Here is a 72,089-nt window from a genome sequence, read left to right as displayed (position 1 = left end):
GGTACGTGTGAAATGAGCGGCCAGAATTGCACTGTCAAGGCTGCTCGGACGTAGCATCAATAGTTATTCTATCAATTTTGCTTCAGATGGCCAAATCTTGTAATCTATCATCCTTTGGCGAATCCCTTACCAGCTGATGTTCAATCTTGAATTCGGAAAAATGTTATGTTATGTTATTTAACATTAACTCCCTGTCGGTAGCAACCTTCTCTGCAGCAACTGTTGCCGATTGGGAAACTGGCTATGTACCGTCAGAGAGCGTACGCAACTATACGCTGCGCGCACACACACATGGAGGTGGCGTGATGTAGATTGTGTTATAACTAAATGAGAGAGTCGTAATGAATATTAAATTCAATTTAAATATTGTGTTAAATTCAAGAAACTAATAAAAGAAATGAAATAAAAAATAAAATTTTCTAAATACGTAAAAAGGAAAGAATTTTAGCGCAAAAGATACGAAAAAGAGAAAAATTGAACTAATAAATATCGATAAATATTTCATATGAACTTAAAAACTATTTAATTGAATGCAACAAAACAAATATTGATGGATGCTGCTCAATTTCTAATTTCCTACCTTTAATTAAATTTAATGGAAATGTAAACACGACAAATAAAGAAACACCAAAATAATAAAAGAAATTTGCAGAGAATTAGATAAACGAAAAGCGAGTGAATGAAGAAATAATGCCAAAGTAATTAAAAATTAAATTGCGCACAAGAAACATTTTTATGGTAAATCGGAAGTTAACAAGCCCTATATACACTAGTGTGCGCAATAATGGCACCGATACATGTGGTAAAGTTTTGATTACAGTGAAATTTTCTTTGGGTGGACTTTCACCGACAACCAACTTTTGTCCGCCCGCGCGAAGTGTCCGCTCAAGTGGAAGGTAGCTTATTTTGGAACTTTTTAATTTTTCAATTAATCGGATAGTATTTGCTATTTGAATAAAAAGTTTTGATGTTATATCCATAAAAAAAAAAATGTGATAACGGAAATAAAAATAAGTATTACATTTCATCCAAGAAACTACATAAAACGTGATATATTAGAACGTCTCTGGCTTTCCATCTTTTTTAACAAATCGAAAGCAGTAAGAAGTTATCACGGTAAAATCGCTCGCTCCGCAAAATCAACCGCTGCGATAAGCTGTATTAATACATTTGCCGTCGAATTGAATAAGGATGAACAAGAGGATGAACAGTGCAAATAGAGGATGTCTAGTTTGGGAAAACCGCGCTGTAATCTCGTCTACTCTTCTAGAGTCTATTTTGGAAGCTCTTCACGCGCCACATCCTGGCATCGTCAAAATGAAGGTCGTTGCTCGAAGCTATGTTTGGTGGCCGAACATCGATGCGAAAATCGAACTTGTTGTGAAGAAATGCAGTTCATGTCAGCAAAATCGCAACGAGCAACCCCAAACAACAACGCACCACTGGAAATCTGCAAAACGTCCATGGCCTCGCCTGCACGGGGATTTCGCAAGTCCTTTTTGAGGCAAATTATTATTCATACTCGTCGACTCCTACGCCACGTGGATTGAAGTGGCCGACGTTAATTCAATTTCTTCAGCGGCCGCTATTAAAGTGTTATGCCAAATATTCGCCATGCATGGACTATCTAATGAGGTCGTGTCGGATCTAGGAACAGCTTTCACGTCTGAGGAGTTCAAGAACTTGATACAAAACAATTTAATCCGACATATCCGTTTGGCGCCGTTCCATTCTTCTACAAACCGGCAAGCGGAGCGAATGGTTCAATGTACCAAAAATTATTTGAAGAAAGCAGAATCTTACACATATAACGATCTCAGCCTCGCTAGATATTTGTTCAACCAACACACCAACTGCACTCAACAACGAACCGCTCGCCTAAAACTAATTTCGACAAAATTCAAACTCACGAAATAGTGTACGGTAAAGTCACCGACCCTGCCTTTCATTTCAGTCAGTCCAGTATGGGTTCGTAATCATTCGACTGGGCCGAGATGGATCGAGATCAGACTGGGCCTATATCTTATGAGGTTCGGTTGAACGACTCTAGGGTCATCAAACGACATCAGGACCAGCTACGTAGTCGTGCGGCATCAGAAGATTCCGACTGCGAAATACTGTCAACCGAAGACGTCGAAGCCAGCACATTCCAATCATCTGATGAAGTTGATTTAAGTACTTCTGGAATCTACAGCCTGTCGCCTCATCATCTCCAACATCGGAAATACCGCGCAGATCGAATCGCGACCGACAGTGCCCGCGGATTCCGATCAACATAGTAAATCACACATTACATATATATGATTATAATATAGTTTTACTTCAATAAAGTTCATCAGTTCGCATGCGCAATAGTTGGAAACTGCATTCAAAGCTGTTTCGTTTGAGAAAATTTCGTTAGATGCTTCGGTGTTACTCTCAGTTTCTGTACTATTATCGTCAATAGTTTCCATGTTTTCATCAGTAACAAAGTCCAACCCGAAATTTAGGTTTTCGATCCATATATTACTGTCTATTGTTATAAATTCATCAGAACTTAAACTAGATTCCCCAAGGGCTTTTGATAATTCAAATAAAATTCATGACTCTGGCAAACCATCTTTGGACTCGAATTCAGTTGACGCATTTCTATTTTGTCATACCCTGCTTTTTGGAAACAATTTTCTATGGTTTCCGTTTGAACCTTTGCCCAGGCTTCTTCTGCGAATGTATTAGGAAAATCGAGGCTCTGTGAAAAGTGTTCATCGCGCGCTTAGGCCAACTTATGGTGTTCACCGAAGTGGCATATTTTCGGCTTAAGGCTATGTCAATAAGCAAAACTGTAGTATTTGGACTGAAGAGCCATTCAAGAACAGTCATTACATCCATTGAAAACACTATCGTGCTATGATAAATGACTTTTTGATGCCGGAAATTGAAGCCCGTGATCTCCACAACATTTGGCGCCAACTACGGATTTACTGTGTCATCGTTTCGGTAAGCAATTCATCTCTCGTTTCGGACCAGTGGATAGGCCATGAAGATTATTTGTGGAGGTATGTAAAGTTTAACTGCTTTGTGGATAATCAGCTTCGATTGAGACATTGGAAACCAAAATTACTAAAGTTATTCATGAAATACCTACCGAAGTTCTCCAGCGAATCATCCAAAATTGGTGTTTACGCATAGCCAAATTACGGTGTAGTTGCGGTCAACATTTGAAAGGGATTATCTTTAAAAAATAAATGTCATGAATGGTTCTACACAAAAATAAAAGAGATTGGCCAAACAATTTCAATAATATTTTGAATAATATTTTGAGCGTCTTAAGGATTTCACGTCCGCTCAACAGAGGTTCTTGTTTAATTTACTATTGGGAGGTTAAATTAGTTTTAAAGGTGACACACAGATGGCGCTATTTATCACTTTATCGTGTTGGCAATTCTGAATATATATTCATGACAAAGCCTCATCCCTAGGCTTTGTTTATCAGTATCTGTCATTTCGCTGAAGTATAAACAACGCAGTGTTTTCGTGCTCCGAGTATGTCAACTTTCGTGCCGTCGAAACGCAATTTGCGGGAAGCTTTGCTTTTCTGATTCAATTTGAAAAAAAATACAGCCCAAGCCCGTGAATTGCTGCAGGAGGCCTACCCAGACCATACTCCGTCGATTTCAACATGTGAGTACTGGTTTCGACGATTCAAAAGTGGTGATTTTCACACCGAAGACAAGGAGCGTCTTGGCCAGCCCAAAAAGTTCGAGGACGCGGAATTGGGGGAATTGGTAAACGAGGACTCGTGCCAAACCCAAGAAGAGCTTGCTGAATCATTGGGCGTTGATAAATCAACCGTTTGCAAGCGTCTAAAAGCGATGGGAATGATCCAAAAGCAAGGACATTGGGTCCCGTACGAGTTGAAGCTGCGCGACGTCGAATGGCGATTTTTTACGTGCGAATTGCTGATCGAGCGACAAAATCGGAAGGGGTTTTTGCATCGGGTGGTGACTGGCGACGAAAAATGGATCCACTACGATAACCCAAAACGCAAAAAATCATGGGGTTTGCCCGGCCACGCATCAACGTCGACGGCCAAGCAGAATATTCACGGCAAGAAAATCATGCTCTGCATTTGGTGGGATCAGGTCGGCGTCGTATATTTTGAGCTGCTCCAACCGGGCGAAACAATCACGGGGGATCGTTACCGACTGCAATTGATGCGTTTAAGCCGGGCATTGAAAGAAAAACGGCCGGAAACGGTAAAAAGGCACGACAAGGTTATTTTGCAACATGACAACGCTCGGCCGCATGTTGCTCAACCTGTCAAAAAATACCTTGGAACGCTTGGCTGGGAAGTGTTACCCCACCCGCCGTATAGTCCAGACATATGAGTCTCGATTTGGCGGACCAGCGGTTCTCCTCGTACGAGGCTACCAAAATATGGGTTGAGTCATGGATAGCCAAGCAGCGGCCAGAATTTTGGAGAAACGGCATCCGGAAATTGCCCGAAAGATGGGCGAAAGTTGTAGCTAGCGATGGCCAATACTTCAAATAAAATATTTTGTACCATTTTTTCACAATAAAGCCCCAAATCTTCGAAAAAAACCTTTAAAACTAATTCAACCTCCCAATACAAAAAGAAATCTCAAAGTTTTTTAATAAGAGGTTTTTATATACATTTTATCAAAAATAATTGTCTGCGTCCCGTCAAGAGAGGGTTCGCTTAAGAGAGAGAGAGAGAGAGAGAGTAATTTGGTCCGAAATGTATACTTAAAACTTAGTATAGGAAAAAATGTCCAAACAAAGGTCGCCTAATAAAGATATCCATACAAAATTTAAATAAGTTCGACAAATTTTCATCAAAACTTTAAACTTTTTAGTAAGAATTTTTAATCTTGTGCATTTTCTACACATACAAATATTGTCTGTTTATAATTTTTTTTTTATATGGAAAAAAATTTCTAACCCCGTCAACAAAAAAACAAAAATCTCAAAAATCAACGCGAATTTCAAGCCACTTTAAACTGACACTTCATTATACCAAAATCCAATGGGTACAAAACTGCATACCCAAAATTCTGACTAACAAGTTTGTAAGTTCTACTCGTATGCAAATTCGTTAAATTTCATACAAAGTTTGAAACTTTGAGTGATATGATTTTTCTTGTAGAATAAACTATATTTTAATAAAAAAAAAAAAAAAAAATGTCTAAACTTTGCACTATGTCGTCCTGCTATTATTGTGAACACAAGTGTACATGTGTAGCAGCAAAAGAAAACAGAAAACAGAGAACTCTTTGAAGGAAACACATGAAATTCCTTTGAACTTGCAACGAGCCACCGCGCCATCGCTGAATGGTCAGCGCTGGATAAGAAAATGGTCAAATGGCTAAAGGATTTGTAGACGTTTGCGAAGGAGTGCATTATTTTATTGACTGCATTTATATTCCATGTATGCACTCGTATGTGTGCTTCCTCAAATATGTATGACTATGTGACTACCCATGTACATTTGTGGCTACCTCGTAGGAAAAGTGCGCAGTTACCAACTAGAAGGATGGATTTGTGTAGATCAGATGAATGAGGTGGTTTTTCTAAGCACTTTGGACTAGCTTATGGAAAACGGGCAACTATTTTATAAGTCTGAGAAATTTGGCGAAAGGGATAGAATGTAAATTAACCCTTTGCAGCGCATTAAAAATGCCTAAAATTTGCATACCAAACGGGACAAAAACAGAGAAAAGACCTCCGGAGCATTAAGCGAATATTAGCTGGCCAACATATAATGCAGACCTGTTTTTATCCGGAATACCAAGTAACATGGAACGCATAAAAGGTCAAACTCATTACGTTTGATGAAGGAAAAATTAACTTCAATTCCCGTTCTTGGACAATTTTCTATGTGGTCCGAGTACTTTCTAGACCCTTAAAAACCGTCTCTGGATACAGATTTCATCCTGTATCAAAATCAAAACCTATGGAATCACTTTGAAATTATAATAACAGAAAAATACTCTCCTAATATCTATGTCTCCTGACAGGCTACCCCTAAGTGTACTTTTTCCTTGGAAATGCATCTAATCAACATCTTGTTCACATTTGTCGTTCAGAGTCAGCATAAAACTTCTGCCTTTCGCAAGATTTTAGAGGAAGCATAGTTAAAGTGTTAACGGGTCAATAATAATTTTATATAATATGAAATGGGCCCATTGTGTGCAATCAACCTATATCAGGTATTGATCCAATCGGCCTAAAACCGACCATTTAAAATATTTCATCTGGTCTTATTCGCCGATTAGAGAGAATATTTGGAAGATTGAGCTGGAGAGAAAAGTCTCTGATTCGATGGAAAAACGTATAATAGATCGGCGGATAACCTTTGTTGCTAATTGTTCTCATAATTATGTAATGTAATTACTTATAATTATATTTCAAGTGAAAAAAAAAAAAAATATACAGACCGGCTTAGTGATAATCGTCGGCTGTCCGAGATATGGTCATCAACTATTTCCGAAAATTTTCTAATCTATTTCCAGTCGATTCAAAATTCTTTAATTAAAGTAATATTTTTAGCTCTAGTCAGTGGAAATAAAAAAGCTTTCTCTGGGAGCAATTCAGAGTAAATAAACTTTTTGTTTATGGCACCATCTCTCGTTACAACGATCCTGGTAGCATCGCGGAACGTCGTGGAGGTGGTCATCAAAGGAGTGCAACGGCACGTGAAATGGTTCAAAAGTGAAGAAGCGACTTGAGCGAAATCCCCGACGAAGTCCCAATCAAAAGGCGAAAGAACTGAGAATATATGATCATAGCATCCACCGCATACTGAAAAATGATCTCAAAGTCAATCCTTACAAGATACAAAAGGTGCATGATTTCCCACCAAAGCAGTAAGAAGTAGATACCTATGAAATGAGAGTTTTTTTTTTCAATTTCAAACGTTTATTAACAAAAAAATGTTTACAAATTTTATCTTCAAAATAATAGCCATCGCTAGCGACATATTTTTCCCATCTCTAAGGCAATTTGTGCCGCGCCAAAAAATTGGCCGTCTTTGGCCGTAAACCAATCATCGAGCCATTTTTTGGCTTCTTCGTGAGAATTGAAGCGCTTTCCGAGCCTAATAGCTGAAAGTCTCATTTCATAGGTATCTACCTGGTAGACTAGAGCGAAGGAGTTGCTTCGCTTGGCCGAAAGCGGTCAATTTCCGAACATTGTGTTTCCCGACGAGAACATTTTTCAAATTGAGCAATTCGTATACTCCCAAAACGGTAAGGTTTATTTGACCGACCGTTCATACGAGAAATTGAGTCATCGATGGGCCACCAGTAGGCAGCACCCGCCACAGGTAATGGTTTGGGCCGCTGTAACTGCAGATGGGCGCTCTTCAATCGTTTTCATCGAGACTGGCGTCAAGATAAATGGGAAATATTATCGGAAAAGTATTCTGGAGGTTACTTTGAAGTCGTGGGCAGACAAACATTTCGCTAAAAAACAACGTTCCAAACTTCATGACGTCCACGCAATGGCTATCAAATTCACGAGACGCGAATCCGGATTATTCTCTTTGGGCCATTTTGGAGAGCAAGGTCTGAACTAAAAGGTTCACCAGTGTCTAGACACTGAAAAAAGCCATTGTCCGCAAGTGGGCCAAAATACCTGCATGTCAAATTCGGGCAGCTTGCGATTCGCTCCTGGGCCGTCTTAAGGTCATAGTCAAAGAAAAGGTGGTCATATCGAGCAAAAGTAAATGGATTCTTAATTTTGTATTATTCTCACACATTTTTTACTTTGAATAGAGTAAAAGTAATTTTCCAAACTAAATTTATGGCCTTTTTAATTCTGGTGCTTACGGTACTGTATTTGATCGAGCGTTGAATGATGTTTTCTGAACCCAAATTGATGAATGATAATTAGTGGTTTATTTTCAATGAGTGACTGGAGTCAGACACTTTAAGAGTATTTTTTTAAAAAGCTCCCACTTTACTCTTAACACAGATATTGGCCCGAAAGAGGACACTTTGTTGGGCAATTTACCAGGCTTAGGTATCGTGGTCTTGAAGGACTTGGCTTCACTTGATGTGCCCACCTGGCGCCGGTTAGTACGAAAAAGAAACGACTGGCGCGCTTTGTTAAACACGGCCAAAATATCGTAAGCGGTTGTCGCGCTAATCAAGGAAAAGAAGAAGAAAGTACCGTGGTAACTTCGGCGAATTTCCAATATATAGGTATGCACCTCAAGCTGGGGCACTTGTTAAATAAACTGGTCAAATAAACAATGCAACTTTTTGGCAGAAACAATGCAACTTTGGCAGAAGGACTTCAGCTGTGATTAAATCAAACTCAGCAGAATTTTTAAGCTTAATTTTGTTTATTTCTTTGCCAACTTTTTTGGTGTAACTGGAACAATATATCCATCGTACTGAGTCCAATAGGTTATACTTCATCAGTGCTTTAATTAGAGTGAAATGCTTTTCCAAATGTTCAGCAAATAGATTTGCTTTTTCCCCGCTTGTCTTAGCTCAATTTCTTACGTCAATTTTAAGGTTTTAAAGTGATTACGAAATACCGTTGATTTTTGAAGTTCTTTTCGCGGTGTCACACCTTTTCTTTCTTCCAAAGAAGGTACATAATCGAATTTTTTGAAAAACTAATGTAAAAGACAAATTCATATTAGCGGCTTGAATGCATTTCGAGGTCACTAATGCAGAACCAATTGATTTTCCTACAGGTTATGCGCTTGCTTCAATCTGTATGCATATGCATGTATGTATGTGTGAATAACACTGGAAATGGAGTACCGAAATGCAATTGCAGTGCTTTTACAACATTACTTTTACCAGCTTTCTCCATTTATCTTTCCTTTCTACTCTTTAGGCGAATGGATGACTTGCTGGTATATGGCGAGATATGTGTGTGTATATGCTTAGGTACTCATCCGTATGCTAGTAATTGGAAAATTTACTGTAATGCAGTTGAAAGTTTTAAATTCCTTTATTTGCTTGGAATGCGCAGGAAAAATCCACTCACAGATATATAAAATAGTCTTCTGTCATATACATACAAACATATGCATTAAGAATTAGTAATAATGGGAGTACAACTTCTTTTAAGAGAACGAAAATTACCTCTACTATTCAAACAAAAGGTTAGACGGAAAGACTTTACAGATATCTGCGTGTATCCATACATATTCATCTTAACAGTAAGAATGTAAGGAGTGCTAAAGACTTAGTGCCGATGGAAGCCTTCTCTGATGGCACCAACGGCCGCGTGTTAGTAGCATAATTCTAAGCAGGATCGACCAACTTCACGCACCTTTGCAAAAGTAACTCATAAAACGGTCGATATAATAATTGGTAAGCAGAACGGACTGTCGTTTAAAAGACAAGAGATTGTTTCATTCAACTATTGGGGAACTTTCGCATATGAAAACTGCAAAGACCGAGGCAATAGCGGGCCGATGAAAGCTGGTCTAAGGTGCAGATATTATGGAGCGTTCCCTCCGGTTCCAATAAGGAAAGGAAATTTTAGCGCCTTCAGTAACTTAATCTATACGACGATCTGAAATTCGAAGATTTTTGCAGTACTCAAAGCATAGGAATAAAAATTGGAACAATATGACGCAGATACCAGTTTAGAATCTACACTGGAAACAACTAATTATTACTCTCATTCCTTCAAAAGTACTTTCTGAACATACGAATAGAACATAGAAATTTGATAAAATATAGTGCGGGCAGCGCTACCTAAGCCTAGCGCTTAGCATGCGTGTGCATCACGAGATGATGCCTCATATAGTGATTCAGCGTTGAGCCAAGCGTACCATGTCGAATATTACCAGGGAAGGCTTCAGGAGACGAAAAGTGATGTCATCTAAAAACATGGAAGTGCCGAGGCTGCAGCTCCCGCTTACCCAGCTACCTAGAGATGATATCACTAAAGTCATGAAATACGAACAGAAGTTCAGAATTAAACTGGACGGCAAGGTAAACTGGAGTACACCAGCATTTGAAAGGTAACTCCAGGAGTGTACCTACACTGGTACACAGAAGGCACCAGCAGGCATAGGCACTGGGATATATGGCCCCAGAACCAAGCGTTCTGTTCCGATGGGCAGTTTTCCAAGCATCTTCCAGGCGCATGTGTATGCCATCTGTCTATGCTCAGACAGGAACTGCCAGTCAGGAAACACTCAAGGCTTCGTCATCCTGTGAGATTAAGACCTCACTTGTACTTGAGTGTGTTGAGAAACTAAATCTGTTAGGAACGCACTATCACATCCGTCTAATTGGGGTCCCTGGAAACAGGCCTATAACTTGGAATGAAATAGTGGACGTATTGGCAAGAGGGGCTGCGGCCTCGTCATTAATAGAACCCGAACCCTTCCTTGCTATGGAACAGCATACCATCAAGGAGAAGTTTAGAAGTGAAGAGCTAAGGCTAAGGGAGGCTAGCTGGCACAAAACTATGGGACTATGCCAGCGTACATACATCCGTATTGGGAGGCTATAATCAAATGAGGTTTAAAAATCTTATAACTCTCCCCAAGAATAAACTGAGCATGCTCACAAGCAACTTCACAGGCCATTGCAGACTATGTAGCCATCTGCACATGATCGGGATATGGTCCATTAATTTCTTCCGTTCCCTGCAACCAATCACAGGAGCTTCCAATGCACCTTGTCCTTGAATACAGCGTAATAGCGCGAAGAATTTTGAGACAACTCGGCCAATTGCAGCCAAAAGAAAGGCGCGTACGCTCAATACAACTTAGCTCTATCTTAAGTTCAACAAGGGAACTCCGACTGGATAATGTTCTATGAGTAGAGGGCACAAAAGGCCATGAAATCGAAATACAAACCTCAAATACATCTAAAACTATTATGCGCCAAGACCACCCATAATGAGCAATGGATCGTTGAATCGGATCAACGTAAATTAGAACATCTGCAAAATTACTAACCGTAATATTAAAAATTCGAATATCAAAGTAGCGACATGGTTCTCATGATGGGAACTTGTGTCACAATACTTCATAAATAAAAAAAACTATTAGCCAACATAACCTAAAAATTTTCGGATTATTACCATAGAAATGATAACTTCCTGGAAGTCTCTTCTTGACCCTTTAAAAAATATAGAAATTTATATTAAAATAATATATTTTAATTTCTTTTCATTTATTTTCAATTGCATTTTGCTCTTTCACCTGCTCTTTCGAGGTATGGGATCAAAAAAAGCGACCTTGTACAAATTTAGCAGACAACTCACAATTTAAAAAAGCACGTTAAGTAAGTAAGTACAATAGTTTATAACGTAGTTTTCTTTGCATAATACATAATTATTATTATGTTAATATATCTTTAATAAGTTTATTTATTAAAAATAGTCCCCTCTGGCTTCGATACACTGTTTTGTGCGATATAAAGGTTTTCGAAACAGTGTTTCAGGTCATTAACCGGAATCGGGTACGTCCTTCAGTTCGGTACAAGCCTTTAGAATGGCTTCTACGGACGCAAACCGTCTTCCTTTCATGGCTAAATGAAATTTTTTTAGTAGGTAGAAGTCACAGAGAATCATATCAGGCGAATACGGTGAGTGATTGGTGGTTAAAATGCGATTTATAGTCAAAAACTCAGTCACAAGAGTGGATCGATAAGATGGTGCATTATCTTGCAATAAGCGCCAGCTTCCTTCTTTACGGCATTCAGGGCGAATTCCACGAAAGCGATGCACAGACGCTTCAAAATGCCAAGATAGAAAACTGCATTGATGGTTTGGTCCGAACTTCTTGTGGACAGTTCGCTTGGACTCGTAAAAACAAATGAGCATCGACCTTAGTTTTGATTTCTCCAAACGCGAGTTTTTGGGTGGTGGCTCGTTTGGGGTCTTCCATTCGGCATTTTGACGCTTAGTTTCAGGTTCATGTTGGAAATAGCACGTTTGATCACCAGTTACAATTTTGTAAAGGAAGTTATCGTCTTTTCTCGTCTCTTTAATGAGGTCTTTCGAATGTTGAATTCTGAGCAATTTTTGGTCCTCAGTTAACTTGTGCGGAATGAAACATGTACAGGCTTTTCGTTAGCCCAAATGATCAGTTAAAATGCTATAAATAGATGCTTTGGAGTTATTCAACTCCGATTGCATGAACTTCACCGATGATTTCGTTCCATTTTTGATAAATTTACCAACAATTTCGATGGAGTTTTCGGGGGTTACTGGGTTTGGGTGGCCCGTATGTGCATTGTTATTTATGTCCTCACAGCCATATCTGAAACGTGTAAACCACTGATGAACTCTGGCACGAGACAGACAATCATCGCCATAAACTTGTTTCATCAGTTCAAATATTTTGGTAAACGTTTTACCAATTTTAAAACAAAATTTGATATTAGCTCTTTGTTCGAAGCTTATTTTTGTACCGATGACACAAACATACTGACACTTTAGACGCAATAACTTCGCTTCCACTGAACCGAATGTCACCAAGCTTTCAATGGAAGTCAGCTAGGGATGTAACTTCCCACACACTAACTCAAAAATATTTTTATGGCGCCAGTCTTGTTTATTTTGGACTTCACCTTGTAAATATGTTTAGGTTTGCATATAATTTTTACAGTTTTAGGTTCGAATAATATGGTCTTGTAACTGTTTGTGCTTTGAAACAGTGGTAAATTGTGCCACTGTGCAGGGGTATATTCGTAGAAATACGTACACTTACACACATCCATTTTCATTCACCACGAATATTGTCGCATCTAAGGAATTCTTTACTGCTTCATTTGGTAAATCCCGATTTTTCGGGCTTTTAAAAATGCAGTAATGGGATCCCCAATATTTTCGGGATTCTTTCGGAAAAAATAGAAGTCGTTCGTTGTTGATGCTTTAGTATTTAATGCGTATAACTGTTAAAATGTGATATTCGTAATACTTATTCAGATCACTTCGAATATCATAATTCATTTAAACAAGTAAAAAAGTGCCAAATACTGGCAAGAGACTGCGCACATTTGGAATAAAACAAACTCATTGGAATGAGAGATACAGCTTGTAATATCAGAGGGATGGACGTGAATTTAGTTTTAACATATAAAAAAAGTGCGTGTAGCGTAGTACACATAACTGAAGGGAAACTTTCAAGGCAGACACAAACCGTGGCAGCAACGTGCACTACTCCGAGCGTTTATCACCCACACAAAAGCAGCGACGGCACAAATTACCGCAAGACAATACCAATAAATCCGACGCCGGAATGGATAGCACTTTATAGTACGCACAAGCACTAGCCAGGAAACGGAAAGTAGGCACCAAAAAAAACGCCAAAAAATTGGGACCAAAAACGCCCCAAACAGTAGGCACCAAGGAAATATATGTATTTCCTACAAGCTTGCACCAACAAACAAGCGCCAAAAAGTAGGCAGTGTTATTTCTCACTAGAAATTAGCAACCACAAGAAAAAACTCAGGAAAAATGCCTAAAGTATACAGTGTATCTAAAGCCTAAAGCCTAGTCTAAAGTGTATCTAAGATATATATAATATAAGGTATAGCTCTCCCTCTCCTTTTCCTCTATGTTATATCTTTTTTCTCTCTCGCGGAACGAAAATGCTCAAAACTTTGCTTGACTTTGAAATTTTACTCTCCATTCTCGCTCGCCCATCGACGCTTAAGAAGTTTCACTTCAAAAAGTGGAAATCTAGTAATTTTTGCTCGAGTTATCTTGCGCATGATTGGACAAACAAACGGATCGACAGACATGGCTAAATCGACTCCTCTCATCATTTTATAGGTGTGTATGTCTATTTCTATATCGATTCCTTTATGCTGTTACATACGGCCGTTAAGTGAACGAAATTACTTATATAATACCCCTGGGCTTAAGTGCGTACGTATAATGTTATTTATTTATTTTTTTCCTTGTTCACACATCTCAGGAGCATAGGTCCTTGACAAGACTCAGTCTTGTGTTGGTTACGTTAAATTGTTTTTGATTTCTGATAGGGTAGGTGATAAGCCTGCCGCTACCAGTTTTAAGTAGTGGGAATGCCCACCTGTCGTTGCTTAGGAGCAACACCTTTCTACTGCTTGGAGCACCATCGGTGTCTCACATTTTTCTGGCAGAAGGATCGCACAGATGGTTGAGGACTTCGCTAAATTTCGTGTGTTTGCGCTATTTCCGCGGACGCCCGCTTCCCCTTGATGGCGCCACTGCAATAATGTAACTTTTTTTTTGCTTGTTTTAGCAGCCACAATGCAAATAATGCGCAAACTATTGTGCGGAAGAAAGGATGGAAAGGATAAGTTTTTGGGGTTGAAGAATGGAATTAAAAAAAAAATAAAAATAAATAATTGGCGCGTACACTTCTGTTAGGTGCTTGGCCGAGCTCCTCCTCCTATTTGTGGTGTGCGTCTTGATGTTGTTCCACTAATGGAGGGATCTACAGTTTTAAGCCGACTCCGAACGGCAGATATTTTTATGAGGAGCTTTTTCATGGCAGAAATACACTCGGAGGTTTGCCATTGCCTGCCGAGGGGCGACCGCTATTAGAAAAATGTTTTTATTAATTTTGCTTTCACCGAGATTCGAACCGACGTCTCTCTGTGAATTCCGAATGGTAATCACGCACCAACCCATTCGGCTACGGCGGCCGTCAAGAATGGAATTGGAGGACTTCTTTTAGAAACAGGGAAAGTAGGTAAATTTGGAAAAGTGCGAGGTCCGTGATTTACGTGGGATTCGAACCCAAAATCTCTGGGATGGCAGGCTAGTACACATACGCTAGACTGCCAGGCAGAGTGTTATAATACTCGTATTTGTCTGATTTTGAATGATTTTACATTAGTGCATTAAAAAATATATATAAAAAAATTGTGTTTTTGCACAATGAATTTCTGGATGGCGGAGTTCGAAAACTCTGTGGCCCCGCCGCAATAGACGGAGGACTCAGAATGTTCTGGATACTCCACGCTATTCAATTTCTAAACTCGTAGCTGGTGTTCCTTTCTTCAACAGCCTGGGGCAGTGCTTCAACCTTAATCCCATCAAGCTTCTCCATTACATCAACAGCTCTGACCGGCCGTAGATATCTGCCCGCTGTAGGTCTTAAAATGGTATCAAAACGGCGCTTTAGTGCTACTTGGGGAGTGCAAGACTGGAACTTCAACCATTTCACCTACATACCACAATTGTGTTTGCAGATATCTCAAAAAATAAAAAAACTTAAAGAAAGGTTTATTAACGAAAGATTTATTTGCCTTCTTCTTCGCATCCCGTGATCTCGCGCGTGTTCGGGCGCGGTGAGACATGGAATCCCGAATATCGGTGTTAGATGTCTACCTACAACACTTTACTCCTTGTCCACGACTTCTATGAAACCTGTGATAATCAGCTCATGAAGAAAATGATTAATGAATAAATAATTTGCACTGCCACTTCAATGGCATTGACAGAAGCTTATCAGTCAGGTGCTACGAGTAACTTCTACAGCACAGCATACCAAAGCAGGGATTGCACCGATCATATCATTTCTCTTCGATAATAATCAAACACATATCCAACTCTTTATTTACGATTAAAGATATTTATTGGACTTTGTATAAAAGAAACAACAAATAGTTGTAAATCTACAGCATATAAAAGCGATTCATATGAAACATTCGCGCGTCACTTCAACTTCTACAACAGTCTGGCCACAGCTTCAACCAGAGATGCAACTTCTGAGTAAGTTTTTGTTGTTTATTTTGAGTAAAATTTCCCTTTCACGGCATTTATTAAGAATTTATCATTTCGTGCTTATAGTTTGCGCTTCGATTCTACTCAGCTTTGGTATCAGCACTTGCTCTGCTGCCACTAGTATGTACGATGGGAAACCAGGCTGCAAGACCGTCGGCGAGGTTGGTCAACTCTATCGGAATTTCTGGGATCCAATGCGTTATTGGCGCTGTGTTGGCCTAAATATGGAACCGCTACAGCAAAGTTGTCCCGACGGCACCGGTTTCCAACAAAGTTTGGGTCGTTGCATTCCTTGGAAAGTTTGGAAATGGGAGACACCACAATATCCACCAAGTTGTCCTGATGGCGTGATGTGCTTGTCAACTGAATTGCGTCCATTGGCAGCGGGAATAACAACTCAAACACAGGCCCACTTATCTTCACAGGTGTTAGTGCCATCGGAGACATTGGTGCCAACGACATTACAGGAATCTCAGATATTCGTACAACCGCAGCCAGTCATACAACCGCAACCCTTCCCACAGTCGCAGCCATTTGTACAGCCGCAGCAATTTGTACAACCGCAGCCGCTGGCTGAGTCGCGACCATTACAGTCGCCGCAAGCTTTTCTCCCAAAATGGTCATTACCAACCACGCAGGCTCAACTACCGAAGCGTACTTGGCTGCCCTCACAGTCTACACCGGACCCGGCACACCCATTAACAAGCTCACGGCCCTTGAGTCCCAATGATCCTTACATTTAAGAAATTTGTTGAGTGAAAATTATTTGAATGTTTTATTAAATATTTTGTTTTGTACACATACATACATACTTAAGTGGTGTTGGTAAGTAGTGGTTTTTATATTATTTCATTTGATTTCCTGAAAAGTAGAATATCGGAATTTTCCGTCTAAGCCAGAGCGTGAGATGGATTTTCTATAAATAAATAAAAATAAGTAATCAGTAATCAAAATATTATTATATTACGGTTATTATGCGCTACCAAACGAAATCGGCAACGTTTTTGTACTTAAATGAAAGCTTCAGGCACATGTGCCGTGGTCCAAAAACCACCAGTCGACTAATATTTTCCAGAAACTATTGAAGCGACAGCTTATGAAATCAAAAGATTTGGAACTTGATTTTTAATAGGAATTTTTCGGCTCTATTAAAGAGTGAGCCATTGGATGGAAAAAATAGTACAAGGTGGTACAAAATTAATCACCCTATAGGAATATTTATAATTTTTGCGTATTTTTCCCAATCATGTTTGACAGTTTAGAACTAGACAGATGTAATATACAAACATTATTCCGCCTTGCTTTCGGACTGTCGGAATCGGTAGATTCCCCGAACTCAGAATACGGGGAGAGTTTGTGGTTCCTGTTTGTTCCAATCGGTTACTAGCCCTACAAGTATCAGATGTTAAGCTTGGCAGCAAGGGCGATGGTGATCACTGATGTGAACTGCTCGATCGGTAACTAACCCGACCACTGATAGGAGTTGCTACTCTTCGAGGGTGTCCTCGCTCTCTTACTTTAGATGCTGATTCCGAGGTGACTAGCTCACTCGATCCCAAAGCATCTAGGGCCGGTTCGTGCTAAACACCACGCCTGGTAAAGGATACATCTAGTGCGCATGTTCCTCGAAGACTGAACCTCTGCTTCCTAGAGCCACGCGGAATGGTTGTCATCCAGCTAACTCCCTTTGCATTTCTTATTATTGTTATTCTTGTTGTTTTTTGTTTTTTTATTCGTATTCATCTTATTCATATGATTGCCTGCTCTCCGAGATAAGCTCAATTGCTTCTAAATTCTTGGGGATCTCATTTAGTCTGCCGCGCCAGCTCCCCTTGTCAAGCTATGATTACCATAACGTCTTAAATCGACCCGGTATAGAGGAAGCGACGTTATACTTTAATACAATAGGCACGGTAACGCATTACACCCTGAGTTAAGAGGTGGAAGGCTCTCATCATGCTCATCCTGCCCGTCTTAACGTATGCCGCAGAAGCTTGTACGATAACAATACCCGATGAGGCGTCCTTTCGAGTGTTTGAGGTAAAGATTCAGTGGAAGATTTTTGGACCTTTGCACGTTGGTGAAGGCCAGTATCGTAGGCGATGACACAATGAGCTGTATGAACTTTACATCCGAATGGATATAGAAACTCCGGCTCTGAAAATATTCGATGCGGTAACAGCTGGTGGTAGCAGAGGAAACGGAAAAACTCCTCTGCGTTGGAAGGCTCAGGTGGAGGAGGACTTGGCTTTACTAGGTGTGTCCAGTATCGGGACACTGAGGACGCTAGAAGGAAGCTGAACCAAGCCATGATAAAGACGAAAATATGGCTTGAGGACCATGGCCTGGAACCCGCCAAACATAAAACCAAAGTCATCCTTATGACACGAGGTCACATGCCACTCGAGGTCTGCATGCAAATAGGCGACACGTCCTTAGTGATCCAAAAAGTAGTAAAATACTTAGGTATTCAACTTGACTGCAGGCTTACTTTCTGATCCCAGATACGGCATGCGACTACCAAAACAGCAAAGGTCACGGGTATGCTAAGTAGATTAATGGCAAACATCGGTGGGCCAACACAGAGCAAAAGAAAGCTAATTATGGCGGCCACAAGCTCAATTCTCCTGTACGGTAGCGAATTATAGGGAATTTTGCTAAACTGTAAAGCCAAGCGCAAAGCACTGGAGGCTGTGCAACGAACAGCGGCACTCAGAGTTGCCTCAGCCTACGGCACTGTCTCAGGCTCTGCAGTTTTCGGGATCAACGGTCAGATACCCATCGACCTCATGGTCCGGGAAGGAATGGATGCGTGGGACTCCAGATGGACGGCGAAACTTATTCCATCAATTGACAAATGGGTCCAAAGGAACTTCGAAGAAGTGAACTACTTCTTAACTCAGTTCCTCTCGGGCCGAGGATACTTCCTTAGTTACCTATACCGTATGGACAAGGTAACCGATTCCAAAGGCATATACTGCGAAGCACCGAGCGATGACGCTGAATACACGTTTTTTAGTTGTGACAGATGGCTCGCGGAAAGAAATGCTCTGAGGGAGCAGATTGGCGACAACGCACCGAGCAACATAATCAGCAAAATGCTCGAGCGTGGGGGCAGCTGGAACGTAATGAAATACATCGAGAACGTGCTACGAAAAAAAGATTGGCCTCGATTCAGTGCAACAAAGCGAAGCAGCACAGATAGAGACACAAGAAGACGAGCCTATAACATGAAAGCTGGCTACAAATATGGTGGACCCACACGTGGGTGAATAGAATTGGTTCTTTATGGATGCCGTTCTGGGCCCTCCCGAAGTAATATAGAAAGCAGTTCCGGGAAAGGTGTCACCCCAGAAGGAGAGGAGGGATGGTTTTAGTTGCCACACCACACGACGCAGTAGACAACGGTCACTGTAAGTGCGAATGTATTTTGAACCCTACCTCATCCACCAGAAAAAAAGGTGTGTCCAATTGGCGCTGGTTAGCACGAGAAAGAAACGCTTGTTAAACTCGGCCAATATCGCGTAAGCGGTTTTCGTGGCAATCAATACTAGAAGAAGAAGGAGGTAGAAGCTCGTTCTCAAGTGGTACCAGACAATGGCTAGATCCGATTTGAGATTCGATTAAAACTCTGCACCGCGTTAATGTGCTTGCCTCAGTATATAAATAATCGGGCAAACTTCAAAAGCAATGGCAATTTTAGAAAAAAAACGAAATATTGAAATGAAAACAAAAGGAAACATAATTACTCAAATTCGGTACAAATATTCCGCCGAAGAATATAATTCCGACGCAAGTAAAATTTAAAAATGGGCAGTGCCGCATCCTCTTACGTCTTAACACGTTCCCTGTCCGCTGAGCCACATATGGTTCAGTAAACGTGCGCCTGATAAGCACTGATACGTTCCTGAGCCATATGTGCGTCATGTGTTTCATGAACGTGCAGAAGCAAAAATGTCCCTCTACGCTCATGGACCATATGTGTTTCAGGTAGAAATACCCTACATCCGTTTTTTTTTTTTTAATTATTATTATTACTAAAGCTATCCTATGACTACAAAAAAACAAATTATTCAAAAAACCCTCTTGGACTTGTCGGTCAATTTTGCATTTTTGTATTGGGACAGGGAACGTGTTAATAAACCACCCACAAACACGTATTTCTTCCTAACGCATTTAGATCTGACATAAATGTGGAGATCAGATAAAAACCGCGCCCACTCATTATATGTTTGGACCGAATTTCCGTCCGTCCGACTGATGTTATAAGCTGCAACTCTCATTTTAGATGAGTTCTTTTATTCCAAAAACTAACAGTCAGGCCAAGCTAAATTTTATTAAAATGTGCCCAGGTATATGAATTTGGATCCTAACCTATCTTAGCATTCCTTAGTTGTTTTTTATAATTTACTTTTATTTTATAAAAAGCTTTTTCTCTGAAGTCTCATCACGAAACCGGAAAAATAACATCAGTGAAGAATGTCATATAATTTTTTATACTGAAAAATTGCAAAGCCTTTTCTAATTGCTTCTGAACACTCACAGCTTATCCTAACATTTCACTTTGGGTATAAGCGCAACAAATGCATTTGCAAAGCTCGCTGAACTTTCGAAAGCACCAACCGAAGGCATAAGGCACTTTTATTTGCCTCCTACACAATATCAAATAATTTTCGTAAGTCTGAGCTGCTTGGCGGTTAGTAAAAAGTCTCGATTAAAATATACAAATTCTAAATAAATAACAGAATAAACTCGCAAAATCATTAAATCAATTTACATATGTAGGTGAAAGTTATTGTTGTAATAATTGTGCTTTTTATTGTTAAAGCAAAAGTTAAGTGAGTGCTTGGCAGTATCAACATTTCTGAAGAGTTCATATATAACTATCGAACACATACATACACACATAAATATGTAAATATGTACATGCAGGTTAAAGCCTCAGAATAAACAGATGTGTGCGCATTAATGAGAGTTCCAGTTACAAATGCACATACATACATCTAAACCAATGTGCCTGCGAGTTTGATGGGAATTAGTGTAGGTCAAGTGCAAGCTTTGTTTGTGACATGTGCCTAATTGTATGCTTTACAATTTTCGCCTACAGTTGTGCTTGTAATTATGCGTAGAGATGCTTGTTTCCGGCAGTGCGTTGTATGGAAGTAGGTCAGTGGGACGTGTGCTCTCCCGCTCCCCAGCTACCTTGACTAGCTAAGCTCTTTTCGTTTGTTTGGCTGTTACGAATGCAAACGAATACAATTTTGAAGTGTGTACATTAGTACGCACCCTGCAGGAAAAGTGTGAGTGGAATAACGTTTCTGGTGCAGAAGTGACATTTTTTGTTGCACATTTCAATAATGGAAAGGAGAACATTTTATGGTGTTTGCTAAATATTTGCGCACAATTGTTTTTTTCACGTTTGTTAAATTTTTTTCACAGTTGAACGTCATAATGTTGGCTATCCGAAAAATGCTACTTTTCTCTTTGCGAATTTGACATTTGACAAAAAATAAACAAATAGAGAATATTTTAATTTCTAAATTAAGCAAAATAATAAAAATGAAAAATAACAAAAATGTTAAATTCTAAAATCTCGAATAAAGGTTTCGAATACAGTTTTTTCCCTTTTCGATGCATTCTATCATTTTTGGTCTGCCATTTGCTTTCGCTTATTCTTCCTCTTCTTTTCGTTTGCTTATTTTCTTTGCTGCTGTTGTGGGCTGGGACGGCAGAATCTTGTACTCTGTTAGTATTGTTTGGAGGTCAGCAAATAAAACTCAGAACAAATATGCGCGCTTTTATCAGATCAGAGGACACTGATTTTTAAAAATAACGCTTTTTCAAAAGGCTGATAAAGGAATACGAAATGTTGATGGCTGTTATAGTGTGCTATTGTTGCTGTAAACTTGATACAAGTAAAACAATAGAGATTGGGTTAGAGTAAGAAACAAAAGTTAAATAAGTAAAAACTTTCTCCAAAAGGAAAAGGCCAGTAAATATTTTCCGACAAATATTTTTTATTAATCAATATAAATTAATTTTGAATACTTTTCCTTGTTGTTGTCAAGGATGGTGGTTAAAGGCTTCTCTTTCACCGCTAGATAATAGTCGAAGGGTGCTTAATCAGGTGAATATGCAAATGAGGCAAAGGCGTGCGCAAAAGGCATAGCTTCTCGCTATTACAGAAGCAGGCCATTGATGGATGGACTAACATGGACACTTGCAAAGTAACTAAAGAATCGTGGCCCAATTACAATAAATTCAGAACTGACCAGTTGTTATGAAAGCCACCAGCAGACGTATTCAGAATTACGTCAACAATAATCGGTTTCTCGCCTTTAGGAGATGATGGGAGACGAGGAAGTTGGTGTGGCCTAGAAGCTGCAATCAAGAAGAATTTAAGAAAGCACTCTTCTACTATCTGTGTGAGTTTCCAAGAAAATAGACATATAATGCTAGGACAATTCTCGATGGCTAACTTCAAAGAAATTGGAGAAAAAAATAGACGACATAGGCAGAATCATAGTCAACTTAAAATCTTTTGACTAATAAAAGGCAGTGTTCCTACAAATAGGGTATCAAAATGTTATCATTTGTGTTTCTGACCTGTTTCACTCAGACTAAATCTCCACCACAATCACCACCACAGAAAATGATACAACGGAATGAGAGACATTCCCTTACTCGACTATTGGCCAGCTAACAATTTTAAGTTATTCAGACCGAATTCTTCTTCTTCTTCTTGATTGGCGCGAAAACCTTGTACCCGATTCAGACCGAATGCGACTTCAAAATGCAAAACACATTCACCTGTAAGTCGCTAATTCTATTTCAAAGATTTTCATAAACGATTTACTATTATTTTTAACGAAATTGCGCACTTTTGCCATTTGTTCTAGGGATAATACACTTTGTAGGGGACCGGCCTCTTTTTGTTGCCACTTTTTATTGCGTTTCATAGGACGTGAAACGTCATCACTTTATGCTTTTGAAACATTTGGGGCGTATCGAATTAAAACCTACCATGTTTGACATAAACCCCACCAATTATTTGCTTTCAGGGCCTTGAACCGCGCAAAGTTACGGCGGTTGCGGAGCAGAAAATGAAAGAATTCCAGTTAAGGGGGGGGGGGGGGTAGGGTTTCGCGCTAAAAAAAAACACTTTTTTTTTGAATTTTTTACAGAAATATGGCTTAAGATACTTTAATAAAATCAGTTGCATGTTATTGTACATCTTTTCAATAAGTTTTTAAAAAATATTAATAATAAAATATTGACAAATAAGCCCATGACAGAGTTTTTTTGGAGATATGTTTTTCGAGAGGTGCTCTGCGGTGCCAATCGGCATTCGTCGTAGAATCATCTGAAACTAAAAAAGTCGAATTTTTCAGTTAAAGTATGACGTAATGCTCCCCCCTACATTAATAAAATTTTTTTTTTTTCATTTTTGTAGTTTTGGTGGCAAAAAAACGTAAAACGAGCATTTTTGGCGAAAAATTTCGCCATATTTGTAAGTGAAAAACAACCTTAAAAAAAAAGAAATAAAAAAAAACAGTGTAGGGGGGAGGTATTTTTGATTTAGAAAACGTGTGCCAAATTTGAAAAGAATCGGTTGAATAGTTTCGGAGTTGTGATTGGCACCGACTTTTAAGAAGTCGTTTCGGGAAAAACGCGTTTGTAAAAATGACTCTGAGAAATTATCGATGCTCCGCATTCGAGGTAGAGTGCCTACAAAGGCTATAACTTTGAGAGTTCTGCTCCGATCCACTTAAAATTTTGACACAACATTCTTGAAATGATTTACTATAAGATGAGCGAAGAAAAAAAATTTCGATTTTGTGACCCTACCCCCCCCTTAATTACTCTGCAAGAGTGATATGAAAAACCATTACATTTCTCAGTACCCAATAAGGGTCCATAAAATCATCTAGATTTGTGGCTTTGTTAACTTCAGAAGCTCTTTGTTTCACCGCCAGATCCTCAAGCTTTCTGTTTTCTTCTCTCCTTCCAAGGCAAGTAATTAGCAATTTTCCTCCAGATTTCTCGATCTTCTAAGCGCTGCCAGTTTTCAACTCATCTCTTTGATATCGTTGATAATTGCATCTATCCATCTTCTCTTTGGTCTGGCCTTAGTTCGCTTCTCTTCCGGGAATCCAAATGCCAAATTATTGTACTCATTCAGCATTAAGTTGAAAACCAAGGATGACATCGCATCGAAAATTTTGTGCAACTCCACCATAATTTGGCATCCATTCTAGCTTGACAAGGAACCACTCAGAGGTGGCTGAAAGGAGAATCGCGTATTCTCTGATTAATTTTGAGTATCAGTGAGTTTAATGACTTGATTATTGCTCGCTTGAAGTACCCCACAGCCTGCTGAAAATTCACTACTACCTTAAAAACAATTACTTACTATTTAAATTTAACAGATTGAAATTTAAAAATGGAAACAATAAAAATAAAAAAAAACACCAATTGCTTCTCATAGAATAGCGTATCATATCATATCGAATGGATTTCCCTACAGGGCATTCACATACTGACATTCGTGACTCAAGGGCAATAGTCATGTCGGCACTCAAGGCCATACATTTTAGTGCAAATATGACTTTTAAAATATTTCGCCTTCACACATCATGATTTCATTATTTCTTAAAATATTTAGTGCACACTTGGCCAAATATACATATATGTGTGTGTATGTGTATGTGAGTATGCATATACATGACCTTTAGATTGTTATTAGAGCCTTTATAACATTGTGTGATTTTACATATGTTACAAAAACAAACAAAAAAAAGATATACGAACTTTTTAAGTCACTTTGAAGAAAATGTGTTGGGAAAATTTTCAACCCCCTCAAATTCTCAACTTGATAATAAAAAATCAATTTGTCTTGACCTCATTTACAAAACGACCTTTAGAGCCTTTAATTTTTTAGTAATTTTAAGTTTTATTCTACCTTTGGAAAGAAGAATCTTGACATTTTTAAACCAACGATATTTATCTATCCCTACTGTTTAGTGCTCTATTCCAGGAATATTTCGCTTTTTTCTGCCCCCCTTCTTTTTTATAACAACTTTGCATGCCTTTTCAAACTGTAAGTCAATTCTATGTGATTTAAAACCTTGGCCAGAAAATATTTATTTTAAAACTATTTTTGTTAGGAGGTGTGGGAGCCTCAAGGTTTCATATGCAAAGATGGTTTTTTGCCCCCACACGAAAAACCGTTTATTGCCGATTTGGCTGTTCCATTTTTCACAGTAAGCTTCTAGATTTTTTATGAAGTGTATTTATTTCATCCACCAAAACGACTATATCATCGGTATAGAGTAGCAGGCTTATATTTAGATCGTCAACTTTCAAACCAAAACCCAAATTTTCATGCAACTCCTTTAAATATTTCTTTTTTATACTGTTATTATTATTTATTGAATCTAAAGGGTGGTTAAGTTTCAAGGCCGGTGTTGATTTTGATTAAAATACAATTTTTTTAAGGAAACTATTGTCATTTCTCTTTATTATCATAATATTGGTATGACTCAATTACGTATGGAACAAAATATAGGTCAAATGGCCGCCGCGGCCTCGGCGGCACACCTCCATCCGATGGTCCAAATTTTCGATGACGCTGAGGCATAATTGAGGCTCTATGCCGTTAATGTGCCGAATTATCTCATTCTTTAGCTCTTAAATTGTTGCTGGTTTATCGACGTACACCTTTTCTTTCAAATAACCCCAAAGAAAAAAGTCCAATGGTGTCGTTGACGTTTAGGTGTGGTTCACATTCAACATCGACTCTTGAAATTTAAACACCCTTTATTAAATAAACTTAATACTAACAATAAGGTTTCGACTGTTAACCTAAATTATAGTACCTACAGCTTCTTGAACAAGGTTAAGGTTGTTATAGGGGCCTCAAATATGCGTCACAGGGTTGAAAGGTCAATTATTCTGAGACGTAACGAATTGACGGTATGCAACAGCGACCGAGCCAATGGATTTGGGTGGTGGCTCAGCCTTTGCTAGTAGTTTTGTTGGATTGCTGCTATTTCTGCTGCAACTAATGGAACATTTAGGTCTTGATGGATATTTTCATTGGTTACGTACCACGGCGCTCAAGTAACCATTCTTAATATTTTAGATTGACTTCGTTGTATAATTGCAATATTGCTGACACTTACCCCACAGTTGTGATGCATACGCCCAGATTGGCTTGATGGTTATATTGTAGAGAAGGACTTTGTGATCAAGGCTAAGCCTTTAACGGGGAACGGGAGTTGATTAGCCAATGAAAATCTTTCGTTTTTAGCTTCATCTGTACACTTTTGGCCTCAATGTGCCTTTTCCATGTCAGGCGCCTGTCGATACGAACAGCAAGGTATGTAACTTCTTTAGAATGAGGTATGAGTGTGCAATTCAGATACACACTGGAGCTGCCGCTTCTATTTAGCGTAAAAGTCACATGCTTACACTTTTGCTCATTCATTGAATTTCCCAGTCTGCTAACCCTTTTACTATGTGTTTCAGTTGACTGTTGAGTTCACTCGACGATCTTATTGGACATTCGGAGCGACAAAAGATTTCAGTGTCGTCAGCAAACGTGGATGTAAGTATTTGCGGGTTTTTTGGAAAGTCAGCCGTGTATACTACACACAAAAGCGGACCCAGTACACTGCCTCGTGGTACGCCGACTTTAATATCGACTTCATCATTTAGGTAGTTTTTATATCTTACCATAAACACCACATTTGAGAGATAAGATTCTAATATTTAGTGGGAGCTTTGTTGCATCGTGCGTTGGATTTTGTAGACAAGTTCCTCGTGCCATACTCTATCGAACGCTTCAGCTACATCAAGAAATATGGCTGAGCAATTTTCCCGTCGTTCAAAAGCATTCATTATTTCGGAGCTGATGCGATTGACTTGCTCAATTGTGCCGTGTTTCTCACGAAAACCGAACTGATGAGCTGGAATAATGTTGTTTTGCTGCAGATGCGGCATCAGTTTTCATTTTAGCAACTTTTCAAATAGTTTGGAGAGAGATGGTAGCAGACTTATAAGTCTGTATGAAGCTGCTTTGGCTTTATTTTTTCCTGGGATCATTATTTCGGGATCATTATAACGGTCGATTTTTTCCATTGAGAAGGAAAGTGGCCAACTTGAAGAATTGCGTTAAAAAGCACTGAGCGCACACTAACAGCGCAATTTGGAGTCTCTACTATCATTTTAGGAGATATTTGATAATAGCCAGGTGTTTTTTAGGATTCATCTCATTCTCAATTATTGACTTTAGCTCATGCGGAGAAATTTTTATTGCATTGTTACTATAGTCAAGTGCTGATGGAGGCTCACTACCAAATTTGGTCAAATCGGATTGAGTTGCGGGCAATTCAAACCCATTAGTTTGTGGGTTCGGTTGAAAGATCATCCTCAAATGCTCAGCAAACACATTGACTATTTCTGTATCTATCCGAGCCCAGGCGCCTTGATTGTCACGAATTGACACCTCAGATTCTGTTGGTTGCCTCAATTTTGGTGCCTTCCATAAGTGCAGATTAGCTATTTTTATACTCTTTTTCGAGCTTAAGCGTTTTTCTTAAAGCTTTTTCGGCGTTTTTGAAGCGCACCTTAGATGCAGCGCAGAAAGAGAAAGAGACATCATACACTCTTCACACTCAAACTACTTTATAGATAGAACATTTTTATCATTGAATATTTTTGCGAACACCTGCTTGAAACTCTATGAGCAAGTTGTTTGCATTGCTGTAGCCAAGAATTTAAAACACCCATTCGAATTTTTGCACTGCAATTTATAACAGATATTCCTCTGTAATTTTTGACTTCCCTTCTATCACCTTTTTTGAAAATCGGTTAAAATAAATTGGTTAGAAAAATGTCTGCCACTTTACGACTTGTTTATAACTTATTGTAAATTTCTACAAGCTGGTCCAACAACTCGTAGGCTGATTTTTTTTTAATTCATATGAAATTTAATCAAGCCCAGGCGCCTTATTTTAACTATTTCGCCTACAGTGATTGGACAGTCCAAGAAATCATTCTTGACTTTCCTCACAGGGTAGAAAATGTTATTTGCTGTCTGGTTTGGATTTAAAAGTGTTTTGAAATACTCCCTAAGCAAAGACGGATTGGTATTTTTGAACCAAAATCAGTTTGTTGACCTCTTATTTCGTTTGCCAGAGCCACCAATCTTTTCTGCAGTTAATTTAAAAAATGCCCAAAATTTTTTTTCCAAAGGTATATTAAAACTTAAAATTACTAAAAAAGTTAAAAGCGATAAACCTTTTTTATAGATGAGGTCATAACAAACTGGTTTCTATGAATAAGTTGAGAATTTGGGGGTGTTGGGAAATTTTCGAATACATTTTTGTGACCTACTCCACCATATTTACGACTTCTACTAGGCCACTCAAAAAGTTCATTTTTACTGTAGCACCGAGTTGTAATTGTTGTTAAATAATTGGATTGCAAGTTTTTGCACATTTTTGCACTGTAAATTTATTGTTCGTATACTTTTGTTTGTTATTTATGCTATTAAATGACTTGGCTCATTTCTACTTATCTCAAAACACACTCGTATGTAAATATAAACCAACAGCAGCGAGTAGTTTATCGTAATATTTATAAAACATGCCTGCATGTGTGTGCATGAGAAAACTCAGTTGGCAACGGCCCTCTAATAGAAATGAATCAGAGGCGCAGTGATATGCATATATAGATATTTGCATACTCGTATACATCTTTACAGTCTTGAACAAAGTTTGGAGAGCGCTACAGTTTATATCTCATATTTTTTAGCTGTGTGAGAACTATCGATAGCGATAACTGTGGATTGACAGCTGAGTATGACAAACTGTGTTGACATTTCTGTTCAGTAAAGTTTGGCAAGCCATCAAATCGTCTAGCGTCAAAACAACGCTTCCAAATTTTGGAAATTTACTAGGAAAAAAGTAAATCTGAAGGCACCGAAATGTCGATTCGTTGTCGTTCTCAACTTGCTGCCCTTTGTTCTTTGACTCCTAGGCAAATTTTATGCCAGGATCTTGGCTTATGTGCCCATAAAGCACAGCTCGTGCAAAAATTTAAGCCAAATCACCATCGTTTGCGTCGCATTTTCGCTGATTGGGCGCATTTAGATTTATTATTCTGATTTATTGGAAAAAATAAGTCAAAAATTGGAGAGATCGAATGGACTCGTAGCCGTGGCGGACATATGTAGCATATCATATTCTAAAAATAAACACTATGTCCATGTAATCGTATTTTTTTTCTCTCCAGGACCTATTGGCCTTCTGGAGAATATTAGTTTTTATCCCTAATTCGCAAGTTGCCTTAATATTCTTCTCTCCAAGACCTATTGGCCTTCTGGAGAATACTTTTTTTATCCTTAATTTGCAAGTTGCCTTAATATTCTTCTCTCCTAGACCTATTGGCCTTCTGGAGAATACTTTTTTCATCCTTAATTGCAAGTTGCCATATGAATTCCAATGCTGCCTCTGCTTTAAAGCAGTGGAAGAGTAGTAACTTTCTTGGCTAGCTCATCGGCCTTGCGATTTCCTTCAATATCCCGGAACCCATATAAGGCTGGCCTTGATGCTAATATCATTTAAAGCTGCAAGGCATTACTAAGCAACATTTTATCTTAGTATAACTGCATCCATAGATTTGATGGCCGCCACACTGTCCGAAAAGATTTTTATCGTAGTTTTTGTTACGGTGTGCGTGTTCTTCTTATTTTTAATTGGCATGGTAACCGAGTCATTCCAGACTTGATCCTTGAGGCCTTCGTCTTCCTCTGCTACCACCAGCTGGTATCTCATCAAATACTTTCAGAGCCGGAGCGTTTGTGGTCATTCCGACGACATGACCCAGCCAACGAATACGCTGGATCTTTATTTGCTGCGCTATGTCTGTGCCGTCGTAAAGCTCATACAGCTCATTGTTCCATCGCCTGCAGTACTCACCGTCGGTTGTGCGTTGAGGTACACAATCACATCCTGGCCTAAGGTTATGACTAGGACTTCTGCTTGGTAGACGATATAGTAGTCCGGAAGTCGGAGAGATAATCCTAATCCTCACTGTGTTGAAAAAACTCCATAGCCTACTTCATTTTCTAGCTTGGATCATCTCGTGTATAAAGAGGCCTCCATCGTCTTTGAATTTGCCACTCTTTTCTTGAGGGGATGTTAGTCTTGAAGAGTCTGCTGAAGGTGGGAAAGAGTATCAGTTGTGCGTAAGAAAGAAATAAATAAACGGATGACTCTGATTTCTTACAGTTGTACTGATCAGAATTAGATGCAGCTACTCATTGCACACAAAAAAAAAAAGCATTCTAAATTTATATTATGTTATTTATATTTTTTACATATTATATAATATTACTTCTAAAATGTTTCGCAATACTGTACTTTGGGGAACTTTCTATAAACAACTTGCACATGCTTCAGGTGAGTAAGTAATTGCTTGTTGTTTCTCTGCATTGATAAGTTAATGTTAATTTGGGAGGAAGGTTTGCGGAAGTCTAAAGATACAAGCATTGACACCCTCACCATTATCAATGGCAAGGTGGCTTACAAGTTATCGCGATCACGTGAAATATTACGAAAGCTCGCTTGAGGTTTACACGTGGAAACCTTCAAAGTGACAACACATTTTTATTTCTGAGTGTTTTCTGAAGAATTTTGTTAACACCCACTCATGTGTACACACACCCATGCATATCTACATAAACAAGTATGCAGCTGAATAGTGAACAGAGCGCATCAATTAAAGTAATAATTTGTAATCTTGTCTGAGTTGAGATATCTAATAATACGAGTATGCACGGGCTGACTAATGAAAGAACAGGTGATCAAAAAATACGCAAAAGTATTTTAAATATATTTATTGAAGACTTGGAAATTTATACATCCGATCATTTTACTTACATAAATAAAGGTCGGTTTGAGATTTTTACGGTCAATAAAAAGTGAAGAGAAAATATGGGTTGTTTTATTTAAAAAAATGTTAAGGTGAAAAATCAGTGGGACAATTTGAAATTACAAACACGCCCAAATAAATTGACTGCATAGCAGTCATGAATTGGCGCAAACATTTGTCAATATATATATATAATTAGCGCGTACGCCATTTTTTGGTGTTTGGTTGAGCTCCTCCTCGTATTTGTGGCATCTGTCTTGATATTGTTCTACAAATGGAGGGACTTACAGTTTCAAGTCGACTACGAACGGCAGATATTTTTTATGAGGTGCTTTGTCATGGCAGAAATACACTCGGAGGTTTGCCATTGTCTGCCGAGGGGCGACCGCTATTAGAAAAATGTTTCTCTTCATTTTGGTCTTTCATCGAGATTCGAAAGATTAGAAAGTAGAAGACTTATACTTGCTCTCTCGTTTGTTTTTAATGTTATTAGGGGATGACATTTACCTATGTTTCAAAGTATTAATTTTCTTACATTACCCATAACTTGTTGTAACGCTCTTCCTTTCTATCTAAATCGGTTAAGTTAGGTTGAACAGGTTGAGTTGCTGTTACGTTCGCTGAGCTGACCAGTTCGGTCCATAGCGATACTAGATGGAGCTCATTAGTTATGCGTTTTAAAATAGTCCACCCGCATGGTGCCTGTTGTTTCTATTGCGAATTTAAGGAGATATATCCAACCCACTGCTGAGATGTCTCCGTACATTCCCCGCATTCCTCGCTGTCCGAGATTGCTTTTTTTTGGTTTCGGCGGTGAGGTTGGGTTAAAATTGCCTTCGCACCATATATATTTAGTAACCGTCACTACTACGTATGGGGTGATTCCACTAAAAATATCCCTTGGGATTTTCCCTCTACCCCGGGACTGCTTCCGCGTTGCTTCGAGGTAGAGGGCTCAGACGGCGTCCTAAGAAGGACACTTACTTACTCACCCTTCGTCCAGGGACGCATGTTTTGAGAAACCTATACTTAATGTTCATCAGAATAAGTTTTCATTTCACACTTCTTTTTTCGGATAATATCTTCTACGATATTTGCGACGGCATTCCATTTTTCTTCGTCTACCATAATTTTTTCGATTATTTCTTCAGGTGCAAATACACCAATAGCTCGTTGCAGAGCTGTTCTCCCTATGTTCCATCTCTCGCATTTAAAGAAGTTGTGCTCCGCATCATCATACTCAGTATCTCCGTATAAGCAGTTTGGTAGGCTCACTTTTCCCATTCGCCACAAATACTTGCGAAAGGAACCATGTCCGGACAAAAACTGTGTGAGGTAATAGTTAACCTTTCCTTTTACCCACTTTTTTAGATCGGGTATTAGTCTCGCTGTCCATCTACCGTACGGTTCAGAGTTCCATCTTGCCTGCCAAAGTGTGAGCGTTTGAATTCTAATATCGGAAAAGCATGGTACTGAGATTCCTGTGATTTTTGTCTCCCATCTCCGTTTGCGCTCTTGTGCTAGAATAGCTATAGGGATGTTTCCGCTGATATCTAAAACCGCGGCTTCAGATACTGTTCTGTATGAGGAAACCACTCTGAGAGATTCCTACCTTATAAGCATACGCTGCTACTGGGGGACATAGCCCATCATAGCTCTAAAATCTCTTCATATTAGTGATAGTAAAATCGAGTATGACTGTGTCGTTATGTTTCCACATGATCTTAGTATTCCTGCAGGTGGAAGAGTCTCCCATCTTGTCTTGAGTTTTCTGATCGTGTTTTTGTCTAGTTTGTTCGTATTGACTTTGGTATTTCTTTGACAAAATTCGAAGAAAAAAACCCAATACTTCACTATATCGTCTTCTATATCGCTCTATTCAATGTCATTACGGCCCTATAGAAATGTAGCTTACAATGCACTACCAACATATTTACTGTCTCCTGAAGAACGAGCTTGGACGTTATATTATATTACACGATGTAATTGTTTTAATGGCTGCCTGACTATCTATGTAAAAGCTAACCTTGGAGTTGGTCGCAGTAGTAACACAAGCTAGGTCTGCGTCTGTGATTTGGAAGCTTATACGCTGGACAGTATATTCCAGCGCCTACTCCACATTTTAGAACCGTCCGTATAAAAGTTAAATGTATTGAATCTTTTTCCCCCTTTAAGGGGTTATACGCAGTTATGACTTTCAAAAAAATCGATTTTTTTATTGCATTTTTGTAATGTACATATATTCAAAAGTATACGCACGAAATTTGAAGTAGATCTAAGCAATACTTTCGGAGTTATACCTAAATATGTAGAGATGCCTCGGCACGTTTTAAGGTAGGTATTGAAACTTTAAACGTGTTTTTTTCAAAACGGCATTTTTCAAGTCGGTGTACACGATACCTCGAAAACGGCTTGTTTGATCGGTCAACCGTTTTAACTCAATCTTTAAAGATACATTTTCTAGTAATTAATCGTTCCTTTTGTAAATCTGATACTTATTTTCCATTTTATAATCAATTTACGGCCAAATTTTAACGTAAAAATCGAAATCATTTCTTTTAAAAGCTGCCATTTTGTGAAAATTCACTATTTTGATTAGCCGAACGATTAATTACTAGATAATCTAATATATTAACAAAATTTGTTTGGTTTTTTGATTTCAGATAATCCAATCCTGAGTTACGATGTACACCGTAAATCGTCTTTTTTTAAAGGAGGTTCCAAAAATCGCCTGCAGCGCGCTCTATAATCAACATTTTCATAAATAAAAAATTTTGTTACGTTCTTGAAGGATGCTTTTATAACCGCCAAAAATTTTCAAATTAAAATATTCTGAAGTTTCTTCAGGATAAATCCTTGACAACCCGTCTTTTATTTGCTTCATAACTGCGTATAACCCCTTAAAAACCGGAGCCAAATAGCCATATTGACTTTTCATCCTTCTGCAGATTTCGCCGCAAGATCTATGGGTGGTGGGTCAAATATGTATTCGAGGGCTGCCGTTGGAGTCGATCTGAGCGCTCTTAGAGTCAATCTATGAAGAGTCACGGTCATAGTCATGGTGTGGTACCAGAGTACCATAGAGAAGTATTGGTCTGACCACTACTGTGTAGCACTAATACATCCGTGAGAGAGACATATCCCCAGGTTGCCCCAATCATCCTTTTACATCCAGGGCTTTATTGGCCTTTTTCACCCTTACCTCCACATTTCGTTTCTCGAAATTTTTCTCAAAACCGTGGCATGACAGCGCACAATAATAAATCGAAAATCAGCCTTATATAAAGAAAAATACAAGTAGACCCAAGAATTACTCAAGACGTGGCCATTCGAAGAAAAATTGTGAGAGTAACTTTGGCTGCTACGTCTTAGGAGACTTAACAACACAATTGTGCTCGCTCATTTTACGCTCTTACACTCGTCCAAGTACAATTGGCACATTCTGCTCTGAAATTTTCTTACTTGACCTACCCAATCTCAGTCCTAACGTATGGCGCAGAAGCTTGGACGATGACAATACCCGTTGAGGCGTCCCTTAGAGTGTTTGAGAGAAATATTCCGTAGAAGATTTTTGGACTTTTGTACGTTACGGCGAATATCGTAGGCGATTGCGATGGAAGGATCAAGTGGAAGTGCTCAACTGGCACCGGTTAGCACGAGAAATAAACGGCTGGCGTTCTTTGTTAAACTCGGCCAAAATCGCGTATGCGGTTATTGCACCAATTAAGAAGAAGAACCTAGCCTTATTATAAGGGGAAAAATTACCAAAAAATCAACGAGAAGTACGAGCCAATTAAAATAATTAAAAAGTTTGAAATAAAACGATGAACCGTTGTTGAATTTCTATAGATATCGTACGAAGTATGAAACTTTGATTATATTGTGAAGAGAAGTATGAAAATTTGATTATATGATCTAAATTTTTATAAAAAATTAATGAAAAAAAAATTAGTTGAAATTGTCCAAAATATCACGTTTCTAATTAAATGTACGCAACTGTAACAACTTAATTATTAATTATTTTCTTAAATTATTTTTTCTTCATCACTCGTTTTTTTTGTATCACCCGTAAATGTTCAGCAACCAATTATTTCTATTCAATTATCTCACTTATCACTTTTTATAAAAGTATTATTGTGGTGCTTCACACCCGGGCACCTCTGCGCCGCTTTCGCGCCATTTGGTATGAATGGGATTACTTCAAGATTACGAAACTCACACTCATAATTAATTTTTTTAGCGAATTCTTGTGAAAAGCTTTTTTGCAAGCTTTCTCGTGTGATATTACGCTACCAAATTAATACTGGGCATTCAAGGTATTTGCAAATTGGCAGCATATATTTATTTGCCTACGCTCCTTACGCTGGCTGGTTTAAATATTTGTGAGTAGTTTATTTAAGTTCATCGTTTGATTTCGTGAAAAGTGTCTAGTGAAAGAAATGTAAGTGTAAAAGAAGTTTTTAGTGTTGTTTTTGGATGTAGTAGCCATTTACTGCTAAAAGTGGTGAATGAAAAAAGGAAGTGCAGGTGTTGGAGGCGCCTACGAGTTATGAATATTTGTTTTTGTTAAAAATGCCAGCAACATGTGCCGAAAGAAGGACTTAGAGTGCATATCGACCATCATTTTCGGTTTGAATTAGAGTAGGCAGGTATCTGCAGGCAAGATATATCGCGTACAGAGCGACAATAAGGTTGAGCACTTTAAGTGAGTGCCACGGTAAAATCCGGCTGGTATTTTGGGACTTCCCGGACTGGTGGACACCTACACTTGCCATTACAACGTTCAAGATCCTTCTACTCTCGAGCGAACAGTGGGGACGATGTAAGACAAGGCGAGTTCATCCATGTTTACTCAGATGGTGTATGTTCCGAGCATCTGGGATCTCCTTCAGGTTTCGGCCTTCTGACTACCGTAGTGTCTTTCAGGTTGAACTGATGGGAATAATGAAAATCGTGACACTAGTGCAGTGTGATGCGATACCTGGAGATGATATCCACATTTTCACTAATAGCCAGGCTGCGATAAAAGCCCTCAAAAAGCAGTCGACAACCTCCAGGTTATCCACGAAAAGTCGGACATCTCTTAACGAGATGGCTGAGTCATTTCACCTAAAGGTAACATGGATTTCTGCTCATTGCGACCTTGAGGGTAACTGCAGAGCCACTGAACTAGCGACACTCGGCATTGAATGGACCGATGAGTGCAAAGACAATGATATAGGCAGAGCTTTACAAACATGTAAGCTTCTCATCTTTGAGGAAATTGTAAGAGCAGCGAATGAAAGATGGCGTAATGAAAACATCTGCAGAATCGCCCGACAATTGTGGCAGACTCTCAATGCTAAACACATACTATAGAATTTCTGCTAAGGTGAAATAAGCAAAATCTTAGCACAATGATTTCTGTTACAACGGGGCACTGCCTAATAGGCAATCAAGCCCAGAGGATGATTGTGCAAACATATGACTTCTGCAGAAGTTGTCTAGATGAGAAGGAGGAAGAGACGATACCGCCCCTTCTGTGCTATTGTTTTGCTCCATTCAGACGTAGATGTACCATTTTAGGTAGATAATTCTTCAATTAATTGGAAGATCTCAGATCTGTGGAAATCAGTGCTATTAGTCTGGGTGGGAGAACACAGTGAACAACCAGTTCAACCTAACTTAACCAAGGGTAGGTTAGCCGTTTTGCTCTTAGGAAGGATTCACGTGGCGTCCAATTGGTTTCATTGTAGTTCTCCAGAAAGATTTCCTAGGTCTTATTGCTGGATGCCCTCAAATTATCGCGATCTGTTGCACATCCAAACAGCTCTTTCAACGAGACTGTGCATGCGAGGTGTCGCAAATAAGTTCCGTGAATTTAGTTATATTTCGGGAACTGGCGTCGTGAGAATGAGTTATGAAGCAAGTATAGGATTTTGATCTAATTTTTAGTGCAATCTGGAAAATATCTTCCGAAAATTTCAAGAGAGGAACATGATAATATGATTAAGGAAACTCAAGGTGGCGTTATTCAGGAGGTAGAGGAAGTAGTAACCGTGGCACTGAATGGGTTAACTTTGGAAGACTACCAAGCATGTATCCAATCGTGGGATCTATTGCATAGAGTTGGACTGAGATTATTGCGAATAGAAGCAATAAAATTATGTTGCCTTTTAATGGCAAATTCCTAGAACTCCTGCCTCATAGCTAAGGCTTCTAAAGGAATGCTGAACATAACGGTCATATGTCCAGTGGTTCAGTGCCACGTTAATATCTCCTGGTGAGTTGACTTTCTTTCGTGACAGCTTCTGTAAGCTCCGTGTTCTGCATTCAACGAGTGCTAACAAAAGTGAGTGCAATACTCAGAATAGTTCGACAGCTCTTAACAGCTGATCCCACCCTCACCTTCTCCTCAGCTTGTGAATTTTCGCATCTGAGAATGACTTAGATTCGATTTACCTATTTCTCCGCTTTGTTGCTGAATTTTGCAAGCGCATGATAATAACACAAATATGGCTTATATAAAAAATAGTTGAGTACTTACAAAAACGTCAAACGTGCCAATGGAAATATGTCATGCTGAGAGGTAAGACATGCCACGAGCAACTGCAAAAATGTATGGGTAATATTTTGTACTGCTAAATACTAGCTCCGGCTCTTCACAGATTCCAGAGAAGCCAAATGTACCTTTTTGTAGCCACTTGAGCGGAATCTACTTCCGTTCATTAATTCCTTTTCTCGCTAACGAAACGTTGGAAATTCCAGATGTTGACTAACTTTAGGTTTGCCCACCACTACACAAAAAAAAAAAAATACTTGTTAAGATGGAGGTGTTTGAAATTGAGCCAAAGTTACTCGGGTCTCACGAGGCAGCTGAAATATTTCGTCTGCAATAGGTGGTGGTTAGCTTCCGATGACGGCATTCGGGGGTCACGAGCTTAAGAAGGTGGTAAGAGTCTTCAAAGGGATGTCGTTTAATGTCTGTGCTTATACTGATCCATCTAGTAGTAGTGTTTTGTCTCGGATCTCGTCAGTGTAATTGAGAAGATGCTTTCTGACACGCCTAGGAAGTAGTTTAGCCTCTAGCAAATATCTGCAGGGGTGATACCTTCGGTAGCACTCACGTAGAAATGCTTTGCTGAGCATTTCGCTGTGCTTCTTAACCGGGAGCATGGAAGCCTTGTTGTGAATGTGTTGCTGGGCAGACATCAGGAGGTATCCCGTGGCTTTCCTGATTGCAGATCTGGAGCTTTTTCTACTGCGTATCACTGGTGTCAGGCGATCAGTTATTGCCATCTGTTTCGTCATGTAAGATTTTTCTGATCGGAGTTCTAGGGATCTGGGACATAGGAACATACAGGGAATTTAAATTGCTGATGAGCTTGCCAGAAAGGGCCGACTGAATTGACCCCAGAGACCTCCTATCTGGACATCGGCATCCCTCTGACTGTTGTTGAAGGGGAATTGCACTACTTATTTATCAGGAAAGCGCAGAAAAGATAGAGTTCTACATGATGCTATTTCGAAAACCCTTTTTCCTCATTACAGTGCGCAGTGCGCCAACTTAAGTCCCATTACATCAACAGCTCTGGCTGGCTGAAGAAATCCGACCATGAGTGATCTCATAATGGTATGAAAACCACGCTATAGTGCTGTTTGTGTAATGCCAGAGTGGTACTTTAACCATTTGACCTACACATCTACTACAGGTATCGCGAAGTCAGGTACAAGGATATCGCCCCGCCCTATCTTAAACTCACAGAGAGAAGACGGAGTTGTCAATTTGACTGCCCTTTATGATATGAAAGCTTAAAAGAAATTAATGCTGCAATTTTGGATGTTTAATGATGGATTTGTCTTCCTTGTTTTGTTTTTTTTTTTGCTTCAATTTATGATTTTGAAGTACTCTCATTTCAAATTCTTTTTGTACGCGTATAATCGCCTAAATGCTGAATCCATTAAAAGTTTAATTCAATGCAAAGTGATTAGGGATTTTAGGCAGCAGAATATGCGCATCTGTAGTTGTGGGAATGTTTAATCTGAATTATTAAGATGATTTCCGCAAACGAATCAGGGGAGGACTCTCGTACAACCCAAAGATGTTTGTATGTATACGCAATTAGACATATATATTTGGACACATAATCGACAGTGATGCACTTAACACTCAACTGGTGGCGTAGAGTGCGTTAGACTACTCGGAATTTTGCGAGCATTGACTCTTTTAAGTAAACTTTGCACTTAAATTTGGTATACCTTCCAGAAGTAAGCACAATTAACGCCCTTTGATATCCATGACATGTTTCTGAGCATCATTGTAAGTGCAAAAGGAAACTGAATTGCAGAAAAAAAAAATTAATATTGGAATGCGTAGAAATCCCTAAAAAATTGTTACTACAAATTTCCTTTTATTAATGTGCTAAAATTAAGAGGTATCACCATTCTGGCTGCGGCTAAGCGAATGATATATTTATTATTTAGATGGATACCGCATGGTGCCTAACTTATTTCTCTTGAACCAACTACTGTCCCTGATGGATCTCATCACTCCATTTAAGTCAATATTCTAACAGACCGCTGTAGAAAGCGCAACCATCTGCACAGTATTCAGATCAATCCCTGGAAACTCTTACACAGCTTATTCTCTAATTTGACCCCATTGCCAGAAGAAAGAATAGACATCTCCGCCGGATGCGGCCGGAAGAAAAGCACATACGCTCAGAAAGAGCTGAGTTTGGATGAAGTACTGTCATGGGTCGAGAGCCCTAAAGACCATAGGTTCGAAGTGCGAACCTCTACTCTTTTCATTCATTCAAGTCAATATTCGGCTCCTGATTTAGAATGGCAAAGAATATGTGAAAGCTTGGTTTTGGAAAGTGCGTGGCAGTTACAGGAAAATTGATAAACCGTTTCCTCCATTAGGGCCATTCTTGTGATGCTGTGGGAGCGTGGCCTATCCAAAACCCTTTCGTGTGTGTAAATTGGCGTAAGATAGGGTCCTCGTTCTTTTGTTTCCAGAGCTCTCTGTTACTTATTATATTGGGCAAGAATATTTTTTACATTATCCTCAACTATTTGTTGGTGAAGCATTGAACTTTCTGGGTGATCGGTTTCGAAACAAGTCACGCTTCACTTCCATGTAGCAGCGCTGACTTGACACATCCACGTTCTTGGTATTTTTGGAAATGCAGTCGCATCCGCTGGACATCGAAAGCTATCATCCGATATCTTGCAAGTCATAGAAACAAAAGATAAAATAATAGAGCTTCACGCGATGTAGTTCTCGGTGCCCCACTTATGAAGATGGTTTTTCATATCTTTATCCTAGAAAATAGGTTGAGGTTAATCGCGCTGCTCAAGGTGAATCCACATGACTGTTATATAGATACAGTGGTCAGCGCTGGTGCGCTACCTCTACTTCTTATATCTGATCTGTGTTTTCTTTCTAGTTTAGCCTTTTATCCAGAATTATCATATTTTTAGGCTAAGAGTCATACCATTTAGCTCCGCTCAAGCTGCTGTGTTCTTCGCATTAGATTACAAAGTATTTGTGGATAGCGACAGCAGTGTCAGAGGCGACCAAAAAGAATTGAGCTTGACGATTCATATTGAGAGTAAGGCAAAATGTAGGTAGGTAGTACCAGACTGGCACGCTCCAAATTGCACTAAAGTCTCGTTATGATACCATTTTGAGACATCGAACAGGCAGATATCTACAGCCGACCAGGGCTGGTGCTGTAACGGGAAAGGTTGATGGGATTTAAGTTGGCGCAATGCCCCTAACTGCCAAACCCCGGCATTTACAGAGCAAGTGCTCAATAGGTTCCTCGTCTGCAAGGTCACCACAGCTTCTAATATTGGGTTGGGGAATAAGTTTGTAGCGTTTTTATCGAAGACTTTAATTTAAAGAAAAAACAATAATTATATCAATAAGTTAATCAAGAAGTTATTTAGTAAATTTTTAAGGACCTCTCTGTTATCGAAGGTAACGCCATTCATATGGTTTGACAGGAAGCGGAAAAGATAGTAATCGGTTAGTGCAAGGCTCGGAGTGCGGCTTTGACGACTTATGCAACAAGGGGCCTGGCGTTGTCGTGAAGGAGTATGGCTTAGGTCTTTTCGAATAGTGTAATTCACGCGGTGTAGCTGGCAATGTTGACCGTGGTATTCTTTTCGAGCATTCAGAATGCAGAAGCTGTCTAAATGAGGGAGATACAATCTCGCACCCTCTGTGTCATTGTCCTGGTCCATCACGACGTAGATTCACCATGTTAGGTAGCCAATTTTCAGTTGAGTTCCAATCGATGAGTTGGCATATCTTAGTACGGAATGTGTCTCATAGTGGAGTGTCTGGTACTGTATGTTTCTCGTAGTCGACAACCGCTACAATCCATGCAAAACAATCGCAAATGGAGTATAGCAGACTTAACGTCACTCTCTATGTCAAAGTTCTTAACGTCACCAGTTGAGGGTTAATAACTCCAAGTATAATTGCATGTAACGTTGCTTGCATACATATTTGAGTATGCATGTAAGTATATATGTATGTGCAAAATACTATTGCAGTTAGTGTGTAAGCAATTTATTCTCGGTCATAGGCAAGCACATAAGACCGATAGACCACATCTACTTATACGGAAATGTACGAAAATCTAAGCGAACCGGTCATAGACGCATCTTTGGTAAACAAAGCCACGAGCCACATAGGCACATGTTCTGTTTGCCTTGTCATATGTAAATATGTATGTGTGCACTTACCAGTCTACACTCATGCAGCTGTTGGTTTGCACCCACATTTGCGGAAGATGTATTGTAAGTTTGTATACGTATCGTACGATATGGTCGACATTGCCGAGTGGAGCAAAACCGCAAATAGCTACAAACAATGCTAATTAATTAATTCAAAGCAAAGCTCAACGGAATTTTTGGGCAAGAAATATTTTTACCAGCAATGCTCTGCCATTAATTTCTACCGTGTGGCCATATATTCAAGTACTCGGATAATAGAGGTGTTATAGTGAAACTGCATATTTGTTGTTGTTGTTTTAGTTTTAGTTCCATTAATTTTCACTGGAGTAGCCTAAAATAGTTTAAGTACAAATTCTCGCATACACCACTTTGATCAAAAAGTTCCAGGAATATATTCAGAAAATTCAAAATGCAAGTTAATTCCTAAAAAGTGATATTATCACCTTCAAAGTTACTCCCCAAGAACTGCAACGCATTTATGCCAGCGTGTTATCCAGCTCTCGCAACATTTCTGGAACTCTATTTTCGGTATAGCCATCAGAACCGTCGTAAATTTTTTCATTACTTCCTTCCGTTTGTTGAAACGCGTTTCCCGCTGCGGTCATTCAGGTGAATTCGATGGCTGTTGGATGGTATTCGTTTCGTATTTGGTCAACAATTCACGGGTGATGATGGCACTATGCGACTGTGCATTATCTCGGTCCGGAATTCACCAGTTTTTTTTACAAATTTTCTTTCTTTTATGGCGAATTGCTTTGCGTAAACGACTAATAGCGCCCAATAATATCCCTTATTATCTGGCCTGCCAGCTCTTTGATGGTTAACTTGCGATTAGTTATCAATTTTTCCTTAACATTATTAATGTTTTTTTATCAGTTTTCGACAGCCTACCACTATGCTCGTCATTCTCGATGGAGCCACGATCCCTTGATGCCACTCATAAACGGCTGGTTTCTTTTGAGTATTATCACCGAAATAGTTTTCGAACATCTATAAGGCTACCTCTGTCTTCACTGACGGCTCCAAGATAAAATCGGGAGTCGGAGCAGGGGTTTTCTCTCAATCAGCTAATTTATCTATTTCCTTAAAACTGCCGAATACTGCTGGTGTTTTTCAGGCAGAAACCTTTGCGATCCTGCAGGTATGATTAAGGAACGTGGGGGCGAGGGAGATATAAATATTTTATCCGATAGTCAAGCCACGATCAAGGCTCTGACGACGCCATTGTGCAGATCCAAATTGGTCAACTTCTGTAGAAGGAGATCAAATCTCTTGGGAGTGAAGGTAATATTTCTCTGATCTGGGAAAAAGGAAATCAAATTACTGATGAGCTTGCCAGGAAGGTGTCGACTGAATCGATCTCAGAGGTCTCCCACCCAGTCATCGGTATCTGCCTGACTGCCCACCTATTTTCTAAGAAAGCACAGATCAGATGGAGCTCCATTTCTTCGTGTGCTATTTCGAAAATCGTATGGTCCCAGTACAAAAGACCCAATTCCCAAACTTGTAGCTGTGCTTACCGGCCATGGAATGATCGGAACTCACGCAGAAAAGCTGAATGTACCATTTAAACCACATTGTAGAAACTGTGGGGACCTTTCAGATGCGAAGACCCTTGAGCACTTTTTCTGTAAATGTCTGGGTTTGACCGTCAAACGATGAAGGTGCCCCTTTCTTCGACAACCTGGGGCAGTGCGCCAACTTAAATCCCATCAATCTTCTCCATTACATCAGCAGCTCGGGCTGGCTGTAGAAGTCTGCTCATGGGTGATCTCATAATAGTATTAGAGGCGAGAATGGTGAAATGAAAAAAGAGCGGGAAAATTACCCAAACTTTGGTGGGAGTTTCTTTAGTATTTTAACTGCCGTGCAGCTAAAAAACGTGTATCTAATTTAAAGAAGCTTGTACCTTGGGGATTGGAATGAGTCAATCTTTACGGAGAGCTTTCAATAAATCTTTTCATAAGTTATTTGAAGCCAAATGTTACAATATTTCGAAAGCTGCATACTTACAGGCGTACAAAAATGCAAAACTAAGCATAGCTTAAAACACTATCTGTTTTGTCAATTTATCTATCAAATTTTGGATTACTCGGAAAAACGAAACTGTTAATGAATTGGAAGTAGGATATTCTCCTTCTTCTTGATTGGCGCGATAACCGCTTACGCGATTTTGGCCGAGTTTAACAAAGCACGCCAGTCATTTTTTTTCATGCAAACCGGTGCCAGTTGGAAACAGCAAGTGAAGCCAAGTCCTTCTCCACCTGATCCTTCCGACGCAGAGTAGGCCCTCCTCTTCTTCTGCTACCACCAGCTGGTACCGCATCGAATACTTTCAGAGTGGGTGCGTTGGTGTCCTTTGCGGTATGACCCAGCCAATGCAGCCGCTGGATGTTTATTCACTTCGCTATGTCTATACCGTCGCAAAGCTCATGCAGCTCATTGTTCCATCACCTACGGTACTCACGCAAAGGTCCAAAAATCTGCCGCATAATATTTCTCTCAAACACTCCAAGGGACGCCTCATTGGATATTATCATCGTCCAAGCTTCCACGCCGTACGTTAGGACGGGCATGAAGAGCGCCTTGTAAGGTGTTAGTTTTATTCGTCGAGAGGGGACTTTTCTACTCAACTGCCTACTTAGCCCAAGGTGGAACTTGTTGGCAAGAGATTTTTCGGCTGATATTGTTATTAGTGTAAATGATGATAAAATATTAATTTTATATATGTATTTCGTGTGAAGTTTTTATGGGCTTATGGTGAAGTTATTTCGCTGGTGCCACCAAATAAAGGACATTATCGTGAAAGCATGAATTCATGGTATTGACTTCTGATTGTTTAGCTTAGGTTTAGTGCATTGGATCCATTCCCGCACGGAAATAGTTGTTATAGAGTGAATAAAAGGCTATCGATGTCTCGCGGCTTCAGCTCATACCAAATTAAAATGCGTTCTTCTTGAAACCTTTCGAATGACTTAAACGATTTTTTAGGTCTAGTTGGGCCAAGCACTCTGGTTAGACAATCTACATATTTGTTCATATGGAAGTGTGAGTTAACAGTATCAGAATAATATTAGAATAGCAGCCACGCACAACCCCGTGTGCCTACGGAAGCTGCTGAGTCGATGATATTAGTAAAATATCCGAAAAGCATTGCTGGTTCTGCAGGGATTTGATTTTACGATTATGTTTATACATACATGTACACATATAAGCAGCTCTATAAACCATGAGGAATACTTAATGGCAGCATTAAATAGCATTACCAGGAGGAAAATCTTGAAGGCGATACAATATTCATGTCAAATACGGTTGCGTGCATCTACTTAGCAACAGGATGCTATGACCAGTTTTAACTCTTTTATTTTTGTAATATTCCTTAATGTAACTTCTTCTGATATATAAAATTTGGTGTAGAAGAAATTGTTCGCTCACGGAAGGTACCCGGCTAGTTTCAAATGTGGTACAAGATTTATAAAAGTTCAATAAATTTTCATCAAAATTAAAAACTTTTTTTTCAACATTTCTAGAGAAAATTCTTTATATGGAACTCAAAATTTACCTTCTGGAAAAAAATTACAAATATGGACTACTTCTAGTTAAACTTTATGTAGGTAGGTTGGTTAGATGGCAACAGTACCACGGGTACATTGCGCGTAGCACTAGAGGCCGTTCTGATACTATAATGTAGACCATTACCTGCGAAGAGTACAACACTTAAAGGAAAATAAATACCTACAGCCATCCACTGCTGTTGATATAGTGAAGGAGAGAAAAGGGATCTAGCATACAGAACTGCCTCGGGCTATCCCTAAAAGGCGCACTAAGGAACCTCAAGCGCCTAGCCGCCACACCTGGGTATTTGCAAATAAAGTGTTGAACAGCCTCTTTCTCTGCGGGATCCCCACAGCTTCTGTAATGGGGGTTTACAGAGTGAGTTCCGATCACCCAGTGACCGGTGAGCAACGCTGTGAGTATGGAAATTGAATGTCGGGGGATTCCCAACACTTTAAGCATCCTGCTTCAGTCGTACTGGATCCAAAGTGTTTTCGAGATAGTACACGATAAGATAGAACTCCATCTATCTTGCTTTTGTTTAGAAAGAAATTGTACAGTTTTCTTTTAACAAGGGTTAAGGGACACCGAGGTCCGAAATGGGGACAACTGAAATCGGTTCTGTCGACCGTTTCCTGGCAACCTCATCGATTATCTCATTTCCTTCTATGTTCCTATTCCCAGGAACGCAGATAAGGGAAATGTTTCTTGTACGTTCGAGACGTTTAATCTCCTCTTTATAGAAGTTGACCAGAAGAGAGTTTGGCTTTGATTGCAACTTGACAATCGAAAAAGATATTTATGTCTCCCTCCCAACACCAATCCCAAGCATTTTGCATGCCTGCAAGGTCGCGGAGATCTCTGCTTGAAAAACACTACTAGTTTTCGGCAGTTTAAAGGAGACTGAAATATTGGCGGATTTAGAAAAAAACCCGCTCCAACTCCAGATTCCAACTTGGATCCGTCAGTGAAAAGAGAGGCAGACTCTTCCCTCCTTCCAATCGAGCCTACTTGGAAAGATAGCCTTGACACAACACTCAAAGCCCAGCTTGGGGATGGAGAGATCTGAAGGAAGTTCAGCGATGGAAGGAGAAATCTGCCTCAATATGCTACCATGTCTTACAGAAAATTTCCTCCAGAGGCTAATCTCCTTCAACCTAATAACGCTCTGAGCAGCAATGGATTGAACGATTGAAGATCAACGGGATGTAGGTAAATGCAGAATGACTTTAAGGGCGGCAGTAGGGAATATTCTATGCGCTCCAGTGTTGCGAATACATGCCGTCTCTCTGCTCTCTCTCTAATTTAATGGTGTTGTAGCCCTTTTGAAGGGCTACTCATCAAACTGAGCAACCATATGCCAAATGCAGAACAACTAAGTTGTACATCCTGAGCACGACAAGTGGCTTGACACTCCATTTTTTGACGAACATAGATATACAGGAGTAGAAAACTATATGCGCCTCTTTAACGCGATTTTCGATGTGCAGCTTCCAATCGATCTTGTGGTCAAGAATCACGCCAAGAAAGGAAAGGAGACGGATAGATCTTTCTACCTCTAGTCTATTTAGTGCAGTGTCAATGGACTCAGCCCTAACATTATTGACAGCGTTCTCTATGTGTATTAAGTCCACCTAGGTGAAACGTTTCTCTTTCAGCGATTTCTCTACAGTCCCTCCTACCTGATGTAAGGCTATTTCGGTAGATTTCCCTTTCCCTGGAGATAGTCTGGTTACAGAGTGCTTTGGAATGCGATAGTCGATCACTCTCTCAAACACCTCTAACTTTATTAAATCAAATTTTGAAGCGCTATAAAACTGTGTACCAAAATTTATTTCTAAAGGGTAATTTTTTAAGAGCTATAGGAAAGTTTTTCAAAAAACACACGTAAAATTCAGAAAATGCATGAAATTTTTAATTAAATCGATAGTATAGTCCATATAATTTAATGTTTGAAGATTATTTCATGCAAATGTTGACCGCGACTGCGCTTCAAATGGTCCATCCGCTTAGTCCAATTTTGGCATACTCTTTCCAATGTTTCGGCCGGCATCTCACATATAAATGCTTGAATGTTGTCTTCCAAATCGTTATTTGAAGCAGGCTTGTCTGAATAGACATGAGCTTTAACATAGCCCCACAAAAAATAATCTAAAGCCGTTATATCGCACGATCTGAGTGGCCAATTGACAGGTCCCGAGCGTGAAATAAAATTTCACCGAACTCACCTCTCAACAAGTCCATTGTTACGCGTGCTGTGTGGCATGCGGCACCGTCTTGCTGAAACCACATGTCATGCAAGTCAAGCTCTTGTGTTTTGGGCAAAAAAAAAGTTGGATATCATTTCACGATAGCGCTCACTATTCACAGTTACGTTACGATTCGCAGCATCTTTGAAGAAGTACGGTCCAATGATACCTCCAGCCCATAAACCGCACCAAACTGTGACCTTTTCTGGATACATTTGTAGCACTTGCAACTCATCTGGCTGATCTTCACTCCAAAATCGACAATTTTGCTTATTTACGTACCCATTGATCTGAAAATGAGCTTCGTCGCTGAACACAATTTTTCGATAAAAAAGTGGATCTTCGGCCAATTTTCCAAGAGCCCATTCACCAAAAATTCTGCGTTGCGGTAGGTCATTCGGCTTCAATTCATGCACCAGCTGTATTTTGAAAGGCTTCACACCTAAATCCTTTTGCAAAATTTTCCACGGTGTTGAGTAACAGAGGCCCAATTGCTGCGAACGGCGACGAATCGATAATTGATGGTCATCATTAACACTGGCCGACACAGCTGCGATATTTTCTTCAGTTCACACTCTACGTAAGCGTGTTGGTGGTTTGATGTCCAATAATGTAAATTTGGTTCTAAATTTAGTCACAATAGCTCGAATAGTCGCTTCAGTGGGTCGATTAAACTGGCCATAAAATGGAAGAAGTGCGCGATAAACTTTTTTAACAGAACATGCATTTTTATAATAAAATTCAATGATTTGCAAGCGTTGTTCGTTTGTAAGGCGATTCATGGTTAAATTATAGACCAAACTGAAGATGTTTGACAGTGAAACAAATCACGAAACGTACGTCAGCGGTTTAAACCAACTGCTTAAAGAGATAATAGCTAAAAAATCACCCGTTATAAATTCGTATTAAAGAGTTTGAAATTTTTATGAAAATTGGTCGAATTTTAATAAATCTTGTACAAAGTTTGAAACATTGATTGATATGATATTTGCTCTAGAATTAATTATAAATACTTTCATAAAAAATTAATGAAAATTAAAATAATCAAACGAAATGTACTCAAAACTGTGCAAAACATAGTTTTGCTAATTATGTAGATGTCTTCAACTGTATATGTTATGCTTGCCTGGCTATGCGTGCGTGTGTGTGTGCGGTTCATTCATTCAAATTCTCTACTGTGTGGGTGTATAATTTACGCTCTCTATCACAGCGGCCTATTTCTCAGACATTTGTTGTCGTTGTGGTTGTCGCCATTGCCGTTGCCATTGCCAACCCCATCCCCATCAACGTTGCTAACTTCGTCGTAACACCATCAATCCGGGTCGACTATAGCGGTTTAGTGCCTTAAGCCATTCCGTAGCATGGTAAATAGTTTGCACACTTGAGTAATTGCATGGTCGGCTATGGAAAGTAGCTGAAACGGAGATGGGAGTTGTCTGACTAGCGGTTTTGGGCCACAACAACAATTAGGCAGCCAACCATTTTAATACTTGCAGATACGAATAAGGAAAGCATGTTTGTGTGGGCGATGTGTAAGCACATATACGAGCAAATATGTATGTGTGCGGATTAAATGGAATGTGTAGCCCGTTTGCGCTGTGGCATGAAATGCCAACGCCACCGGTCTTGGTTATCTTCACAATGTTGGCTTCATATTGCTTTTGTTTTAAAATTGCTCATAAATTAATTTGAATGTTTAATGGCATGCAAAGTAGCTAGTAAGGGATAGTGATTCCATATTGTGTAAAATTTATAGCATTATATCTACATACATGCATACATACACTTGTAAGTACATTTGAGATTTGAGCTTTTTGTGTAACTACTCGGGTTTTCAGCGAAATTCCTTCAGTTGCTCAGCTGTTAAACAAAATTCCCATTGCCGTGATTCGTTAATTTTCTGTAATAAAAGTTGTGCGATTGACAGCAAGCATTTATTTACATACCTGTTGTGGAATATGTGCAAGTGTGCGTGAGTGTGGCGTTAGTTATACCTTTAAAAACAGAGAATGCAAACAAATGAAATGGAAAAAAGGGATTACAAGATTTGTATCAGCATTCAAGTGTTTTGCGATGGCATTTGTCTTCAAAAACCCAACGAGACACGAGGAAAAATGCGCTTAAATTTGTTATACCCCATTGAAAATTGCGCGATTTGTGACAGTTGAATTACCAGACATATAGCCCTAGTAGCCAGCGCTTACTTTTAGTGGATTAATTATTCATAATTAGTACTCACACTATAAATTAATAAATAAAATAATTTCTGTCTAATGGTGCTCACACTCAGCAACGTGCCGTAGTCCCTTTCCATTGCCCGTAGGATACACAAAACTGAGCAACACTTGTGCTTGTAGAAAACAACTGATTTCCTTTGGTTACATATTTACACGATACATCGCCTTGGCTGTGTTTGTGTTTCGTGGTATCGCCACAATATTGCCACTGATATTTTTGCATACACACTTTTACACAACACCGTGTGGTGAGAGATCAATCAGCTGCCACGATTTTACGGAAATAATCCAAAATCTCACGTCAACCATCTACGATGCTACGGAACGGAACGGTGGGGAGAATCCATTTACAGGGAAAACAAATTAAAAAAACAAAACGAAGACGACAAAAAAAGTTTGAAACAGAAATGTTTAGTAAAGTAAAATGTAAAGTTTAAAAATTTTCAAAATCTCAAATTCGTATTACGCTGAAATAGAAAATGTGAAAATCGTTTCCTCCTGAAATGAAGAAGATGGAGAAAAATGAAAAATTTCGAATTTTCGAAGAAATAGGTGGGAACTTAGTGGATCCCGTAAGATATTTTGAAAAATATATGGTAAAATGTAGAAACTAAAAACACAAAAAAAAAATTTTGAAAAAGATAATTAGAATACCATGAATGTTGAAAGGTAAATTTTTCGAAAAATATGTCAAAAAACAATATGTGAACAACATAGACTTCAAAATAAAAATGACAAATTGAAAAATTTTGAAAATCCTTAAATCCGTATTTTGGCGAAACGGATAAAGTTAAAATCGTTTCTCTCCGAAATGAAAATGTCGACAAAAAATGAAAAATGTCAAACGAACCGAGTAATTTTGGGAGTCTGGTACGATATGTCGAAATTTAAAATGTAGAATGTAGAAATACCGAAAAAACTTGATAGAAAATGAAAGAATGTCGAAAAAAAAACTTTTCGAAAAATAAAATGTCAAAAACAAAAATTTCGAAACAGAATTATGGGAATTTAAACATTTTTTAAATCTCAAAATCGTGTACTTTCGAAATGAAAAATCGAAAAAAATTAAAAATTTTGAAAAAAAAAACTGGGAACTTAGTGGGTCCGGTCGAAAAATATATGGTAAATTGTAGAAAATAAAAACATCAAAAAATTATCAAAAATAATAGTTAATTAGAACACCATGAATGCCGGAAAAAAAATTTGAAAAATGAAATTTCGAAAGTAAAAATTTGGAAACAGAAATATCGAAATTAAAATTGTTTTTAGATTTTTAAAACGTATTTTGCCGAAATGGAAGCGGATGTTAAAAACAGTGGATAGTTATAGGGTCTGGTATGATACGTTGAGACTTAAAGTAGAACATAGAGATAGTGGAAAAATTATGGTACCGAGGAAATCGAACAAAATGCTTCGAAAAAAGAAATGATTTTAAAGCAAAATTTCATATCTGAACAATCAGCTACATTAAAAGTATAACTAATTTAGTAAGTTTTACTTTCAGTTCTCCAATTATGATAAGTAAAAATAGTGTGAAATCTCTTGTTACGAGTAGTTATTAAAATGAAGGAATTGAAGAGCAAGTAGAAGAAGAGGCAACGCAAAATCGTATGTTTTAGTAATCAGTTGTGTGGAAACTAGGAGGTTGAATTAGTTTTAAAGGTGACACACAGATGGCGCTATTTATCACTTTATCGCGTTGGCAATACTGAATATATATTCATGACAAAGGCCTAGGCTTTGTTTATCAGTATCTGTCATTTCGCTGAAGTATAAACAACGCAGTGTTTTCGTGCTCCGAGTATGTCAACTTTCGTGCCGTCGAAACGCAATTTGCTGGAAGCTTTGCTTTTCTGCTTCAATTTGAAAAAAAAAAAATACAGCCCAAGCCCGTGAATTGCTGCAGGAGGCCTACCCAGACCATACTCCGTCGATTTCAATATGTGAGTACTGGTTTCGACGATTCAAAAGTGGTGATTTTCACACCGAAGACAAGGAGCGTCTTGGCCAGCCCAAAAAGTTCGAGGACGCGGAATTGGGGGAATTGGTAAACGAGGACTCATGCCAAACCCAAGAAGAGCTTGCTGAATCATTGGGCGTTGATAAATCAACCGTTTGCAAGCGTCTAAAAGCGATGGGAATGATCCAAAAGCAAGGACATTGGGCCCCGTACGAGTTGAAGCTGCGCGACGTCGAACGGCGACTTTTTACGTGCGAATTGCTGATCGAGCGACAAAATCGGAAGGGTTTTTTGCATCGGGTGGTGACTGGCGACGAAAAATGGATCCACTACGATAACCCAAAACGCAAAAAATTATGGGGTTTGCCCGGCCACGCATCAACGTCGACGGCCAAGCAGAATATTCACGGCAAGAAAATCATGCTCTGCATTTGGTGGGATCAGGTCGGCGTCGTATATTTTGAGCTGCTCCAACCGGGCGAAACAATCACGGGCGATCGTTACCGACTGCAATTGATGCGTTTAAGCCGGGCATTGAAAGAAAAATGGCCGGAAACGGTAAAAAGGCACGACATGGTTATTTTGCAACATGACAACGCTCGGCCGCATGTTGCTCAACTTGTCAAAAAATACCTTGGAACGCTTGGCTGGGAAGTGTTACCCCACCTGCCGTATAGTCCAGACATAGCTCCCTCCGATTATCATTTGTTCCGGCATATGAGTCTCGATTTGGCGGACCAGCGGTTCTCCTCGTACGAGGCTACCAAAATATGGGTTGAGTCATGGATAGCCAAGCAGCGGCCAGAATTTTGGAGAAACGGCGTACGGAAATTGCCCGAAAGATGGGCGAAAGTTGTAGCTAGCGATGGCCAATACTTCGAATAAAATATTTTGTACCGGTTTTTCACAATAAAGCCCCAAATCTTCGAAAAAAACCTTTAAAACTAATTCAACCTCCCAAATAATTTATAAGGATCCGATTTTGTCGATTTTGAAAAATGATAAGTCTCTTTAAAAAAGGCATCGTTTAATAAAAAGACATCCGTAAACCTACTTAATTACAATAGGATATCTCGAAAACTGAACGACTAGTTTGTGCTCATACAGACGGGCATGTCTTATCCGAATAAACTCGTCTTTCTATTCATTTTGGTATAACTTCATATGGGTTTATCTCTTCTTCTTCGGGTAAATGCCAACACCGGATTAAAACTACAATACAAAACGATTTTCTGTGCTCGAAAGTCATAAAAACGATCAGAAGAAGACATTTTTTGTCAGAAGTTTAAAGAAAACTTTTCCCTTGGGAATTCTATGTGTAGGTATATACCCTAATACATATATGATATATATATATATATATATATAAATTATATTCGAGGTCAATGTCAATCTGTCGAAATAATCCAACGAATGATATGTAAAATTCTTTCCTCCAAGTGTCTAATAACTTGACAACCTTGTTAAAATAAAATAAATAATTGGCGGGTACATTTCTGTTAGGTGTTAGTCCGAGCTCTTCTTCCTATTTGTCGTGTGCGTCTTGATGTTGTTCCACAAATGGAGGAGCCTACAGTTTCAAGACGACTCCGAACGGCAAATGGTTTTTATGACGAGTTTTTTCATCCGCCTTGTTAACTTAGCCAGTTACGCACTTTTTATTTATCTCTACTGTTTTAACAAAGATATTGGGGTATTGAAAATTATCATTTTTTCAAGCCTCTGACTACCCCTAACCCCTTAAAATGCCTTCAGTGTAATCAGGTTTTCAATATTTCGTCATTTTAGGTTTCGACATTTTAAATTTGAACTATCTCGAAATAATTGAACAATATTTTTATTTTCGGTATTAATTTTATTTTAATAAAATAGCTCATTTCGCCATTTTGTTCGTCGCTTGTAGCTTCGACATCTCAAAATTCGCCATATTTTGTAGGAGACCGGTTTTCGTTTGTGGCCTTCATTAATATTCCCTGTTAAGCAAATTGTCATATTGTTTCGCAGGAATCTCACAAATTTTCAGAAAAATAGTTATTTCATTTCCGTGAATGATTCTTCACCGGAGGTGTGCGCTGAACAATTTTCAATTTAAGTGAAGAGAACATTTTCTATTTTTATCAACTCTCAGCTAGACAACAAATTTGTCGTTTGTCACCCACGCAAACAGAAAATCACACATGCACACACCAATAATACCTCAGCGTGCACGCACACAAACACAGCCCCAATAATCCGTACACAGCGCTTCCGGCGATAGCTAAAGAAGCCAATAGAAAACAACTTGACTGTCAGACACCTGTAAATACAAATATGCTTGTGTGCATACACACACATACATCCGCATGTTGACTTTTGCCTTTGCGTGAGAGATCGTCGCATCCATCTGGTTGGTAGAGAGTACAAATATTTATATTGGCAACGTTAAAGCTGAGCTTCGTGATTGTTGTTGTTGTTTGTGCTGCTTTTGATTTGCGACGCAAATACAATTTCTAGTTTACAGCTTTTTAGCACTGTTATTTATTTTTTGTTGTTTGTTTGCTTTCTTTTTTGTCTCTGAAAAAGTGTCAAGTGTTAAGATTTTGAGGTGCTGAAGGTATGTGTGTGCATGCACATGTGAGTATGCATGTGCGTATTATGCAGGATGTGTTACCATATTTGTATTGCATACAAGTAGCTGGTACCACGAACGGTTTAACATCTACAAATACCCATTTATTGCCAGCTTAATATGACTTAAAGCATGTAAGAATTTTTTTTCGGAATAAAAGCATTTGCATGTTCTTAAAAACAGCTCCTGCAGTTGGATGTAATGTACTTATGCATGTACGCTTTTGTTCATACTTACAAGGTGACTTGTATTGCATATTTCAGTGAATCATGGATTTTACAATTATTACTTTTTTGGCTTTTTTTGCAAACATTCATATCGGGGATTTACTTCTCTTATGGATTAGCACACATCTGCAACATCAACCACATTCAAGATGAAATGTAATTACCCAGCGAGAAATTTTGTTCGTAGAAAAGGCATCGGGAGGGACAAGTTACATACAATCCAGTATTTGAGGACATGCATATATGTGACCATAACTTCCCGAAACCATTATTTTTCTGTTTGCTCTGTTTCAGATAAGACATGGCGGACTACAAATTAACTCAAGAAATGAAGAGACTATCGTCATTAATTCTCCCGTTCATTCGCTTATTTGGTTCGCCTTGAATTGCAAACATCAGGTCCCGATTAGAGTCTGTTGCAAAACGCAAACAACAGGAGTAACCTTCTGATATTGTCCAAGCTGTATAATTTATTTAAGAAGTGCAAACGGTCATTGACGAAGGCCCTTCAAAATCAAGCTTAATGTTTCTGGCGGTCTTATCCGTCGAGTTGTGCATGAAGGTATCTGGTATAAAATCTACATAATGCGCAGAAGGCAGTTTATGCCGGAGCAAAAACGAGAACAGCAAGTTTTCCGGCCAAAACGTCTTTTAAAAAAATTGTACATCCTGAAGTCCCTGAGATGTTATGGTTTTTATCTGACGAAAAAATGCCGTCGAATACCAAAAGATTAACTAGAGAAATGACAGATGACAATTTGTTAATGCACACGTAGTTTCCAGCCACTCTTATGATTTTAGGTGTTGTGAGCTATAAAGTAAATGTCATGCCAACGCACTTCTTTACTCAAGGATTTCGAGGGACTTCCGCTGCATACATCGAGGCTTCAGATACAGCAGTGAAATCCTGGATTGGTAGTGTGCGCGTTGACAGCCCATAGATCTTTCAGCAAGACTCTGCTATCTGCTCCTTACCACGAAGCGATGGTGCACTGAAAATTTCCATGACTACGAACTTATGGTCTAACGCTTAGCTCATCAGACCTTAGTCCCTTGGATTACTACGTATGAGACGTAGTTCCATTATTAAACTTAAGAGAGAGCTCTGTTGTACTGAGCGTATGCGCCTTTCTTCTGTCTGCAAATGGCCAAGATGTTTCAACATTAACATGCGCTATAGCGTTGCATTCAAGGCGAAAGTGCATTGGTGTCTCTTGGGATTGGTCGCAGAAACGAAAAGAGTCAGTGGACTATATTCCAATCATGTGCAGATGACTAGATCTGACTCAGTGGGTGAACTGCCTCTTGCCAGCCCGTCGACAAACTCGGAACGCTGCAGTAAGCAGTTACATGAATACATTTTTCTTGCGAAAAGCTGAAGTGTTCAACCCAGTATTATTTTACTGAATTAGATGCAGATATCCGATTAAATAGAGTTTTGTGTTGCGTTCGAAAAAAATATGGCACTAAAAAAATATGTGACTTTGAAACGCATTTGCTTCATAATTTTGTTTGTGAAATGCGAATTTATTTATATATTAATTTTCTCGCCCAAATGGGACATTGGAAAACAAAGCTGCCTTCAAACTTTAAATTGCTTTCCGCTACCCATGATTTTCTTACTATTTGCGTTTGTTAGAAAAAAAAACTAAAATTTACTATTGACCGCAGAATACAATTTCCAGCTGGGTACACATTTCCATTAATCCATATGCGCGTACATTTAGTTCATGTTAAGTGAATGAATACCTGCTCTTATTGATGCTTTAGTATGCAATATTCGTTGAAAGCATACTTTTATTGCATACTTTCTGGCGAACATACGCATACACACATACTTAACATTATGCATGAGCTTGTATATGTTTGCGGAAGTGGTTTGCAGATTTTTTGAAATATGCAATACACATTCATTGGCTTTTCTCATGAATTTTTAGGGAGTGATTTTTTATAGAACATCGATAATGAAACGAATTAAAAGCTGTCATATACTCCCATGTATTTGTAATTAGCTTTTTACCAACGAGTATGTTACTGCATGTGATGTGATATGGTTCATATTTTTCCAACTAATATGGAAAAAAATCCCAGATACACCTGCTTTTTACATTCAGAAGAAGAGGAAAGGAAGCTGGAACGTTGAAGTGAAGAAGACTTTAAAGTCAGTTGGTACATCTAATTAGAGAGGTTATGTGTGAGCGTGATGAAAAAATAGCTTTCGTTCGATACCAACATTGTAATACATAGAATATTTAAATAATACACCTAATTAATTTAAAATTTTGGGGCGAGGTGGCAATCCTATTTAAAAATATGTCTCAAATAGCTGTCGTTTGGTACCAATGTATTTATATATTATTTGACTATCATATTTGGTTTATTTTAAATTTTGTGATAGGTGGCAACTCTGTTACAATGTGTTTTAAACAGCTGTCGTTTGACCCAAATATGTAATATTATTATATTATTTGACTAGCATAATTCATTTATTTTAAATGTTGCGATAGTTGGCAACTCTATCAAAAATATCTCTTTCTAAAACAGCTGGTGCTTGTTACCAATAATATATTATTTAGCTAGAATATTTAATTAATTTCCCTTTTTTTAAAGCTGGCAATCCTATTTAAAAATATATCCCTATAGCAATCGTTCGAATAAATATTGTAGTATACGCGAGTGTATTATTTAAAAACTATAATTAATTAATTTTAAATTTTTGTTTTAGGTGGTAATCCTATTCAAAAATATGTCTCAAACAACTGTCGTTAGACTCCAACATCAAAATATACTATTTGACTAGCATATTTAATTAATTTTACATTTTGTAACAGGTGGCAGCCCCATTCAAATGTAAGTCTGTGTTAAAATGTTTCCAAACAGCAAGCGTTTGATACCAAGATTTTATTTGATTATTCAGCCGGAATATTTAACTAAATTAAAATTTTGTTTATTTTAATTTTTTCGGTTAGGTGGTAACCCTATTCAAAAATATGTCTCATAAAGCTGTCGTTTGACACCATTATATTAATATATTACTTGACTAGCATATTAATTTTTTTCAGTTTTTTGAAGGGTGGCAATCCTATTAAAATATGTCTGGGTTAAAATTTTTTCATACAGCTAGCGTTTGATACCAATATTTTAATATATTATTTAGGAACCATATCTAATTAATTTTAGATTTTTCGATAGGTGGCAACCCCATTAAAAATGTTTTTAAATTAACACTTACTCGAACAGTGGTAGCTAGAAACGTATATTATAATGTAGTATTTTACAAATAAATAACATTTAAACAATTGAGTTTTTCCGGATTAGTGGCAACACTACTTAAAGTTATTTCTGCCTGCTGAATTCTTAAACAGCTTTTATTTGATACCCATAGTATAACATTTTAATTAACTATAACATATACATTTTTCTGATAGGTGGTCACCCTATTACAACATATGTATGTATTAAATATCCGACAAAATCCTTTTAATATGTACCTGACGCTGAATTCTTATTTTCCCATTTGTCCGTGTATTTGACTTCAAAGTTGTCTGAAAACTGCATGGCAATCGGCCGACTACATTTATAGTTTATATGATACTTACGAGTATGTACAATATCAATACATGTACATACTTATATGTATGTATATGCATATGTACATCTATTAAGATTATATCGATTACACATACTTTTTATTATATATAAAAATAACGTTGATTTCTCTCCTATTTTTATTCAAATCATTGCCAAAACTCTCCGTTTCTCTTCTCATTTCCAGCTGAATCCATAAAAGATGGTGCGTATCGAGGATAACGGAGAACCAGGCTGCAAGACTGCTGCTGAAGTGAATCAACGATTTCGCAATTTCGAGGATCCCACCTCATATTGGCAATGCGCCATACAGGGTCAGCCAGCCAAAATAGTGCGCTGTGAACCGAATAAACTCTACTCAGAGGAGGAACAAAAGTGCATTGACTGGAAGAAATGGCATTGGACGGATCCAAAAGAGCCCCCCAGCCGGCCTAGTAAAGCTAATAAATAAGCAAAAAGCTTATAATAATCAAATTACTATAAACATAAGCATAAATATGTTTGTGAATTGAGAGATTTAGATAATAATTGTTATAGTAAGTGTACATAAATTCGTTTTAGAAAAAAGGAACAACAAAAATATACAAACCACACATTCCATTGAGTTACATATGTAAGTAGGAGAAAATAAATTCCACTGCTAATTAATAAAACGAAAGCAACTAATTTTTGTTTTTGTGTGTTACAAGTAGCAATGCCACTTAAGCAGTCAATCACAATGGAACATCATTTCTCATTATCCTGATGTTCGGCTTTTGTGAATATTTTTGCGATGTGAACTCCAACCACAACAGCGGCGCCAAAGTCAAAGTATGCAAAGCACTCTGGCTTCCATTGCTGGCGTTGTCAATTGAATGACATTTGTTTCGCACTACAAGCATTTCCAGTGCATTTGAAATTACGCCAGCATACCACCAAGCATCAATTCGCATCCTATTTCGAGTTTGATGTGAATCCTCTTTCAGTTTGCGCGGCAGTTGGAGCCACAGACACTCACTCAATGGTTTGCTTTTTGTCGTAGTGTCGCCTCATTGCACAAACAATGGCTGCCATTGTGAACATCTGCACAGTGAGCTGCTTCATCTTCCCCCTTACCCTTTTTCGTGTTATTCGTACCATTTACCACATGTGGCGCATTGTTATAAGTACTTCTTCGCGAATGCAAATGACTTTGGGTGCAGTGAGTTGATTGAGTGAGGCAGCTCGCCATAGACAGTGCAACATCTCCACGTAAGCGGTGTGCAAAAACAGTAAACATGGTCCGACTCCGATGATATTTCGTATATGCGCTATTTTTCACTTGCTGCCAGGTCATTGTTTTGTCCACGGCTTTGTATTTGCCTTTGATGCAGCGTCGCCAAGAGCTCCTGGGTCTGCCTCTTGTACGCTGTCCTTGGAGGTTCCAGTCCAGCGCTTGTCTGCTGATTTCAGTGTCACCTTCCCGTAGGGTAATGCCAAGCCATCTTCATTTATATTCTCTAATTTCAGTTGCGATTGGTTTTTGATGACATCGTCAAAGCAATTCGGTGTTAGATATCCAGTTGTCTGGCCGCCAGATATGTTGATTGCGTCTCAAGCAGCGGTTCACGATCACTTGAAGCTTCTGTACAACTTCAGCAGACAAACACCATGTTTTACAGGCATAGAGCAGAACTGATTTAACATTGGATTTGAAAATCCGTATTTTTGTTGTAATGTTCATTTGCTTGGACTGCCACACCGGACGAAGATTTGCAAATGCACTTCTTACTTTTTGTTTATGATAGGTCATGAAAAAAATGCGTTTGGCTGCATTTACGGCAACGAATGCCACTGGCGATTTAAAATTCCGGCCTGTAAGCTTTAGTATACGGGCGTTATCTTTTATATTATATTTTGTGCCTTTGCAACATTTCGTGTGATGAGCACATCGAAAATTTGGTATTTTTTTGGCATAAACGAACATACTAGGTTGTTTAATAAGCTTGGCGGTTCGATAAGAAAGGGCGTTGCTACTAGTCTATTTTTTTTGTTATGTTGGTGCACTCATCATATGAACGTAGGTGAAGTCTCATTTCAATCTGTCAATTCCTTCTTTGCTTACAAGCCATTTAGTACCGATGTGTCGCAATATTTTCTACAGTGGGAAAAATCAATTTATTTTATTTATTTATTATGATTAGGTACAATAATACAATTATTATACTTAATAACTAACAGGAGTGCTAGCAGCCAAGGCCTTCGACTCTCTTTTAAAATTGCGTTTTTGTTAATCCTGTAAAATGTACATATACATGTATTATGTTTAATATCTAAGTACAAAGTTTAAAATTATTTAGATTTTATGTAGTATATTACAAGATTTAAGATAGTTTATAAATTTAGACATGTTTTCAAGGTTTATAGTAGTTAGAAGTGTGCTGGGTGAAATAGTTCCGAAAAATTTTAGTCGAAAGACATTTAGTTGACTGCAGTCGTTTAAAATATGCTCCGTGGACAGTGTGCTGTTGCAAAAGGGGCACGCTGTACGTTGTGAATTTTGTAATAAGTGTTCATGTGTGAGGTGAGTATGGCCAATACGAAGGCGAATGAATGTTTGTGTTTGCTGTCGAGTAGATGTGCTTGGGAAAATAGCTTTTTCTCCATGTTTATTAATCAATGTGTACTTATTATTATAATTAAGCCATTTAGTTTGTTTATCAAGGGCTAATGTTCTGTAAATTGCGTTTAAAATGTCATTGTTGCTTGTTGTGTGAAACGTGAAGCAAGGTGTTAAATGTGTATCGTCTGCAGCGCGGTCTGCGAGTTCGTTTCCTTCTACACCTTTGTGCCCTGGTACCCACATGATTCGGATTTTATTGCTGTTTTTAATACATGTCGTTCTGATTTCGGATACGATATTGTTAGCGTTGCCTATGTTGCGTATTGCATTGATTGCGGATTTGCTATCGGAACAAATTACAAATTTCCCCTTATTTTTTTTTGCGTAATCGGTAGCTAATTTTAAGGCTAAAGCTTCGGCTGTAAATATTGAGCAATGTTGGTCAATGATTCCTCGGGTAATTAGCGTGCCACTACTTCTCAAAACTGCAAACGAAGTGCTATAATCGGTTTTCGAACCGTCAGTGTATAAAAAATTCCACCCTTTCTTCCGGTATGGTTCAATTATATTAAGGAAGGATTGTTTAAAGGTGGCACTGGTAGTACTTTCTTTAGGAAATTTCTCTAATTCCAAAATAAATGATGATTGGTTTAAGTTCCAGTGTGGTTCGTTTTCCGGTTTGATCAGTTGAGGTCGAAGGATGATTTTTAATGTTTTAGCAAAGCGTACACATCGCCGAATCGTTGACTCGACCTTGTAATTTTTTTTGCTTTTAATTGTTGACAAAACATCCTTGTAGAGGAGCTCATTGTGGGCGTTATAAAGTTTGGGGATAAGCTTGTATGTAGATTTAGTTACTAGCTCCAAAATACTTGGTAGTCCTGCTTCAGCAAGGATGGCAAATGTGGGCGAAGTTGGGAAGGCATGGATGCTTCGTCTCACTGCGGTGTGGTAAGGTTAGTAAATAAGTTTCAAATTACTGACAGCACACCATCCGTATACGGGCAGAGCGTATTCGATTTTTGACAGTATTAATGCTTTCGTAACGTTAATTAGGGTGCTAACATGAATTAAACTATGTTTTGAGGAAAGAAATTTTACAATATTTAGTCTGGCTGCTAGGCTATTTCTTAAATTTATACATTGTTGTTTAAAACTAAAATTTTTTTCGAAAATTATTCCTAAAATTTTAATATGATTAACAAATTCAATATTTATGCTGTCAAGGTACAAATTAAATTTCTTACAGTTAATTTTTCTACAAATGTGAAGCATTTTACATTTATTAATTGATAAATTAGCTCCGGACGAATTGCCCCATGTTTTTATGTCACTTAAAATATTTGTGAATAGTGATTTTATTATATCCATGTCAGTTATGTTTGTGAACAGTATAGCATCGTGCAGTATCAAGTATCGTGCAGTGATTGAATTTTTATTTTTGGAAGGGTTAAAGGCAAAGGAAATTCATGAACGAATTGTGAAAGTGTTTTAGAACTTTTCGCCATCAATTAGTACAGTAGAAAAATGTAAATGGAAAAAAATTAAACGTACAAGCCGGAACAAGCCTTGAAGACGATCCACATCAGGAATCTCCAAAAACAGCAATAACCCCAGAAATCGTAGAAAAAATACAGGATATCGTATTGGAAAACTGTCGAGTGATTAAAAGAGATTTAGTAGAAGCCTTAGGCATTTCATGGGTGTCGCATTCGCTAACACGATGGTCCGGTCTGGAACGCTGCAGAGCTGCAAAGTGTTTTGTGACAAGTCCGAGCAGAAAACTGTCAAACTTTCTACTAAAACTTAGAAGGAAAGACATTCGGTTGATGGTCGGTATCATTACAGGACACAACCCATGGGGTCAGCATATGACCACCATTGGAATCATTGAGGACCCAGTGTGCCTGTCATGCTTGGAGGAGGCGGATAACACTGAGCACTTTCTCTGTGAGTGTCCTGCCTTTGCTAGAGCACGGCTACGAGTTTTGGGTTCCGATGTCATGAGAATGAGTAATATTCGTTCTCTAAAACTGGAGGATATTTACAGATTTGCCAAAGACCTCTATCTCTGTCTCTATTCTTTCCTATCTCTTTCTCTGATACTTTTTCCCTTCCCTCCTTGACTATCAACCCCCTTTCCAGAGCTTTAAATACAATGGGCTTTTTAGCCTGAGTGTTTTAGGAGCCCCCAAATCTCCTGTTGCTCCTTGGCTTGACCTTTTCAATTTCAAAATTCGCTAACAATGGAACAAAAACACATTCGAATACGACTTTTTCAGCAACATTTAGAGCGGTCCCGAAAGGATAAAGTAGATTTTGTGCATCAGTTCATCACTATGGATGAGACTTGGGTCTATAACCATGATTCTTAATCAAAGAAAGATGCCAAAGGGTGGTGTCAACCTGGTTCTTCGGCACCTTGACGAGCTCGTGTCCAAAAATAGGCTAAGAAGGTGTTAGCATCAGTTTTTTGTGATGAGAAAGGAGTTTTGTTTGTGAAATACTTGGTACAACAATAAATTCTGAATATTATTGTAACCTTTTAGACCAGCTTAAGAAAAAAATCGTGAAAAAAAACTAGTTTGCAAAATATTATTTTTCATCAGGACAATGCATCGTGGCACAAGAGAATTTTGACAGTGGCTAAAATCCATGAATAAATCAATAAATAATAAGGTTCTAATAGTTGGAGCATCCATCGTATTCACCAGTTTTGATCTATATCACTTTCCATCTGTTTCCAGACCTGAAAAATGCATGCATGGAAAGCGAGGTCATAACAGCTGCGGAAGCATATTTTGCAGCCCTTCCAGTTTCTCACTTCAGGGATGGAATTCGTAAATTGGAATCTGGTTGGATCAAGTCTATTGATGTTCAGGGAAACTATACTGAATAATAAAGTGTATTTTAAATTGTGTTTTACTTATCGAACCGCAAAACTTAATTAACAACTTGGTATATCGTTTTCACTTACGAGCTTTAATAGTTATTTTTTCAGCGAGTTTAAAAATTCATCTCAAAAAGATGGAATGAATTCGAGATGTATTACAAATTTCGACGTGGATTATCGAGACAGGATTACTTCGGCTTTTGGTATCCACGCATCGCACTTAGCCGCTTTGAAGCGCTGGTAGAACGAGTTACAACGTGGTCGTCGATGCTTGGAGGATGAATTTCGTGAAGACGGTAGGAAAAATAACGCCTGATAACGCAAGATCATCATGTGACATATCGCGAGACTAAGGCATCCTTGGGTTTAAGTGGAACCAGCAAACATTCAATAAAGATTTGCTCTCGCTGGATATCACATAATTTGACAATTGACATAATTTGATTCGTGTCGATTGATGTAAAGAAATGTAGAAGCAGTTCAGCTGCGGTGGTTCAAACTACGTCCATTATTTTTATTATTTCTGCTCGCACGCATTTCACTGTGCCACGTTGCGCCTGCCGTGCACTGGTTGACATCAACCGCGGACTGTGCAAATACCCTTTTTGAGTGTATTTTGGCGCTCTTCGAAATTGTTTCCTTTTTTTTGCAAAGTAGCTTAACTGACGCGTTTGCTTTGTATGGCAAATGTTGTTGCACTGCTGCGGCTACTTTGCTTGCCACTCTTGCTTGCGTTACTGTCATCGTTGCAAACGCTTTTGTTGTGTTTGCATTCAATGTTCCGTGCGCTAAGTACTCTAAGTGCTGCAGCCTTTTGGGAAATTTCAAGTATTTATTGCTATTGAACTCGCTCACATTTAAGTGCATCAATCAGCACTCGTCTCTTCTTCTTCTTACCTATTCCCGTTCAATATGAGCCAGCTTCAGACACTTTATTGCTCCTTTGCGTTTGAATCTGTGTCGTCGTGGCTTTTTCAAAGGACTCATAAATGCTTTCCACTTAAGTGTACACGCCTACGCTTGTATTCGCAAGGGAGTCTCAATTGGAAGGCATGGCAATAGGGAGTAATTGAACTGGTTACACAAATGCCTGATTTAGTTCAGGTAAAAACTACAAAATTTTAACGGCAACAGTTGATACAAATTAAGCAACCTACCTATATTAAAATAGAAAAAAATATATATAATATATGTTTCTAGTATTCATTTACAAATATAAAATATAATATATCGTCCTACGTTTTAAGGGCGGATTAATTTGTATGAAGCAATGTTTGCATCTTTCCCATTAGACTCAGATTCTACATGAAATTTCAAGAAAGAAATTTACTAGAGCTTAGCTCTGACGAGAATTTCGAATCCCCAAATTTTGAGAGGAATTGTTTTTTTTATTAATACGAAGTTAATATAAAAATTAATTTATATTACAATAAAATTTGAACGTTAGTTCTTTACTTTAAAAAGTTTTTCTTGGAGATGCTTTGTTTTTTGATATCTATTTTTTATTTAAAGATAATTACTGCAATTGCTTAATATTTTAATAGGAAAAATGACTGTACATAATTTTTTATATGTAAATTAAAGTAAAACTTACAAACACCGAAAAATAATTGTTGAGTCCAATTTAGTATTAGTTTAAAATACTTTAATGTTTTTCAACTCATGTTATTCGTTATAATTTTCTGTGAAAATAAGTAGGTTTTGTTTGAAATAATTGTGTATATATAGGGAATAGTTTGTAATAAAATTGTGAGAAAAATTGTAATTTCGAAACTGAACCAGCAGACTTTCTTATTTGAATTGGAAACAGGATTTTCCCCGCAATACTTTTATCTCGCAACATATTAAGGATTCTCCACGCAACATTCCCGCAACATATTAAGGATTCTCCATGCATCCAGCAGACTTCCATATTGGATTGAATACAGGACTTTTCCGCAACATATTAAGGGTTCTCCCCGCAACAATAATTAAATGTTGGAATATTTCGAAAACGTAGTTTTAAAATTTTTTTCTAACAATTTTTATTCACTATTTTTTTAAGAATTTTATATACATAGAATCCTAATATCCGATGTCGTCCTAATGCGCTCTTACACCATTTACTTGGTGTGTGGCCGAGCATCTCCTCCTATTTGTGATGTGCGTCTTGATGTTGGTCCACAAATGAAAGTACTTACAGTTTGACCCCGTCTTTGAACGGCAAATATTTTTTTTATAAGTATATTAGTTTTTCATGGCAGAAATACACTTCGGTGTTTGCCAATGCCTGCCGAGGGGCGACAACTATTAGAAAAACCTATTTGTATTATTTTGGTGTCTCATGTACGGAGATTCGAGCCCGTGCATTTCAAGTGGTAGTCACGCACCAACCCATTCATCTATGGCAACCGCCCATGACGACCAAATGTGCATATAGTAGACATTGAAGATATTTTTTCTTGTCCCCCAACAACCCCCAACTCCGAACGCCAACAGGAGGGCGTACCTTTGATGCAATTTATTATCACTTGGCGTTTCGGCATCGCCATGGAGAGTTGAGAATGGAAAAATTATCATGTTTCCTTAAAGCTACTTAATGACTCAAAACAACTATACAAGCAAATATAAAGCTTCAGACAAGTCCTTTGAAAGACCGCCGAATTAATGCTCCAATTGGCAAGAAAACATCTCAAAACCCCAGGTTCGAAGCCCCTGAAAGTCCCAAGGGGAGAGCACCAGGCAATGTACTCCATATGTGATGGGGTGTCAAGTTATGCCTCTTTCCCATCACCACAAACTAATCATCTGTTGCCGATCCATAAAAAAGATCGTGAAAGCCGATGTAAGCATTCCTTAGAGCTTCTATTAAAATCTTAAGCAATAACAAAACCCAATTTTGCCTTGATTAAAAAGCTTCCGGAACAAGCGCCCGGTGCTTTCGATTTTCTACAGTTTTAAAAATCGATTTGAATTTGCAACAACGAATTTGTATTAAATTTTGTGTTAAAAATAGACTCAATGACGCGAAAACCTTTGAAATGTTAGGAAACTGTTTCGGTAAAGATACTTTAAAGAAAATGGCCGCTTAGGAGTGGCATGAACGCTTCAGAAAATATCATGAGTCCATCGTAGGGGTAGTTCGTCGTACTCGATTGACACCAAGTGAAAGAAAAGTTGAACAATAACTGCAAATTAGCTATCAGAAAGCTGGCATAGGACTTAATGAGTGCTTGTGGATCCATTCAGGGCATGGTAGTTGATAATTTGGGTTTGCACCTTGTTGCTGAAAAGTTGGTCCCAAAGGACCTGAATTTCAGGCAAAAAAGGGACCGCGTTGATATCGCCAAAGACATGATTTTCAAGGTTGAGTCGAGCCCAACATTCATCAAACCCTTCATTACTGCAGACAAGGCTTATGAGTACAATCAATCCAGACATCCAGCGAGAGAGTGAAGAGCTCCGAATGAAATAAGCCCAAGAAAACCATGTCATGATCAGACAAAAAAGAAAGCGATGGTCAGAGTTTTTATGGATTATAACGTCATTGATAATAAGGACTATTATTTGGGACTATTTATGAGACGTTTACGTGAAGCAATTCGCCAATTTGTGGGGAAACAACTCGTGCATTTTGCACCACGATAACCCACCATCGCACAGTGCCCATCATTATCCGTGAGATTTTGACCACGAACGAAATGTGTACCATCCAGCAGCCATTGAGTTAACCTGATATGGCTGCATGCTATTTTTTCTTATTGATCGAGTCAATAAACCACTACGGGGAACGCATTTAAACAGCTGAAAGAAAGTAATGGTAAAATCAAAGACGATTCTGATGGTTATACTGAAAATAGAGTTCCGAACTTAGAACTAAACAAGAAGCAAATAAATTGTCAAAAATTGTCAATAAGTCCCTTTGCTATTGTTACGAAATGTACTTCAAATATTTATTTACAAGGTGGACTGAAATTAACTACCCTATTGGAAGGGTCAATAAAAGGCAAAATAATTGTTTAATTATCAAAATTTATTTTGTCGTCTTCAAAATAGGATCCATTCGAAACAATACACATATGCCAATGGTTAGTCCAGTCATCAAAGCATCTTTTAAACACGTTTGAAGAGATCTTCCTCAGCTCCTTCAGTGAATTCTCCTTAATGACCTCTATCGGCTCATAGCGGCGTCCGCGGAGTGGCAATTTAAAGCTTGGGAAAAGGAAAAGATTACAGGGGGCTAAATCCGATGAATACGGTGGTTGTTCGATGATATTTGTCGACTTTTTGATAAAAAAATTGTTCACAGTATGAGCCTTGTGAGACGGTGCGTTATCTTGGTGCAAGACCCATGAGTTTTCTTTCCACAAATTGGCCAGTTTCCTAGGCACATTCTCTCTCAAACGCCGCATAACTTCCAAATAATAGTCTTTATTTATCGTAGAACTATTTGGAATGAATTTAAAGAAAACGAGTAGCCTGACTTTCATTTTTGACCGACTTGTTGACTGGTTTGCATGTCAAACTCATGTACCCACGTCTCATTACCTGTTATTATGCGCTGGGTAAACGTTGGGTCCGATTTCACTTGCTCAAGCATGTCTTCAGCCACCTTCTTCAGATGAATTTTGTGAAAGAAATTCAACTGCCTTGGAACGAGTCGAGCAGCCACGCGTCTCATGAATTGATGGTGTAAAATGTTGTGAATTGATTCGTGAGACACGCTAAGATCATGAACTATCTTCCTCAAGCTTAAATGATGGTTTTCCAGTACCATTTCCTTGACTTTGTTGACGTTTTCATCCATTGAAGACGTTGATCGGCGACCAGATCGGGGCAAATCTTCAACGACTTCTCGGCCCTCTGTAAAAGCCTTATACCCCTCGTATACCCCTGTTTTGGATAAAGCACACTAGCCATAGGCTTTCTGCAACATTTATTTTCAACGATTCGGCACACGAAATCCCGTTCAAATCACAAAATTTAAGACAAATTCTTTGTTCGATATTTTTATCGAAAGTGAAAATCGCAGAGCACATACATATGCGGTTGACTGCCAAAAACTAGCTAATTGACAGATCTCCCTCAAACTTTGCGGCAGTATAGAGGACAGTTGTAACAACATTCCAGAAGAAAAAATTTAGACATACAAGCAAGGCGTATAGATATGCCTTGCATACAAGTATGCGGAACGTGCGCTTTTTAAATGAACAATTCCCGATATTTTTTTGACAGAATGTAATTGTCAATTGTCAACTAAACAGCTGGAGCATACAAACAGACAAACAAAGGTCAAAATACAGATTTCCATTACTCAAAATCATTTAATTTTTATTTAGCAAAAAAGTGGTTAAATAGTCATTCAAAGTTATATAAAATTGGATGCGACTGGTTGAGGTGTAGTGTTTTGAGTTTTTTATCACACTATAACTTAGAAAATTATTTTTTAATTGATCGCAAATTTCAAAATTCCAAAATAATTATTAAATATCAATTTCGTTGATAAAACTCGTAAAGATTACGGCCAACCAAAACAACTGTTTTTATGGTTTTAATAACTTCACCATTGGAGATTTTCAAATTTTCTGCCATTAACCTGCAATTGCATGCAAAAAAGCTTTATTAATAGAGCTCCTACTCCACTCATGCATCCAAACAAATGCTTTGGTATATGTTAGCACACGCCAAGCAAAAACAAAAACAACAACAGTTGTAACATGTGACTAATTGACCACTCCTGGTTGCACTGCGCTGTGGTCACAAATTTTCTGGGTACGCAGCAAATGCAATAAGGCGTTAACGAACTCAAAGCAACAGTTATAATAAAAGCACAAACAAAAAAAAGTTAAGAAAAAAAAAAAACAGCTGCGATACCGAGCGACGCCTGTAATGAAAGGGTGTGCAAATATGAGCTCAAAGTTACATTCAGTGGGTGTATCAGTGCGGTGCTTTTGGTGCGGTCTTCAGTTGCAGCGCGCTGTCACATAAATATACTTGCGTATACTCGTACACATACATATACATATACATACTGCACATAACCTATAACACTTGGTGAGACCCGAAAATGAATGAAAACAATGCTGGAGTACCTCAAAGCTCGGGAAATGAATGTGACATACGACTGACTGCATCAATGTGAGACGCTTTGACGGTTGACTGCTTGACGGGACGACTTCAGCTGCTGCTGCCATTTGGAATTTGGAACGCATAACTGCCGGCGATATTGGCAGCGTTGCGTGGTTTGTTTTTAGGTGGTGCTGCATCTGTATGTATGAAGGCGTTTTTCTGGATGTGCCTTACATGTACACGTACACACATATGTATGTGTATGTATGTATGTGCGTCTGACCATCCTTGGGCTAGGTTTTGTCCACTCACGCACATACGGTTAAATAAAATTGGCGTACACTGCACTTTTGTTGAAGTTGACGCGAGCAGCGAGGATTTAGGATATACCACTGGTTGAAATACTGTGCATGTAGTGGAAGGACTTTGCTAGTGGCACTCGGTTGTCACTTACACGAAATTCTAGCTGGTTAACATAGTTAGTTGACTGGTTGATTGGACACCGAGGGAGAGTACTCTCTTCCTTCGAGGATTTTTTGTTTTAGTTCTTACATGAAACTGGAGCTGCCGTTGCTACATTTAGCTTGGGAATATTGCGTTGTTAGTTTTAAGTATTGTGACGCAAGCTCAGCTCCAAGCGAATGATTGCAACGCAATGCCGTTGCCGCCAATGCTGCTGTTGTAGCTGCTGTTTTTGTCAGCTGGTGGCGTTGGTCAACTTGATTGCTTGCATGCAACTGCTGTTGGATATATGCATGTTTGGGTGTATATATGAGAAAACTTTTCTGTGCGTGTACTTTTCAACTTGGCGCAATTTTTCTGCTCCATTTTATAGCGCAATCCGAGATACCCGCGGGCGGGAACCCCCTCTGCATTTACAACTATCGCCAGTACTCTGCTCCTATGCCATTGTTGTAGAAGTAAAACATTGTAAAGTACGAAAATAACAATTCCTGTGCTCACATTCTTTGATTTGTACGTGTATGTTTGTTCATAGAGGGTCCGTAGATTGGTTTTCAAAAGTAGCAAAAATTTGTTCGATTGGTAGGCGATTCGAATATTGGTCGATTACATTGAGTTGTGTTACTTAGGGTTGATTTTAGAAAGATCTCGCTCTGCGATCTCAAAGTAAAGGTGTGGGGCCCAAGAAAAACTTTTGCAATTTTATACTTGCGTGTCGTTAGATACGCTGGAAAGACAAACACATTCTGACATACGTAAAAGACAGGTTAGGTTAGGTTATGGTGGTAGTCGGTCTATACTGTGCGAAACGCGAACCTCATTTATTTCTCTACTTGAAACCATTTTGTGGCTCTTGTGAAACGCAGGATTGGTCCCATTTCCACACCAGACAGCTACGTAAGAAGATTGAAAAAGTAGAAAGTCTGCTCTGATTTTAGCCAAGGTTGGACAATCGCAAGTGCTCAACTGTTTCTTCTTCTTCCACTTTCTCATTTCTACAACTTCCTCAATATTTATGGGAGAAAACTTCCAGTATACAGAAACGCCTGACAAAAAGCCAATGACCGATTATACTGGTCACCTCCTACGAGATATCCTATTTTGAAGGGCTAAGCAGTTCCTTTGTATTTTTCTTACTTATTTGCGGCCATAGTAGCCTAGCTCTTACGCATGTGTCTGCTTCTCTTCACGCCCTATTAGACTCCTGGATAATGTTGTTTTTGATTATTATCGTGCTTGTGTCTGTGGGTTTTCCAATGGTACTTCAATGGCTGAACAGTTGAAAAGTAAGACCTTTTCTAGCTAACTCAATATATCTGTGTCTTGGAACCCAAATAAAGCTGACCTTGAATATTACACTAATATCATTTAGGGCTTCTCGGCCTTCCTGTGCAATCGTTGATCTTTGTAAAGGGTTTTCCAATAACAGGTGTTATGAATGAATTAATTGCGCTATCGAGAGATGACTAACGATTTTTTATGGCCGGAATTCGATGGTATTGATCGCGTCCGAGCATTTATATTGAATGTGAAAATTGAATTTGAAATGGTCGACCCAAGGAGCACCAGGAGATTTGGTGGCTCCTAAAACACTCAGGCTAAAGAGTCCATTGTATTTAAAGCTCTGGAAAGGGGGTAGATAGTCAAGGAGGGAGGGAGAAAAGTATCAGAGAAAGAGATAGAAAAGAATAGAGACAGAGATAGAGATAGCATTTATATTAAAAAATAGCATTTTTCTTTGATTGTCAAAATAACACCTCTTAATGGAAAACCCCTTACATATAGCTGTATTCATTGATTTAAGGACCGCCTGGCTATCCGAGAATATATTTATAGTAGTTTTTGTTACAAGCGTGCGTATATACGTTAAAGATAACCAAACTTGCCTCACGAATTCGATACTTACCACAGTGATGTCTGTGCCTAAAGAAAGCTCTACGAAAACGACTAAGATGGCCCAATTGATGGATTCTATCTCTCTGGGGCTTAACCAAACTAGTCTTAAGCAAACCCAGTCAAACCTTTCCGCAAGAATATGCTAACACGTTAAACTTCTCAGAGAAGTGAGCTCTATAATCCAAGGATGATAGGTTTACAAGGTTTGTTCTTTAACTTTGACGAAAAAGAAAATTGTGAGGGGAACTTTGGCTGTAACGGCACTTGGGAAAATCGGCAGCCGAATTCTGCATGATCATTTCACATGTGTTCACACATTCGTCTAACCAGACGTTGTTCAGATAGCAGAGAAGTGTAATTAGTTGATTTTTTCGTATGTCACTAACACAATCTAAGTTTGTTT

General features: G+C 38.6%; 2 protein-coding genes across 4 annotated transcripts; both read left to right on the top strand.

Moving 5' to 3' along the window:
• Window positions 1–15,634: 15,634 nt before the first annotated feature.
• LOC128859290 (protein ALEX-like) lies at window positions 15,635–16,600 on the top strand. Its single transcript, XM_054096164.1, has 2 exons — window positions 15,635–15,699; window positions 15,778–16,600. Exons 1-2 carry the CDS (start codon window positions 15,687–15,689, stop codon window positions 16,452–16,454), a joined length of 690 nt encoding a protein of 229 aa, XP_053952139.1. The 5' UTR covers window positions 15,635–15,686; the 3' UTR covers window positions 16,455–16,600.
• A 3,796-nt stretch (window positions 16,601–20,396) lies between these two features.
• On the top strand, window positions 20,397–58,480 carry LOC128855230 (uncharacterized). 3 transcript variants are annotated; one of them, XM_054089951.1, is made up of 2 exons: window positions 20,397–20,492; window positions 57,994–58,480. In XM_054089951.1, exon 2 carries the CDS (start codon window positions 58,009–58,011, stop codon window positions 58,255–58,257), a length of 249 nt encoding a protein of 82 aa, XP_053945926.1. In that variant the 5' UTR covers window positions 20,397–20,492; window positions 57,994–58,008; the 3' UTR covers window positions 58,258–58,480. The 3 variants fall into 3 exon arrangements, with proteins under 3 accessions (XP_053945926.1, XP_053945927.1, XP_053945925.1); XM_054089952.1 differs by lacking the exon at window positions 20,397–20,492 and adding an exon at window positions 34,970–35,033; XM_054089950.1 differs by lacking the exon at window positions 20,397–20,492 and adding an exon at window positions 34,982–35,092 and having other exon boundaries at window positions 57,994–58,479.
• Window positions 58,481–72,089: the final 13,609 nt, after the last annotated feature.

This window comes from Anastrepha ludens, chromosome 2, assembly GCF_028408465.1.
Source record: "Anastrepha ludens isolate Willacy chromosome 2, idAnaLude1.1, whole genome shotgun sequence".
NCBI classification, from domain to species: domain Eukaryota; kingdom Metazoa; phylum Arthropoda; class Insecta; order Diptera; family Tephritidae; genus Anastrepha; species Anastrepha ludens.
This window is presented reverse-complemented; position numbering and strand designations above follow the sequence as displayed.

Coding starts and splice junctions, on each gene's coding strand:
- LOC128855230 (XM_054089951.1), top strand. CDS start 58,009: ATGGTGCGTATCGAGGATAACGGAGAACCAGGCTGCAAGACTGCTGCT.